This window comes from Schistocerca piceifrons, unplaced genomic scaffold (assembly GCF_021461385.2).
Source record: "Schistocerca piceifrons isolate TAMUIC-IGC-003096 unplaced genomic scaffold, iqSchPice1.1 HiC_scaffold_791, whole genome shotgun sequence".
NCBI classification, from domain to species: domain Eukaryota; kingdom Metazoa; phylum Arthropoda; class Insecta; order Orthoptera; family Acrididae; genus Schistocerca; species Schistocerca piceifrons.
Window position 1 is genome coordinate 4981 of NW_025729049.1, and position 72089 is coordinate 77069.

At 38.7% G+C, this 72089-nt stretch overlaps 1 protein-coding gene across 1 annotated transcript; it reads right to left on the minus strand.

The window, feature by feature from the left end:
• Window positions 1–3742: 3742 nt before the first annotated feature.
• Window positions 3743–45711, minus strand: LOC124770344 (sister chromatid cohesion protein PDS5 homolog B-B-like). The gene is made up of 10 exons (XM_047249190.1): window positions 45430–45711; window positions 43086–43197; window positions 35988–36188; window positions 33221–33405; window positions 32615–32822; window positions 28348–28607; window positions 19552–19798; window positions 15759–15910; window positions 8863–9009; window positions 3743–3974 (listed from the first exon to the last, which is right to left on the minus strand). Exons 2-10 carry the CDS (start codon window positions 43167–43169, stop codon window positions 3779–3781), a joined length of 1680 nt encoding a protein of 559 aa, XP_047105146.1. The 5' UTR covers window positions 43170–43197; window positions 45430–45711; the 3' UTR covers window positions 3743–3778.
• Window positions 45712–72089: the final 26378 nt, after the last annotated feature.

Here is a 72089-nt window from a genome sequence, read left to right on the forward strand (position 1 = left end):
CTGTACAACACCGGTGACGGCATGTGCGTCACATGACAGGAATATGTTGTCGACCCACCTAACTTGTACACTTGACGAATGGGTAAAAAGGATCTTCTACCTTGCCCGATTTAGATTTTCTTGTGGATGTGATAATCACTCCCAAAAAAGTGATGAAAACATAAGAGTTTGTCACATAAACTGCAACAAATGAACAGTCGCACAGTTTTCCCTGTGCTCTGTCAAAACATGTTTTTAACGTTTTCAAATTTTTCCTTGTGTAGACCGTCAAAACCTGCTCATGTCCAAGAAAATCTGAACATGTCCTGGAATTGTGGAGAGCGAAGTTGATTACATAAAAAATTAAACTTTTCACTCGAGGGAAGGCTTGAACCAAGGATCTCTCGTTCCGCAGCTGCTCACGCTAACCACGGGACCACGGCGCTCCTGACCTCAGATTATCTTTGATGTTACCTATCTTGCACATGGACTACTCAGTTTGTATATTTTGCTTATTTTTTTCATAGTTCCCCACAACTTCTTCCTGTTTTCTCGATTGATGTGTGTTCAGTTTTTCAAGGCCTATCCACTGTACCAACTTATAACTAAATCTGAGGGGGGTGCGATGGGGAGGTTGCCTTGTGAGTAGGCTTTTGTTATTGAAAATGTATAAAATGTAATTCATTGAGTGATCTGACATTTTTTGTAATGCCAAGTTTTTATTTATAGTGACAATTAATTAAATTTTTGTGTGTCAATATTCTCATTTAGTAATAAAATGTACAGCTTGTCAGTACACAATTATTTCGAAAGTTACTAGTTAATGTGTGTGGATGCAACTTCAAGATTTTAATACCAGCAAGGGATATTTTGTTATAACTGCACATTGCACAAATTGTGAAATTTGTAGTGCACTCACAAGTTTGAATATCAAGACTAACTCCGAATCCCAAGCTCAAGCACAGCTAGTGTAGTGGGCACACTGCAAGCATCCCATGTCCTCTCAAGGACAACCCTCACATGTTAAAAATCACTTTACTAATGCATGGAGCTGCAGTTTTTGTGGGTTTCTTACTATGCTAGCAAAACGTTGTCCAATAAATATGTCAAAGATTTTGGCCAATACTGAGATCAACAAGCTTTCCTATGAACCATTTGAAGACTCTGGTGCAGGAGGAGACTTTTTGAAAGCATATACAGTAATACTGCTTCTGAATCAGACTCAGGAATGAATACATTATTCCACTGTTCCATCATTCTACGCCATTTTGCTTGAGAAACCTGCTATGTGAATTAAACTTTCATAATGTTTTGAGGTGGGATTCCACCTCCAACAATGCTAACGTATTTCCTATTAATCAAGGTAGTGCTTCAAATGTAGTGCCATCTTTGGAGCCACCACATGAGAAAAGATGTATTAGTCTCAAAAAATCTGCTGATGCGTAATTAGGATGGAGCCCCATTAGACAAGTAACCATCATTTCCTGAATTTAAGGAAGGAAAAACGTGTGGAAGAAGTGGACGACAGCACCGGTCCTTTTAATATGTATTTGTATTTTTTCATTTTTTTCTGAATCAATGAAAGCACACCAAGGTAGAAACTAACAAGTAAAATCCATTGCAAATAAAATGAGAAGATCAAACAACATGAAACCTGCCAACATGTGAAGCATATGGATTGTGGTCATGTACGTGTTCTTTGCTGTTATACTGCATATATGTCTAGTAAAGAAAAATAGACTGTGAGATTAAAACAGTCTACAAACAGCTTTGTGTGTGCACCATTTCCAGGCTAGGACTCTTCACTATTCCTCTCATTTGAACACAAATGACAATGTCTTATCCATTCCAAGAAATGATGATGGTCATGATCCCGTGCATAATATCAGACCTTTCCTGAATCATTAGCTTTCACAGAATCATTTTCACAAGAGGAAAAACCCTACCACCATTGATGAAGGTGTGTGTGTGTGTGTGTGTGTGTGTGTGTGTGTGTGTGTGTGTGTGTGTGTGTGTGTGGAATCAGGGGAAGAGTTGTTTTCTGTGTCTATATAAAAAATAAACCTAACAAATATGGTATCGTACTGTTAACCTTGTGTGATTCAAAGTCAGGAATGCTTTGTGTGCTGAAGTTTATGCAGGAAAAAGGTGGGAAGACAATTCAGTCACTGCCCCTTTTTAGAGACTTCTTTCTGGATACCTAAATGAGGGATATTCCATTTACATGGACAGATATCACAGTTCACCAGCTGTTATTGACTTTCTATGGAAATGTGCATGCCTAATCATAAAGGACTTCCTAAACAAGATGTATTCAACAAAAAGCTAAAGAAAGGTGACTGTATATTTATAAGGAGGATACATCCATTGCGCCTGAAGTGGCCGGGGCAGGGGGGGGGGGGGGGGGGGGGGCACAAGAGAGATTCTGTGTGTGGTGTGTGTCAAGTCTTCGCAAGATGAAAAAACAGAAGCCGAGATTTGTATCAGCATAGTGATCACTAAGAACATAAAACCTCATGCCATTCTGGACTACAAACTCAACACTACTGGTGCAAACAGGAATGACCAACTCATACCTTACTACCCTTCAAAAGACTCCAAATGGAATGGTGTACTGAAAAACATGAAATAATCAGTACAAAGGCTGCCATTTGGCAAATCATTTTCTGCAATTAGATGAGGAATTTGCAAACAAAAGGGGTATATATCAACATACTGCTATTCCCCAAAATGTGTGTAGCAACATACTTCTAGGAATGCATTTTGCTGACAGAATTCCTTTCACAGAAAAGGAGATGCATACCACCATTGTGCAAAGTTTGCACAGAAAGAGCAAAACTGTCCAGTGTAATGTCTTCAAGAAAAAAACGGTATGGTGGTACCCTGTCTGTAAAGTTCTACTGTGCATGCCAGACTGTTTCAAATTGTACCACAAAAATACAAACTATTGTTAATTGTAGTAATATGAATCTACACAGATTATTTCACTAAATAGATATTGAACTTTAAATAAAATTCATGTGCTAAATTTGTAATAAATATGCTTTATTTTGTAATTAGATGAAATAAGAACCTTCCTAAATTAAAAAAAAAGTATCCATTTTTGTACATAAGTGTATAAGAATGAAATGGTGGGTGCTTAAGGAGATGCTAAATATGCCCCTGTGATAATATCAGGTGTTAAGTTCAATAACCTACTAGTTGAGACAATGTAATGTGTCCTTAATGCAGTGGCAACTGGATTATTATTGAAACATGCACACACTGCTGGATTATTATTCAAATGCCGTAATACAAAATTGGGGTGGGCACCTGAAACCAAATTGACACCTAACATGACCTGAATGACTAACATTGTTTTATTAATGAATTACAAGTTTAGCATTAGAAAATTTAGGGCTGGGTTACTGTAATTTACAACAGAATTTATACATATTCATCACCTCTAAAGTTTATTTCAGAACCAATGCCTTGTTTCTGATTGAATCAATCACACTATCACAGCATCTAGTGATTTACCAATTGGAGCAAAAGGTAGTATAGTGCACGTATGTACTGTAAAATTGTTGTCTCAAGCCAAGCCCATTTCAGTACACACACATTACCACTTAGAAGTGGTTGGAAGAAATTGCAAAATGATAGATATGCATAATCAGAATCAGAATCTTTATTTGCCTTTCAGTATTTTCATACAATTGTCTTCAAAGTTTACAGGGGAGTCAAGTTGTATACAAAAATCAATTATATGCATGGCCACATAAAATAACTATTTTACAAAGTAAAAGATATTCTTAATTACTTAGGAAAACCACGTATCATAATGATTACTTTCCAGAAATTCTTGAACTGAACAGAATTCATTGTACTTTGACAAAGTTTGTGTAATACGCTCATACACATTTAGTGGTCTGTAGGATGCGAGGATGATAACTTGTTCGAAATTCTGGACTACAGCCAAGTCTTTACGCAAATCCATCCACTGACTGTGTCTGGTTCTGTGTACACACATTATGACATCTCATTACAAATTTTCCCCGATTTTTCTCTAGCACGCATTAAAACAGTTATATATGTACAGGCTAGGCACTGTCACTATTATGCGACATTTAAAGAAATTTCTGCAGCATCTTTGAGAGGTAATTCTAACACATACCTGATTGCCTTCTTCTGAAAAGACATATAGCTCCTGTGGAATTACCCAAAGCAATATTCCATACTGCACATGGGAATGGAAGAAATCAAAGTATGAGTGGAGTGACACCTGTCTCCTGATACTGTTCTTCAATTTATACAATAAAATAGTATATGAGCTAGTTTAATGTGTAAACAATTTGTGTATCCTTCCCTAAAGTTTCCAGTCCATGATCAGTGTAAGAAATTACACTGTTTTGATTTTATTATATTGAGATTACAAATTATTTCTTCTGTTTTTGTCCCCTTAATGCCAGCTGCTAGTCTTCTTCGTCATTTCTCTGTTATCTAGTAAAACTTGTAAATTATCACCTGCAGTTATTATTGTCACATCATCAGCATATAGCACATTCTTTCACGGTATATAATTTGAAAAGTCAGTAATGTACACATGGAATCGGGAAGGGCATAAAGCCACCAACTACCACTGACACTGGCAAAACCCATACGACGACGACCACCCTGTAGAATAATGTGAAAAGACGAGGAGGAGGAGGAGGAGGAGTAAGAAGAACAACATTAATGTACAAAAAATAGGAAAGGTCCAAAAACCTTTGTTCTTCCTCCTTTTAATGGGAGTATTGCTGATATCTGCTTATACAAGCTGTAACCTATTGCCTAAATAATATTTGGATAAACAGAATGATTTTTCTGCAATGCTATAGTAGTCTAACTTTTTAAACACTATGTCACGAGGCACTGAGTCAAATGCTTTGGTTAAATCAATGTTTTCCATACACAGGCAGTCTTCTTTCATACCCTTCCTTACAAACATTATTCACCAAAACTTCAATTGTGTGTAGAGTTGACAGCTGCAACCAGAATGGGACAACTGCTCATCTGAAATTTTGTTGCTTTCGATACAGCTATACATCTGGTTAGGTGTCCAATTTTCTATTATCTTGGATATGATTGCTACCATTGAAATTGTTTGGAAGTTGCATTGCCAATGTTTCAAACAATTTGAGAAAGTTTCTTCATCTATTACTAAGACAGTGAGAGAAGTGTTATTTTGAGTTCTCTTGCTACACACTTTATAATGCATGACAGAGTCCAAAACAGTCTCCTATTTTGGAATTGGTTAGTTTGCTTATCAATTTATAAATATATTTAAAGTGATTAGAGTCCAAGTAAATTTCTCACTTCTTATCTGTTTTCCATGTGTGAATAAGTTTTTGCATGTGTGAGCAAGGCTTCCGCATCTAAGGCAGAACTGTAGGGCGTGGCTGGCACTATTTACAAAATATTTTTTAAAACCAAGAATTAATAGCACTTATGTTAAGTACTGATGACTGAAAGTTTCAGTAACTATGCAAGCTATTTACCACTTACGACACGCTTTATTAAAGAGAGAATTTGTAATAAGAGAATCTATGCTTAAATCTATGCTTAAGCTGGCAACAATAACCTGTAACCAACAAGACTGACGTTCAGCAACAGAAAAAGAATAAAGTTGTGTTAAGTGAAGCCAAGACCTATGTTTCATGTCCACTCTAACATAACTTCTTTTCTCATATTAAAGCACTCTGCAGTACATAATGGATTCTGCAACAATAACAACACTCCAGCTATGTGTAATAAGCAAACTAATAAGAAATTAATCAGAGAAGGAAAGTTGCTACTCACCATATAGCGGAGATGCCGAGTCACGATAGGCACAATAAAAAGATTAACACAATCATAGCTTTCGGCCATTAAGGCCTTTGACAGCGACACACACACACACACACACACACACACACACACACACACACACAACTTGCACACACAAATGCAACTTGCACACACACAAACGCAACTTGCACACACATCTGCAGTCTCCAGTTTCAGAGAGCTGAAACTACACTGCGAGCAGCAGCACCACCAGCACATGATGGGAGTGGCGACCGGGTGGGGGTGGCGACTGGGTGGGGGTAAAGAGGAGGCTGGGGCGGGAAGAGGGATGGATAGTATGGTGGGAATGGAAGACAGTGAATTGTTGCAGTTTAGACGGAGGGCAGGAGAGAAGGTGCGGACGGGGGAGGGGGGGGGGGGGGGGGCTAAGTAGCAGAAAGGACAGAAATAAAAATTAAAAGACTGGGTTTGCGGTGAAATTACAGCTGTGTAGTGCTGGAATGGGTACAGGGAGGGGGCTGGATGGGTGAGGACAGTGACTAACGAAGGTTGAGGCCAGGAGGGTTACAGGAACATAGGATGTATTGCAGGAAAATTTCCCACCAGTGCAATTCAGTAAAGCTGGTGTTGGTGGGAAGGATCCATATGGCACAGGCTGTGAAGCAGTCATTGAGATGAGGGGTATCATGTTTGGCAGTATGTTCAGCAACAGGGTGGTCCACTTGTTTTTTGGCCACAGTTTGTCGGTGGCCATTCATGCGGACAGACAGCTTGTTGGTTTTCATGCCTACATAGAATGCAGCACAGTGGTTGCAGCTTAGCTTGTAAATCACATGACTTAATACATTTACTGCAAAAGAATTATAGCACACATGTGCATGTACATCAAATATCTTGGAAATATAAGTAGGAAAAAGTGCTCACCCGCAAAAATCATCATCAAAGCTGAAGGATGAAATACCTGAAGCCACCATATAAGAATCTGAATCCTCATACAATAAGTTATCCTCTGTACCATCCAGTTCATTATTGATTTCACCCTTCTTAAATGATTTAATCACTGTTTCGATTTTTCTAGTATCCCATGAAGCTTTGAAACACTCACAAACTTGAGAAACGCATGGTCTCTTTCTCCTTCCTCACAGTGTAGTTTCAAAATCTGTAGACTGCGTCCATCTGTTCCACTCCTCCTCTGTAAGCCCTTTAAATGGTCTGTTGACACATACATCTAATGGTTGAAGTAAACTAGTTAGCCCTTCTGGAATTACAGCTAACAGAGTCTTCAATTCATTCAGCAAATTTTTAAAGTCTGTGACAAAGATGCCATACTATCGGGGCAGGCTTCTTCAGCAGGCCTCCAGGTCACCTACACCAAATTTTATCCATCTACAATCTCATTCCTCCTCCATCCATCTGGTCTTTATTATAATCGTGGACAAATTCTCCTTTCGGCAATTATTCCTTAGGAAGCAACTTTCTTTTAAAAATCAAAAGTGGCTGCAATTTTGCCCCATCAGCACAGTAGGATAAAACGACTGTGTAATGAGTCATTTTGTGCCCCAAAGTTTTAACAAACATGATTTCCCTTGCATTAATGATAAAGCAACGAAATTCAAAATTTGTTCTTTGTACTCAATTGGCGTCTTCTGTGATATTTTTGTATTGTTCTGCATATAAAACCGATACCTCTTCATTAATCTCATAAATATTTGATCATCATTATGTTGATCCAGTAAAGTCAGCAACCCCTTTGTTAGTGTATACTGCTTTCACTTGATGAATGATCACTTTTGTAGAAACTAAAATTCTGCCTTATCTGTTCTCCAAAATCCAAGTACCGAGTTCTGCTTCAAGTTTTGGCCATTTAACAGATTCATTTTGCAGATTATGTCAACTAAATGGTGCTTTAAAAAAAAAATCTTCCTGAGTCTGCCAAGGTATCTTTTTCAGTTGGTGGCAGCCCAAAATGCCTTTCTTTAGCCCTGTTTCCAAGCTCTGTAGCATATGTAATCACTTGTAAATAGTGTAGCAACATTGTTTTCCAGCCATAGTTTGCAAATAAAACCAATATACGTAAGTACAACTGAAGTAGATCTCCACACTAAACAATAACTGAAGTTTGAAAAAACAATATAAAAACCGTTAACGACAACACATGTGCATCCACTGATCTCTTCACAACTGAAATGCTCAAATTTCAAAAGGAAATTAACAACGAACTGTTGCAAGTCAATACATAGAAATTTTGAAGAAATGGACAAACCTTCACTTGCTACCTGTGGATGAATCCAGTTTTTTGGCCTATTTTCAAAGAGAAAAAAGTGCATTTTATACACTGACAAATGAGATAGATTTTCTGTAGTTCACGAAGACACTTAGTATTCAGTCACTTTGCTTACTTCAGGAATTAATAAATTTGATATTCTTATTTTTATTACTCTTTTTTGAGTGTTAATTGCAGAATTCCACAATGTATCAAAGGTGTACAAATGCCTCATTATCATGAATTTTATTCATTAATTAAGATGATGATATATTGTTTTGTGAGTCTTTGCTACTGTGAATTTTTCAAATTCTTATTCTTATTTTGCACTTGTTGATGCATTCTGGTAGCATTATTTACGTAAATTCTCATTTTATCTTATGTCAATGGAGAGTGTGTGTGTGTGGTTAAACAAATAAAAATGAACATTTGAACTGCTTTTCAAGTTTTACCAAATCGCTTCATTCATATTGAGAATATTAGCCTTTTCTTAAAATTTGTTTACCAAATACAGGTGCACATCATTCAAGCTCTCTCTTTTTCTATTGCTTTGCCAGATAACTACCATGCCAACCAGCCAACCACTACAAGTAATTTTCATGAATTAGACTAAAAATAAAGCAGTACACACTATGAAAACATGAATAGAAAAAATGAAAGAAAGCATGACTAATACATATAGCAAGTGTCTCTTCTGAAGTCTCGAAAAGAACAAAACACATTCTGAATTTGTGATGAAAATTTCCCATCAACATGGAGCAGTTGTATTTCAACTAGAAAGGCAGAACTAAATTTTGATAAAATAAATTACTCACGCCAGTTGATGTTTTTCCAGTTCAATAAATGCCTTTGTAGCATGATCGTCTACTGTTCCCAGAAGATGATAAAGTTTTTTCATCCTTTCTTCAGTAGGTAACTGAAATGGCACTAAACAAGTATTGAGCAATCTCTCCACAAGCAATCTGCAAATCCCAAAACACTTATAAGCAACAGGCTATGCCATACATCCAATAAACATAACTGTACAACTAACAAAGAGCACATTCCAAAATGTTGTACACAACTGCAGTTGTCAATCCCATCCCAAACACTACCATGCAGAAGAAGACAGTACAATAACAGTTAAGAACCACATCAGACATCAGTGACCGACACTGAACTTACCATTCAGGCCATGTCACTCATCAGTGACTGACTGTAAAATATAACATGAAACTTAAAAAATTACATTGTTTTAAGTAATTACTTAAAATTTATTTAACAATTCCTTAATTTTTATTTATTATAGGATCATATAATTAATGTACTTAAATATTTCTGGCCAAAAAAATTTAATGCATTTTACTGAAACACGGTAAACATAAAAACATTTGTCCTTCACAATATCACGACATGTGGAAACTTGCTTAGTAAATTTTCTGACCATTTCTTGAACAAATTGTGCCATATTTTCTTCGAAGCATAGGTTATAAAATCTTCACACTGTAGAGACTTTTCCAGGTTCTTCTTTTTGAGTTTGGGTCATATGTGCGATAGCGGCACACGGAATGTTTTTGCTCTGGCAATTCATGATGTGTACAGCTACTTTCTTCCAAAAGTCAGTTACAATGACAGTCTTCTTGGTGAAGTGTTTATATAAAATGGAAGCATTCACAAGTTGCAGTATTCAGTAAGATCTCAAATGCTAGTTTTATAAACCATTTCATAGATCTGCTTCGTAGATTACCGTAAGCTTCATTTGACCATATAGCAGAGATGCTGAGTCACAGATAGGCACAACAAAGAGTGTCAGAAAATGAGCTTTCGGCCAACAGGGCCTTCATCAGAGATAGAACATACCTACACATACTAACGCAAACGCAACTCACACACACGACCGCACTCTCTAGCTGCTGAGGCCACACATCAGCCTCAGCAGCCAGAGACTGCAGTCGTGTGCGCGCGCCTATCTGCGACTTGGCACCTCCGCTATCTGGTGAGTAGCAACTATCCTCATAATACTGTTACATGCTTCATTCGGTCAGGTAAGTTAAGAGCCACATTTCCTGTGTGACAGTTGACTACAATCAGTGATTTCACGTTGTTTTCTGATCAGCTTCAACATTCGCCATTTCCAATGAATGCTTATTTGACAGAAGCAGGATGTCCCACTTACTCTGTTATTTTAAAACAGTTATTCATTTTTCCTTCTTCTTTGTGATAATTTCTCCCCACTTTCAATTTTTTGATACTGCTTGTTGTAGGTTTTCTTGTCAGTCTGAACATAGTGGTCCCACTAAATGAATAAGTTGAGTGATTAACTTGTCTTCCAATTCTAAACTTTTATACCAGTTGTCAATGTATAGCATGTGCCTCTTATCTCTTTGTGGACACATTAAAATATTAGTGGGCATAGTTTTTCTTTTCCCATAGTTTTCCCTATATATACACAAAGTGCTTTTGCATAACCAGATCCCACAGTACCTCTTAAATATTTTAATTCCATATTTGTGGTGCTTTTCTTTTACATAGTGTCCAAATATAATGCAACCACAAAAGGAAATCAAAAATTCATCAATACATGTATCTTCTGTTTGACTGCAATATTTTTTAAAAATTTATTTCTGAAGTGTCTATATGCGGTGGTATTTTGGAGAGACGATTGGGACCATTACTCTCTGTATTATCTGCAAAACGTATCACTCTCAATAATACTTCAAATTGCTTCTGGACATGGTTTTTTGGAAATGTTTGAATATATGTAAGATCATAAGACCAATATAAATTAATGGGTGTAGTACCATCCACAGTATTAACTCAAAGAAATAATTGTCACTTTTCATTTGACCAAGTGCTGCAAATATCCATCTTCTATTTGATGTGATGCAAGTAAGTTTGTTTGTTCAGCAAATTCCTTGAAAAATTTATTTGGTGCAAATAGTTTATATCAGGTTTCTGTTGCTACATGTGACCTAATATTCAAATTTTCAATTCTAAATCCAGAATGATAGGTAAAAGGTATAAACTTCGGTTGATCACCTCTCCGATCAGGTCTTTCTTCAACTTTCTTCTCCTCTCCCTTCAATCACAAAACGATACCACTCTGCGCCATTTCCTTTTTAGCATAAACCCCTTCACTACTATCACTTTCATATTCTTCAACTGACATTTTCAGTTTCAAGGCTAAAGACACATGCTTATCGACAGATGTTTTGCACTGGACCAGGAACTACAGAGAACAGAACAAACATAAATGTCAGTCTACAATGTTTGTATTGCTTTGTCATAACCCAAACAGATCCCTGGTCATAAGCAGGTTTCGAAGAAATCTTACCTCACAGACCAAATGATAAGCAAGACAAAACAGACCTGGTGTGTAATGTTTTTAATTAAAGTCTACAAGCATTTCATTCTAAACATAATTATCTTCTACTACAATGAGAAACATTGGCCTAAATGTGTTTACAAACCTGCATCGAGTAAGTGTCAATCTTAGAAGTGCATTAGCCACTGCTATACCACAATACTAGTGCACTTTTAAGCAGCAACTTGGCCTGATGGAGATTTTCTTAAAACTTAGTGTGGCAGTCAATGTGTTTAAAAAAACTACACACACTCAACCTGAACACTAATTAATGCACAAATTAGAAAAAAAGGTGCCAGAGAGCAAAAACTTCGTTAGGACATATGCCCTATTCCAAATGATTTCCGAGACAGAATGTTATGCCGCTCGCCCAGAGCCTCTGCACATTCTCTAATGAAGCCAGCAATGACCATGATTTGACTAAGCAGTTCATCTTGTGTATTCACCTTTTGTTTGTACAACCCAATGTCATCCAATCTCATCAATAAAACTCTAATGGCATAAGATCTGGAGATCTTAGTGACCAGTTAATTGTACTAACATGACCAATCCAGCAATAAAAGTGTGATTGATATGTTCTCACAAATGTCCGGTAAAGTGTAGAGGGGCTCTGTCACGCTGGGAGTACATTGCAGTCCACATGGCCAAAGGAATGTCCTCAAGGTGTGCAACCAACAATTTTTCCGAAAGATGCAAGTTATATCCCACCATTCTCCCTGCTAAAATGACTGGAACAATCAATGTGTTACCAATCATGCCACACCTAACACTGATCAAAAAATGAACTTTGAAATTACGTAGTTTTCACTGCAGTGTGTATATTTTCCTGCAACCATCAATGATTATTGTGTGTGTTGGTGATTCAATTCTGTGTACACATGGCTTCATCAGTGATTAGTCTTACTGGAAGCAGATGACGTCTGTAATTTAACCACTGACAAAATTCAAGTCAGGTGTTGCTGTCACCAACGTGAATATTGCGGACACACCATATGTGAAATCGGTTGGAATAGGGAATATGTTCACATGAAGTTTTTTCCTTGAAATGAACATTCCTGTCATATCACTGAATACTTGCTATTCCTCCAGGGACACACTATATATTCTAGCATCTTGCAATCTCTGTTACATATTCAGTACCCAGGTAATTCAAAGCTGATAAGTATACATCTTTATATGGTTCAGAAAGTTCATGCAGTGCAAAGCAGTGCATGATACCGAAACAAAAGTTTGATATTTGTCTCCTTCATCCTCAGTACAGGACAGTCTCTCTTACAATGGAATCTGAGTGACCCAAACCTTTTTTTAACCCTCCCAACACATCCCTCTCCTCTCAGATGAATGAACTATTAGTTCCTAAAGCTAGGCAGTGAATCCTCTTACTTATATTGTGTATTGGCAGTACTACACAGTTTGCTTCCTGGAGAGCAATTCAGTCTCATAATTTATTAGCTTACTCAAAAAAGGTTTTTACTTTTATCACTGCAGAATTTTCCCCACAATATGTCTCAATTGCTGTACCTTTTTAGCACATCATGTTTATGACATAGTAGCAGCATTTTTTAATGTGTTAGCCATGCATAAAAACCAACACTTTAAAACTACAGCATATGATGGTAAGTGCACCCAAAAACAAAATCTACAGCAATTTTAATGAATACAAAACGGTAACATGTCACACACAGAGACAAAGAAAGATATAAAAGGGTTGGTTTGATAAGTCTGGTAAAAAAAAAAAGTTTGTTTTTTAAACAACTCACTTCTCAACAGTCTCCTTTGAAGGATAGACATTTGGTCCAGCAATCATGTAGCTTTTTCATCTCATCAGAAAAATAGGTTCTGTCAAACTCTGCAAAATACTCGTTGACTGCAACTACGAGGGCTATCCACAAAGTACATTACGTTTTGGAATTAAAAATAAATAAAGTATTGGATTTTTTTTTTATTATATACAGATGAAAGCCACACTTCAATACTATTTTTCTACATAGTTGCCATTTAAATTAAGGCACTTATCGTAGTGATGGACGAGCTTGGAAATTCCTTCGTCGTAAAATTCGGCCGCCTGCACCTTCAACCACATGGTTACCTCTTCTTGAAGCTGTGCGTCGTCATCAAAACGCTGCATAGCCAACCACTTCTTCATTGCTGGGAATAAGTGGAAGCCGCTCGGTGCCAGGTCGGGACTGTACAGCGGATGAGGAAACAACTCCCACTTAAAAGATTCGAGAACTTCACGAGTGGCATTTGCAGTGTGGGCCCGGGTGTTGTCGTGAATCAGCAAGATCTTTGAGCCCAACTTTCCCCTGTGCTTGTTTTGTATTGCTCTTCTGAGGTTGTGCAGAGTTTGGCAATACCTTTGAGAGTTGATTGTAGTGCCTCTTTCCAGGAAATCCACAAAAGTCGTATTTCTACCGGGTTACTTATTAACCACGTGGTTGAAGGCGCAGGCGGCCGAATTTTACGACAAAGGAATTTCCAAGCTCATCCATCGCTATGATAAGTGCCTTAATTTAAATGGCAACTATGTAGAAAAGTAGTATTTAAGTGTGGCTTTCATCTGTATATAATAAAAAAAATTTCCAATACTTTATTTATTTTTAATTCCAAAACGTAATGTACTTTGTGGATAGCCTTGGTACAACGTCCTAATCTGATGAAAATTTCTTCCCAGAAAACCAAAGTTTCAAGTTACGGAACAGGAAGAAGTCATCTGAGGCTAGGTCTGCTGAATGGGGTGGATGAGGAATCAATTCAAAGCCCAATTTATGCACTTCTGCCATTGTTATCACCGATGTGTGGGATGGTGCATTATCCTGGTGAAAGAGAATGTTTTTGCTTGCCAACCTGGGTCTTTTCTCAGCAAACGGAAGTATCAAACGATCCAATAATGAAACATCCAATTATGGTTCTGCCTTTTTCCAAGAAATCTACACGGATTATTCCTTGCTAAACCTAAAAAAACAGAGGCCATCACCTTACCGGCTGATAAAATGGTTTTTGCCTTCTTCAGTGCACTTTCACCAGCCTTGGTCCATTATTCTGACTGCCATTTTGACTCTGGTGTGTAATGATGGATCCAGGTTTCATCAACAGTCACAAATCAGCTCAAAATGTCTTGCAGGTTATGATTAAACAATGCTAGACATTGTGCCAAGATGCTGAGCCAGATGGGCTTTTAGTTAACTATGAGCAATTGCGGGACCCACCTTGCACACAGCTTCTTCATAGCAAATTCTCCATGCAGGATATTATGCACTCACTCAGTTAAGATACCTACAGCCTGAGCAATCTCACGATTTTTATCTGGCACTCTTGCATTAGCGTGTCACTTTGTCATTGGTTTTCCTTGTGCTGACCTCAACTAGATGGCCAATGTGTCTTCCATGCTTGTCCAACAACATTTAAATTAATCCAAAAATAAGTGGTCTCCAATGATGGTGCATGAACTTCATCCAATTCTGTTTTGATTTGTGCAGCAGTCCAACCGTTCAAATGAAAATGTTTAGTTACAGCCTAAATCTTGGTTTTCTCTATTTTCAAGCGCAGTTGGCACACTGATCAATTCAGGCGGCTGTCAACAGTGAACTGGAGACCATACATTGGTGAAATTCTTTATTCAATCCTCGGAATAAGAAAGCTTACCAACCATGGAAGTGCAACGAAAATGGTCCATTCTTTCATAGCAATTTACCAGACTTATCAAACCACTCTCGTATACTTTACGAATGAAGTCTGTCATGTATCAGTAAGTTTTGTTTTTATTTTCATATGTATTTCAGAGTGACAGCTCCAATATCAGTTTCATGTTTCAAATGACACCTTCTGCCATGACCTGAGGAAGCAGTTACAACTGTGTACTGCAAGAATTTGCTTCACTCTTAGACCCTGGTAAAATTCCTCTAAGTTGTTTGGTTTTCTTTATACATATATCTTCAAATGAACTGAAGATAGAAAATATTGGAAACAAACATTTTTACAGATATTTGTCTGAGTACACCTTTTTTTAAATATCTTTCACTATACCAAACACAGAAATTAAACATTTATTAATTGCAGTTCAAAACAATTTATTTTTTTCAGCTCAGTGAATAAACAAATAATATATGATAAATTACAAGACATGATTGCTGGTTAGTACTTAGCTTCAGGAAATGAAATGTGTAGCATTCCTACTCGGCACTTACAAAAGTGACATACCATCATAATCTTTGCAACTAAAAGTCTTTCCTTAGGGAAGAGAGATGAACAGGTTGGGAAAAGTTCAAAAGGAAGAGTCAATTGCTTGGTGCCCTGGATGAGCTGGACCCACCTGCACCTGCAGTAAGGACGAATGAATTTTCCTCTGACACCATTTAATTTACTCACCTATCTTCCATTCCACACATGTAATAACCATGAAGGATTTTATCTTTGATCCAAGTTACTGCCTTTTTAGTAGCTTGAGGAACATCAGCATCATTTAGGTGCTTTCTATAAATCAAGGCAAGACCCGACATTGCCTCCTTGCGAATTTTGAACTGGAAAGAAAAGTAACAATCTCTAAATTCAAGTCGTGCCACTACTTTCCGCTTCACCCCTTATGCCGAACTTTTAATTCACTCTTTCATCATGAAATACACACACACACACACACACACACACACACACACACACACACACAAGAAAGCATTATTAATGATCAATGCATGCACAAATTTACTGTGGAAAATATGCTCTCTCATCATAATTACGAGAAGAGTAAAGGTAATATAGGAATTATGATGCTAATTAATTATGTTGAGAAAATTGACAAAAAATGTCTTTCTCTGATTTTGTTTATTTCTATGTTTTTATTTAAAATCAAATAATGGAAAATCCAGTATGGAATAATGACAATATTATGAAAAGAAAAGACTGCTGCTCACCATATAGCAGAGAGGTGAGACACAGACAGGTACAACAGAAAGACTACTAAACACACAAGTTTTTGGTCAGGAGGCCTCCTTCTGAAATAAACACACACACACACACACACACACACACACACAGTTCACACAAATGACCTTTGTCTCTGGCTGCAAAGCCAGAATGTTAGCAACTGTGTTTGGTGGGAGTAGCAATCTGGTTGGTGGAAGCTGGGGCGAGGAGGGGGAGGGAGAACATGTTACAGGTGGGGGGGGGATGGGGAAGTGCTGTTTGTGGGAGCATAGAGGGACAAGGTGGAAAGAGGTTATGGCAGCTAGGTGCAGTCAGGAGGTTAGACGGAGGGCAAGAGGGGCAGACACTTGTGTCTCCGTCCTTTTTTCCCCCTAAGGTAAGTCTTTCCGCTCCCGGGATTGGAATGACTCCTTACCCTCTCCCTTAAAACCCACTTCCTTTCGTCTTTCCCTCTCCTTCCCTCTTTCCTGATGAGGCAACAGTTTGTTGCGAAAGCTTGAATTGTGTGTGTATGTTTGTGTTTGTTTGTGTGTCTGTCGACCTGCCAGCACTTTCATTTGGTAAGTCACATCATCTTTGTTTTTAGATATATTTTTCCTACGTGGAATGTTTCCCTCTATTATAATCAAATGTTATATACATATATAAAGTGAACAGAAGCAGCATGCAGCACACTACTCCGCACTGATGTGCAAGCTTTTGTTTGTTATGTCTACTAGCATTTGCAACAGATTATAATGGAGTCAGCACTGACAATTTGACTGGACACTCACATCACCCCAATTCAAATTAGCTCTCTGTAATCACCTCCTACCATTTCCATATAGAGGCTCTACTGTTAATCTGTTGTCATGACATATCATATCAATAAATACCACAAATAAATTATGAAATTCATTCTTAAACAGCTTTAATATATTTTGCTATCAAATTGTGAAGACCAACACATTCATTCCAATCAATTAGTGATGAATTATATCACATGTAATTTCAACCATTTGCAGAAGCAGCCTACCCACAGAACTTATTTAGTAAATGAGCATGATCAGTAAGTCACATTTCACCCATCAGATTTTCTATAGTGGTGTTACTGTATTTATGGGGCCGAATATTCACAATGAAGTTTGTGTGAATCAACAAGTAACAAAAACTTATACAATATTAAACATTAGCACAAAAGGAGAAGTGTATTCTGAAACTATGATATGGCATCTATCTACACACAGGTAGTTATTTATATCATGATCTGTAAATTCCACGAGGGAGGAGAGCCTTGATGGCTTGATGGATTTGCAAAAAGACAGCTTCTACAGTGAGGTGATTAAAGTCATGGGATAGCAATATGCACATATACATATAGTGGCAGTGTACCACATACACAAGGAATAAAAAATGTGCATAGGTGGAGCTATCATTTTTACTCGGGTGGCCCATATGAAAAGGTTTCCACCCTGGTTACGGCTGAACAATGGAGATTACATACTTTGAATTTGGAGCGGTAGTGTGAGGTAGATGCGTGGGGCATTCCATTTTGGAAATCATTAGGAAATTCTATAGTCTGTGTTCCAGTGTAAAGAGTGTGCTGAGAATAGCAAATTTTCAGGCATTACCTCTCACCAAAGACAATGCTGTGGCTGACAGACTTCTCTTAAAAATCGAAACTGGTGGAGTTTTTGTAGAGTGCTAACAACCAAGCAAAGCGGTGCAAAATAATCACAGAAATCAATGTCGTACTTATGACAAACGTATCACTTAGAACAGTGTGGTGAAACTTGGCATTAACGGGCTATGGCAACAGACAACCAACACTAGTGCCTTTGCTAACAGCATGACACCACCTGTGATGCCTATCCTGCACTCATTACCACATCAGTTGGACCCTAGATAACCGGAAAATTGTGGCCTGGTCAGATGAGTCCGGATTTCAGCTGGTAAAAGCTGATGGAAGGGTTCGAGTGTGCTGGAGACCCCCATGAAACCCAGTTGTCAACAAGGCACTGTGCAAGCTAGTTGTGGCGCCATAATGGTGTGTGCTTTGTTTATGTGGAATAGACTGAGTCCTCTGGTCCAAGTAAACCAAGCACTGTCACTAATTGGTTATGTTCAGCTACTTGGAGACCATTTGTAGCCATTCATGGACTTTTTAATGTTCCCAAATGACAATGGCATTTTAAGTGATCTGGCCACCCAGATTACCCAACATGAATCCCATCAAACATTTATGGGCCTTAATATTGGGTTCAGTTCGTGCACAAAATCATGCACCAGCAACACTTTCACAATTATGGACAGCTACAGAGGCAGCATGGCTCAGTATATCTGCAGGGGGCTTCCACGGACTTGCTGAGTCCATGCCACATCGAGTTGCTGCATTGCGTCAGGCAAAGGGAGGTCCGACTCAATATTAAGAGATATCTACAATTTTTGTCACCTCAGTGTACTTTAGCAAGCAGAAACAGTCACTGTAGGCTACTTATGTAAAGTATACCAATCAGCTATGATTCGTATTTATCTATTCCAAATGGTACTGTGGGATTTTACTTGTTTCACAGAATACTATCACCTGCCTACATACTGGAAAATATTTTAAATAGGTTTAAGAGGAACATTATGTATTAATTGGTATTTAATATCCCAGAGCCCAAATATTCTGATAAATTACACAAGGAGTGGCTAATACAGCATTCTTTACTTTGTTTTGGAATATCTGGGGATTTCAAATTTTCTCCCGATATCTACTGGCAACCAGTTAAAGAATTTGACACCAGAATGTAAAACACCATTCTAAACCCTACACTGATGCTTGTATCTAGAAATAAATTTTACTTCTAATGTTGTGGTTGTGTATTTTACAGTTCACCCTAAATTTACTTTTATTATTAACCAAGAACACCATTCGGTGTGTACAAATCCCCAGACCACTGACGGGGCTTCTGCAATATTACTACCAATCTCCGTAGCAATTCCCCCCCACCCCCCCTCTCCTCAGCTGCATTGCACCAGTACAGCACTGGGTGAAAGTATGCTAGCAATCCCACCTGCAAGTCAACACACTGATAAATATTTTTAAATGCAAAGCAGACAGCACTGAGCTTTGTGGTTGACACACTGGTACCAGGTTATCATCAATCCAGATGCCTAAAAATTTTACATTTTCATTCTGTGGTTTTACTACATTGATATATATATAAAGTATGTTACCAAGTACGTAACTTACGCTTAGAACAATAGAAAACAATACCTTTTTGTCTAATGTTCTTTCCTTTACAAACTCAAGAAGATCTTCACTATCAGACACAACCTCAAAATCCCTTTTGGCTGTTTGAACAATGGCCATCACAACTTCATATCTCACATTTTCTTCTGAATCATGCTGTCTCAACTTCAGTGTCTCTGTTATGTCCTTCCTCAGCTCAGGATGATTTAGGAGGAAATGCATGGAATGCTGCACACATTTAATGCGTATTGCCACACTAATGTCATTAAACCTGTTAATTGAAACACAGCATTAATAATACAAAAGAAACTAGAGAATTAAATTACACATACAGTAAAGCAGTCTCATTATCTGACCCATAACATAATCATGTTTCAGGCAACTGATACAGATGAAAATAAAGTTGGCACCTGCCTCCAGAAGTCAGAGATTACTTCCAATGGTAAAAAGTGCACACACAGCTGGAGGAAACAATATTACTCAGGCTGCATCCTGCATAAGCGACAGAAGCGACCCACTGCGCACCACGTCTTCAGACGACAAAAAACCACCACAGGTATAGTTACAGAACTGTCCTTGGTGAGCAACGCCCACGGCACTGCCTGTTCTCTGCTACAACTTGTGACATATGAATTCAAATGTGTTTTAATCTTGTTGCTGGAGCACACAACAGTGAGAGCAACAGCTACGAATCCTCTCTTTGAAGCACTGGATGGGACGCACCAGCTGCTATGAAATACTTATCATCCGATTTTATGAGAAACATCTGATGAAAAAATTTGATTCTTCTGTATCTTGCAGCTTGATGAAAGACCAAATTTATTTCATTGTTCGTCATAGTTACTGAGCAGCACGAAATTAAGTAAATGACTGTACAAAATTTTTAAGAATTTGCAGAGGTAAAATAACAGTGCAAAGACTTTGTGTGCAGCACATATTAGGCCATACATTATTGGATACGAAATGTGGCCAATATATCAAAACTATATTTAAAGTTGAGAGCCAAATGATATCTATTTTCATTCTCAAGATATTGGCTACTAAATCCACAGACAGGTTGCTCGCGGCGTGTCTCAATCCTTTCCTATGCATCGGGAATCAAGTGGTCATAAAAATCTTCTTCTTTTCATAAACAGTTAAAGATATCAAAATGAGGTTTTTTGGATACAACGGCACACAAAAAGGACACATTTTGTCAATGAATAACAATCAATATGTTTTTGTCAAATGTTTCTGCGGAGCAAAACCAGACTCCCTGTAAATTACACAATGAGTTTTTGTCCAAATTTTCATAGCAAAATTAAGTGTGAATAATGGGCAAATAGGGAATCACAGTGACCAATGTGAAGTCTACTTTTACAGGAAAATATTTAACTGCTTGAAAGTAATCAGCATAATTAAGAAAAACCTAATTACTGATCTGAGGAAAAATTAAAATATTTCATGAATAACTGCTGCTATCTATGTGAATGAAATGTCAAAAAGTTCATCTGGTTTCTAAATTAAACTCAAAAATCAAAAAATATATTTTAAAAAATCAGTCCAATATCTTGTGCAATGATTTGTCTAAAAGAAATAAAATTGATCACAGAAACATTTCACAAGCCTCTGAAAGAGGCTTGAATTCATATACAGAAAATGAGGTGTATCATGTGTTTCTCGAACATATTTCACTCATTACTTTTAGGCAAATCAGTGCATTAAACTTTTGACTTGCTTTTCACAAACTTTGAATGCTTTACTTATGCACACTGTTTTGATTAACAGAAACATTTGGCCTTAACATTGATTTCTGATGAATTATGTTCCCAACAACTAAATATCAGTAAAATTTCATAGTTGTTCATTGTGTTTCATTAGGAATTTAATATATGTGATATACTGGGATAGGTATATATACGTTTAAGGATCAAGTACTTTGGCAAAATCTTAAAAATGTACTTCGAGATGCACTGTAAACAGTACAGATAAAACTAACTACACAAAATTGGAGACAGGATTGTAACCACATCAGTTAAAACATAAGAAGTAGCCAGGACCGAACCCAGTACCAAAAATGATTCTGATTATTAGCCTATGATTCTACCATCACACCAAGGACACCTCCTCTGGAATATCACTCGTTCCTCCATTTTTACTGCAGTCAGTCATTCTTCCGTACCTATCAGCTGCTAAGTTCGTCATCATGTTGGTAACATCCACTCTTTAATTTACTGATGAGATAATTGAATGTCTGTCTGCTCATTCACGTATGTTTGAAGAATGTGTCTAAACCAAACAACGGAAAGTCCTGGAAGGCATGTAACAGTATCATGAAAAGGATAGTGGCTACTCACCATATAATGAAGTTGGGTCGCAGACAGGCAGACAAAAAGACTATCAAAATGTGAACTTTTCGGCCAACAAGCCATTTTTCGAAAATGCACGCGCATGCGCACCTGCACCCACACACCCACGCGAGCGTGCGCTCGCACGCAAGCAGTCACTGGCTGCTGAGGCCAGATTGTTAGCAGCAGTGCATGATGGGAGAGGCAACTGGGTGGTAGGGGTAATGTGGTGGCTGGGGGAGGGAGGGGGAAGGATAGCAGGTAGGGGTGGGGGACAGTACTCTGCTGCTTGTGGGAGCACAGAGGGATGAGTTGGAGAGTCGGTAGGGTAGCTAGCTGCAGTCAGAAAGTTACACGGAGGGCGGAGGGAGCAGGGAGGAAGTAGGGTGGTAGCGAAAATGGAGAGACATAAAAAGACTAGCAGTGCATTGGTGCCACAAAAGGCTGTGTAGTGCTGGCATCGGAACAGGTAGAGGCTAGAATGGTAAGGACAATGATTAACAAAACTAGGGGCCAGGAGCATTACAGGAATGTAGGATATGTTGCAGGGAGAGTTCCCACCTGCGCAATCCAGAAAAGCTGATGATGGTGGGAAGGATTCAAATAGCACAGGTTGTGAAGCAGACACTGAAATGAAGAATGTTGGGTTGGGTGGTGTGCTGAGCAACAGGTGGTCCAGTTGTTTCTTGGCCACAGTTTGTCAGCGGCCATTCATGCAAACAGGCAGCTTGTTGGTTGCCATACCCAAGTAGAATGCAGAACGGTGGTTACAGCTTAGGTTGTAGATCACATGACTGGTTTAATAGATAGCCCCGCCTTTGATAGGATATGTGATGTTTGTGACCAGACTGGAGTAGGTGGTGGTGGGAGGATGTATGGGACAGGTCTTGCATCTAGGTCTATTACAGAGATCTGAGCGATGAGTCAAAGGGTTGGGAGCAGGGATTGTGCGATAGGCTATAATATCTCTGTCATAATAAGATTCCAATCCTTCAAGTGCTTTATCACTACCACGCACTAAGGCAACTGTTAACCATGAATTACCAGGAACAAGTTCAGTAGTCGTACATGAAAAATTAATTTTGCATCCAACAAATGTGATGGGACCAGTCAGTAGTTCCTCTTGAGCAACAACATTAGGAACAAAACTAAAAGTGTGACTTAGCATAATGCTGCTCTGTAAGTCACGTGACTGCCAGGCGCGTGACCTTGAGTGTGCGAGTGAGAGCGCTGTGGAGTGTGTGTGAGAGAGCGCAACACGGGCCCTAGTATTACTAGGCCCGTGTTGCTTGAAAATCAAACTTATCAGCGGAAGTGACGTCGCGATAAGGCGCGCTGGCGCTGTCTTACTGGCGCAGCAGCATGCTCAGTCGACTCGAGGCAGCCGCACGGAACACACAGCCATGCCGTACCGTAGAAGAGGATATAGAAGAAGGAGCAGACTTCCAGTGTACAAGACAGTGGACACTTTTAGTTTTGTTCCTAATGTTGTTGCTCAAGAGGAACTACTGACTGGTCCCATCACATTTGTTGGATGCAAAATTAATTTTTCATGTACGACTACTGAACTTGTTCCTGGTAATTCATGGTTAACAGTGGAATACCACTGTGGGAAGGGTATTGGGTAGGACATTCCTCATTTCAGGGCATGACGAGAGGTAGTTGAAACCAGGGAGGAGAATGTGATTTAGTTGCTCCAGTCCTGAGTGGTACTGAGGTGTGAAGGAAATGCTCCTCTGTGGATGACCGGTGGAACATGGGAGGTGGTGTGTGACTGGAGAGATAAGGCATGGTCTGACACCCTCAGTATATTTCGACAGAGACCACCCTACAGATGTGACTGGCACGGGGGGGCTAGGCTGTATCGAAGGGCCTTCTTGGTATGGAGTGGGTGGCAGCTGTCAAAGTGGAGGTATTGCTGGTGGCTGGTAGATTTGATTTGGATGGAGGTATTGATGTAGCCATCTTTGAGGTGGAAGCCATCATCAACGAAGGAGGCTTGTTGGGTTGAGCGGGAGGAGGTGAAGTGAATGGGGAAGAAGGTGTTGAGGTTCTAGAGGAATGTGGATAGGGTGTCCTCACCCTCGATCCAGATCAAAAAAATGTCATCAATGAATTTGAATGAGGTGACGGGTTTGGGATTCTGGGCGTTTAGGAAGGATTCCTCTCGATGGCCCATGAATAGGTTGGCACAGGATGGTGCCCTGTGGGTGCCCATGGCCGTACTCCGTATTTGCCTTCAAAGTAAAAGTAATTGTAGGTGAGAATATAATTGGTCATAGCAACTAGGAAGGAGGTTGTTGGTTTGGAATATGTGGAGTATTGAGAAAGGTAGTGTGCAAAAGTGATAAGGCCATTGGCATTAGGGATGTTAGTATAAAGGGAGGTGGCATCAATAGTGATGAGCATGGCAACATGTTGTAAAGGAACAGGAACTGTGGAGAGTTGGAGGAAATGGTTGATATCTTTTGTATAGGAAGGTTGGCTGCGGGTAATAGGCTGAAGGTGGTGTTCTATGAGAGCACAGATTCTCTCAGTGGCAGCACGTAACCGGCCACAATGGGGCATCCCGAATGGTTGCAAGTTTGTGGACTTTAGGAAACATGTAGAAGGTAGGAGTGCAGCGAGAGGTTGGGGTGAGGAGAGAGATTGACTCTGGCAAGAGGTTCTGAAATGGGCATACGGATTTGAGGGGAGACTGGAGATCCTGATTGATTTCTCGAATGGGGCCACTATATGGCAGGGTTTGTTGGTGGATGAATCTGACAGCTTGCGGAGTTCTTCTGTCCAGTAAACTTTGTGGTTTCAAAGCCTTTGTCAACAGGTAGGATTATAAGATTGAGATCAGTTTTTAGGTGGTGAATTGCAGTTCTTTCTGCGGATGTAAGGTTAGTTTGCACATTGAGAAATGATGGTGAGGCACGCTTCCATGTTCAGAAATTCTGGAAAGTTAACAGGGGGTGATTTGGGAGCAGTGGAGGTGGCTCATAGTTGGATGGAGGAGTGAACTGAGTTAGGCAGTGTTCAACAATGGTCTTGGTTGAGTCCAATTGTTAGGGTTGGTGGTGAAAAGGTGTTTCCACTCTAGGGACTGGGAAGAACATGTTTGGTGATCTTCACATCTGATGATGCAAATTGTGAACTTCTCCATGAATATTCTTCCCTTTGTGAATTTACCGTATTTACTCGAATCTAAGCCGCACTTTTTTCCAGTTTTTGTAATCCAAAAAACCGCCTGCGGCTTAGAATCAAGTGCAAAGCAAGCGGAAGTTCTGAAAAATGTTGGTGTGTGCCGCCACAACTAACTTCTACCGTCGAATATATGTAGTGCTACACAGGCATGTTTTGTAGGCACAAAGATAAATACTGGCACCAAATCCTCTGCATCAGTAAATAAATTAAAGAAAAAAAAGGTGGGAGACGAGTTTTTTCTCCACCCCGAGTTTCAACCACTGCATTTTCATACATTATCCAACGAAGTAAATACAAATTCTGTATTGTTCATCTTTGAATGTAGCAGCATTTCAATGTACTACAAAAAATCCAACTGGCAAGACTGTTTGGGATGTTTGTCAATATGGCCAACTCTACGTTCTGAATTTTTTCCTACCTGTGAGAAGAGATGGTTGCTAATAGGAACTTTTATGAATTGTGAATCACATGCAGTATTCTCTTCACCATAAGAATAATAAGAATATAAACATTTTGCCTTGTATTGTTTCGTGTTTGCTGCTATCTCATTTAAATCCTGTCTGCCTAATAAACAACGAAACTAGAGTGAGACAAACAGCAAACGTGGAAGAACATACATATCGTGTCATGTTTATATTCGTATTATTCTTATGCCTAATAGTGATACAGTCAGAAATTAAGCACAGCAATTGACTAGATTTTTAAATCTAAGATGACTCTAATTTCTGTGCAGAATGTAATGTACTAAAGAGGTGCCTGCAAAGATACTCAAACGGAGAAAAATTTTCGCTGAACTCTCGTTCAGAACATCTTCTATCATACGCAGTCTATTATTTGGTTCTTGTTGATCATTATCAAAGAAAGCAGCAGTGTACGTAACAACAAATAGCAGTCTCTCGCCATTGTTTCGCTAACGAGACGTCTTTTTTTTAAAAAAAAAAAGAAAAAAAAAAACAAAAAAAAACGGCGGTAGCGCGCACAAAAGCAATACATGCCGCGAGCGGCGACAGGCCGTAAACACGCACCATCAGAATGCGACAAACAATGCATGTCACAGTACAGTAATGAATTTTCAGCTTAGAGTGACGTAAACACCTATAACAAAGAAAACGGCGCGTATCAGTTCAAAGAAAAATAAACAATCAATACAAACCAGACAAAGCACGAGAAAAAGGAAGGGTACCCGTATAAATACGGACGGAACGCCTGATGCATAGCAATGGCTACCTGGTAAAGCTTAACTGCTAAGCTTACAACTCGAAACAAACTACTGTAGCTGTATTGTCATTCATTCGACCTAAATTGTCTCTCATATTACAATGGACCAACTTTGTTTCGATTTGGAGATGCGGCCTAAAACTTTTCTCTCACCTTGAATTTCGAGTCTCAAATTTCAGGTGCGGCTTAGATTCGGGATTTTTTTTTTTTTTTTCCCTTGATTTCGAGTCTCATTTTTCAGGTGCGGCTTAGATTCGAGTAAATACGGTAAAGTACATCACTCTTTTATCACCTCATTTTCCTAAGTAAAGCTAATTTTGTTGCCTTACTCTCAAGCTCCAGCATTCTCTAGTTTACGGGCACCATTTTATAGAAACGGCTGGTCAGCTCTAGAGCCACCTTGTAGCAGGAGATCGTTGCTTGCACACAAGACACCTGACCGTACTGCACAATGCTGCTGCTTGTTCTGGAGTGTAACATATTCGGGTCTCGATTGCTGTTGGTCACTTCTGATGCTTGCATAGGATGTGGCCTTAGGAATTAAGCAGAAGAGTATACTTTACCTTAGGGCAAAGAAGAGCCAACCACACAGGAAGAGAATAAAATCAGCATTAGCATGTGGGATTTCAAAAACTCAAAGGAAAATCGTACGCAAAAAATTATACAGAAATTATCAACAACAGAGAAAACGTAAGCTAGTGGTGATGAAGCATACACCGTAGAGGAGAGGTGGGGTGGAAGAGGGTGGGAAAGAGAGAGGGAGAGGGGGGGAGGGAGGAGGGAGGGGGGGGGGGGAGAGAGAGAGAGAGAGAGAGAGTGAGTGAGTGAGTGTGTGTGTGTGTGTGTGTGTGTGTGTGTGTGTGAGAGAGAGAGAGAGAGAGAGAGAGAGAGAGAGAGAGAGAGAGAGTGTGTCGAGTCAGAAAATAAGATGGGCTAAAAGGGAAAATAGTAAGTAAATAAATTTTAATCGTGAGACTGTAACAGAAACAAGCTAGGACAGAGGGGCAGGAAGGGTGCAGAGAATATCAACAATAGACATCATTAGCCAAAGCAGAGATACAGTTCAGTTGTCTTGCCAATACACAAAACATCTCCTGTAGTTTATGGCAAATGACATTTCAAATGTACAATAATTCCTATAAGCAATATGGCTGCAGTAGGTAGCACTAAACAAGTTGTGTGTCAGAGAGAGTCGCCATATTGCAAGGAAATTACTTCACACAGCAAATCAGAACGTTGATCCTAAATGCCAAAACTCATTTTCTACAAAAATAATCAGTTTTTGAAAATACAATTGGATAGATAAAAAATCTACTCACCAAATTGCGGCAGGAGAAACACATGTAAAAGTTAAGAAACTGTGCAAGTTTTCGGAGGCAGTGGCTCTGTTTTCTGGCATAAGGGCTGAAGGCTGAGGAAGAGGGATGAAAGAAAAGAACTGGCGAGATGTAGCGAACATATACAGTTCTGGAAAATTGCCCAGCTCCAGGTCAGGGGTAACTTAACAAATGGGATGAGAAGGAAAGACTGATTGTTGAGTCCCCAACAATCAATCTTTCCCACTCATCCCATCCAGTAAGTCTCCCCTGACCTGGGGTTCTGGTCAACTTTTGCGTAACTTTACTTGTTCCCAAAGTCTCACCACTCCTTTTCTTTCATCTCTCTTCCTTGCACTTCAACCCTTATGCCAGAAGGAGGAGCCTACAACTCTGAAAGCTTGCACATTTTCTTAACTTTTTACGTGTTCTCTCCTGCCGCCACTTGGTGGGTAGGTTTTTCTATCTATCCAATTGTATTACAAAAGTAATTTTCTGCCTTTCATTAATGAACCCACTACTTGGGGAAAAAAGGGAGTAGGATCTCATCTGGAGTAATGTACTTTCCTTATAATTTATGACATTATTTGTCTGGAAATTGTTTCATTACCACTAACTAGCGCTTAGTGTTCATAAAAACGAAAAAGTACATACTCTTTCTAAATATAAGGTTAACTACAAGAGACAAAAGGCAACTCCATGTAACTGAAGTTTAGTAAATATGCACTTAAAATTAATTTGGATGAGACAAGAAGTAGAGAGTATACCTCCCAAGGAATGCCCTCCAGAGTTGAGTATGGTGACGTGCAAGATTTGAGTCACGCTCGCTGAACATCCGTGCTAACAGAGAAACAGCACCTAACCGTTCAGACTCCTGACTGCTTTTCAGCTTGCACTCCAACTGTGGGAGTACTGCAAGTAACACACTCGGGCATATATGGTTCAGTTCATATATGAGATCATAAACTTTTCCACAAATCTCCAACTGCTTTTCTTCTTTCCCCAGAATGAGCACATGGTTGAAAAACTGCAATTAAGAGAAATACAATACATACAAGTTATTTACATCAAAATGACTACATCTGCAATGACCTATCAGTATGATACAAAATCAGTGATGCCTAAAAGAAAGGAAATAAGATTTACAGCTTAACATTTTGCTGATGGAATGGTCATCATGGATAGTGCACAAATTTTAGAAAAGGAAATAACCCCAAAAGAAGCATCTTCACTTTTGCTGGAACCTTAAGAACAAAGCAATATCAACAATGTTGAGAAACAAAATATTTTATGCAAGAGTAATCCATCGTAAGTTCTCTCTTACCAGAAAGATTGTGTGATACATGGGACAATAAGGAGTGTGAATTTAATCGCTTAATATATTATAGCATTTATTGCAAGTGTATTAATATATTATAGCATTTATTGCAAATGTAAGGGCCATTCCGTGTCAAATTGCCTAATTTGGGAACATTTTCCTGCTCGACCATTACCGATTTCAGTGAAATTTTATGTGAACATTCGCAAATGTCTTCAATGAACACTGAGACAGTTTAACATTTATTGAAGCAATACTGGCCAAGATATAGTCACTTGTTTGACTTCATACGCAACTTTGCACAGAGTGAGCATGAATTTCTGGCAACTTTCAGCTGTTATATCGCAGGCAATATTTCGTTGAAAGAAATTTGTGTGTTCTCTTAAGAATAAAAATAAAAATAATTTTATGAGCTATATTCAGCCAGAAAATTTTAGGCAAAATAACCTAAAAAATCAGAAGCCGATAAAAGTTCAAAGTCTGGCCTCTTACGTCTCAGGTACTAACGGTATGACGAATGCGACACTTGGCATGCAGCAAGCTAACCACACAAGATCCTCAAATATAAAATGTAATTTACATACCACTTTCCAATGCTAAATAAATTAAGTGCAGAAGTTGAAGATTTTGTAAAAAGGTAAAAAATGCGATGTTTTCACCTGATTTTGCAAAAAATTATGTTCTACAAAACTTTCCAAAGTGGCCTCATTAGAAGTATCATGGTTTTAACCGCAAAGAAAAAAATGCATTTGATTATCCAGTGCAGTCAAAGTTGGGAGCAGAAATCATGGCAAGGAAAAAATGCAATAGAGCTCACAGAGAAAACAAATGCTGAGTGTGAAACTTATATGCAACAGCTCAGTAGCACAAGGATGTGGAATACAAAATTTCATTCACCTACTATTTTCAATAGTTTAATAGTTTACAAATTTGACAACACATTTTTCCAAAGGAGACTGGTTTTGAAATGTTGACAGAAGACAGTATTTACAAAAGTTTCCAATACATCGTATTTTCAAAAAAAAAAAATTCGTCTTGCCACCAAATCTGTAGACTACTGGATAATAGTAGGTGAATGAAATTTTGTGTTCCACATCCCTATGCTACCAAGCTACTGTGTATGAATTTTGTGTTCAGCATTTGTTTACTCTATGATATATAGCTGTAGACTACTGGATAATAGTAGGTGAATGAAATTTTGTGTTCCACATCCCTATGCTACCAAGCTACTGTGTATGAATTTTATGTTCAGCATTTGTTTACTCTATGATATATAGGGATCCGAAGTCTACATTTTTTTCCATGACATGATTTCCGTGCCAGCTCCGATTCAAATTATCTAGCATTGTCAGCCCACGATGGATACTCAAGCATTTTTTTGTCTTTGCAGTTAAAACCATGGCCTTTCTAATAGGCTCAGTTTGGAAAGTTTTGTAGAACATATTTTGTTGCAAAATCAGGTCGAACATACCGCATTTTTGACCTTTTTACGAATTTTTCAATTAATTTGTTCAGTGCTCTAAAGGGGTACATAATAAACAAAATTTTATATTTACGACCCTTGTGTTGTTAGATTACTACATGCCAAGTTTCACATTCATCATGCCTTAGCCAAATTTGAAGTTTTTTGGACACTAATTTTTTCGGGAAATTCTGCCAAAAATTTTCCAGCTGAATGTGGCTCTTAAGATTCGTTTCATTATTATTCTTAAGACAACAAAAGTTGTACAAGATAGCCATATTTCATTCTTTACAACAAATTATTGCCCAAGATAACAGTTTGAAGTCACCAGAAATACATGCTCGCTCTGCACAGCCGCGCATGGAATCAAAGGAGTATATCCTGGCCTGTGTTGCTTTGGCAGTCGTTAAACTTTACCAATGTTCATTGGAGACATGTGCGAATGTTCACATAAAATTTCAGCTAAACCCTTCATGGTCTTGCAGAGAGGCCTCGGTGGGTTGATATGGAATGACCTGAAACATAATTACCCAGATCCATTTGAGAGTGGTAGCACACATACTGTGACAATATATATACATTAAAAAATTAGTTAATTCAGACATATCACAAAGTCTGCCTAACATATATCCAAACACAACATGTCAAATGAAAGAGTCATAACATGCAACTATTCCACTTATAGTCAGTTTACTTCACTGGCAGATCTCATCATTAGCAGATACATAAAGTCTCTGATAGTTGCAGGACTCAGCTGTTCTATACTGCATGTCAAATTAAACACCTTTCAGTCATCTAGTTTCCAAACTTATTTTATTTGGCTACCAGTTTCAGCGTTTTACCATGCCATCTTCAGACCCCTGAATGACGAGCAGGAAGATTCTAACTCGGTTCTGATCAAAACAGGGGCCAACAATACTGATATTTGTAGATTTTTGCTATAGTGATCACTTCAACCAACATCTGCCGACTCAGACTCAGAGCTGGTAGATGATGGTTGAAGTGATCACTATAGCAAAAATCTACTAATACGAGTAATGCTGCCAGCTGTTTTGATCAGAACTGACAATGAATTTCCCTACACATCGGTCAGAGGCCTGAAGAGGATGATGTAAAATGCTAAAACTGGTAGCTAAATAAAATAAGTTTGGAAACTAGATGGCTGAAAGGTGTTTAATTTGACATCCCTTAGCAGATACAGCTTAATAGAATGAAATGGAAGTTTATTTCACAGTGTGGGGCTCAATCCAGAATACTATTGAATATTTGACAAATCTTGTGTCCCCGAGTCTAATTTTTTTCTCTCCTCTATTAACTGAAGCTGCCCATGTTCAAATAACCATTAAAAGTAGGATGCCTTTGAAAATACTTATTGCCCTGAGGTTACAGGATATTTTAGACAGTTATTTTTGGGCATCCATAATCTTAATACTTCATGTTTTGTGTGGTAAGTTTGTAGAAGCAAAGTGCACAAAATAAATATCCTATTTGTGATACGGAAAATATGTTATTAGGCCAATATATCCCAAATAGAATAACCAATTTGTTTATAGGAGTTGGTTTTAAAAAGATGCTGGAAGAAACATGTCGCCCACCATGTGTGCAAACAAGAAGACATTTGCAAAAAAGGCATACTGTACTAAATTTTTATATAAAAATGACATTTCAGAATTAAAATTAATGTGTTCTATTCAAATTAAACATGCATTCATACGTATTACACTGTGAACAAATGTTTTGAAGTTTGTGAGTAGTAGAGTCAAAGAAATGCCAGTCAGTGTTTGCAAAGCATAACGCAGAGCACTGACTTACAGACATGCAGCATGTTAGGGCTCTTCCTGTTTCTCGGGCATAAACACAATGACGGCACCACCCTGTCTTGGTCTTCACGTTCCCAGGAAATACTCAATTTGGGGGTTTGGGGGGGGGGGGGGGGCTGTTTGAAGGTTTTATTACTTCATCACTAGTGGACAGAAAACTATTTTTCTGAAGTTCACGATTTACTGTTTCAGATTAAAAAGTCTAGACAGCAACGAGTCAGAAGTTCGGGGATATCAAGCAACAGGTAATCTAACTTCACTGAAATATCATTCACAATACATCAGTCAGTCTCCTAACAAAAAAACTGAAGGTAGAATGTTACATCAAACCTTAGTCACAGACGGTACATTATTTATTTTTACTTAAAAATATGTATCAACACTTACAAATATAACTATCAAGTAGTAACAAACAATGCGGCCTTTAAACTTACAGTCTGAATGTATGGTTCCAGTGTATCACTACATTTAATTACCAACTCCTTAGCCAAAAGGTATGCGTTCTTTCGTTGAGTCTTATTTGGTTCCACAATGTTCATAAGTATAATATTCAGGAGCTCATTAGAGACCAAATCTGACTCAGTAATAAGTGGACATAGTACATCCAGCATAAAGCTCTTCACTTTACCAGAGTGTTCATCACTACAAGAGAAAATCATCCTGATATAATACAAGCATTTTTGAACTATATAAGTTTCAAAATAAAAAAATATTGATAAAATTTAATACTTTAGTTGTTCTTAATATTCGTAAGAAAAGTTTATATTTAATTTCAGTTATATTAATGTGAAATTTATGTTGCAAGCTGAATAATTCTGTTTATATGTAAAGATGTGACTAATTATTGTATATTTCGCAACAGAAAATACACGAAGTTATGCTAATATACATAAAATACTACTTACTAATTCAAAACATAGTATTCTGCTGTTTCTTAAAATGTATGGAACTCAACAATACAGCCAAATAGGCCTAAACACTACAAAGAGATATAACAAAATTTATTTTGATCCTTACATTCTAAATGACTTGGTACTTACTTGACAATTCTGAACATAAGTGAGAAAAGTTTACAAAATATTTCTTGGCAGTCATCCAACTCAAAACACATGTTAAATGACTTGACGTATGCCAAATTCTCCAAAAGATAAAAATAGCGCTTGAAAGCAGGATCTTTTGGATCTTTCAATCCTGACAACTGCTTTATAAGGAATAAGAAGATTGTCTGAAAATAACAGAAGACAACATGTTATGGCCTTCAGTGTGTATATTCATTTCCTACTCTTCCTAAAAGTACTCTTAAAATTGTATTACACAGCAACGCTTTGGTTGTGTACAAAAAATGATACGAAAATTAAATGCAGTTCACACATAAACAAGACAAAAACACAAAGGTATGACATATTTGAAACCATAATATCACAACAGAACTCTGTACAATAGTTTCACAATGAAGAAATTTAAAATAAATGTTCAACGGTAAGTGAGTTGATGACAAACTCAAGAGCAGACAGAAAGTTCATACACAATTACCAGAATAAAATATCTGAAATAAAAAATGGTGAAACTGTATAAACAGGCTAAACTTAACCCAGCAGCACAAATAACACATTCAGCACAAAATAGACATAAATACAACTCAAAACTACGAGGGCTGAATGAAAAGTAATGCCTCCACCTTCATTAATTGGGTTTGGATGGGAATATTTTAATAAACGAAATGCAGTAATAATCCTTAGAATGTGGTCTGTAATTACCAATATTCACTTTTCCACATAGTCACCAGCCAATTGGATAAATTTCTGCCAACGATGAACAAGTTTACTGAAGCCATCACGGAAGAAGTTGACACTGTTTCCGCAACCACAGTCACAGTTCTCTCAATGTCTTCATCAGAAGGGTATGATGTCCCCGCAGATCATATTTCATTATCGGGAACAGATGGAAGTCAGACGGTGCTAAATCTGGACTGTATGGAGGATGCCGTACGGTGGTGAGATTCAGCCCCTTCCCTTTCCCTTTCAGACGCTTGTTAGCCGTTGTTTCAGAGTTCGCAGCGTTGTGATGTAACGATCTGAATTTATTGTTGTTCCACAATCAAGGAAATCAACATGGATAACACCACCTGCATTCCAGAACACTGTAGCCATGATTTTTCCAGCTGAGGGCTGCGTCTTGAATGTCTTTTTCTGGGGCGAGTCTTTGTGTCGATATTCCATATACTAACGTTTCATCTCCGGGTCTTAATGGTGTACCCACATTTCGTCTCCTGTCACAACTGGATGGAGAAAGGCACCACTTTCATTCTCGTGATGCGAGAGGAGTTCCTGGCAAATTTCAAGTCTGTGTGCTTTCATTTCAGGAGTCAGCACCCAGTGAACCCATCGTGCACATACCTTCCGATAGCCAAGCAAAGCAGTAATGTGACCCACATGTTCCTGTGAAATGCTGATTGTGCTTGCAATTTTTCTCCGAGTGATATGACGATTGTCCTGAATCAATCTGTCAATATTTTGCTTCAGAAACTCACTGGCTGCTGTCACAGGATGCCCAACTCTTTGTGTGTCATGCAGGTCAGATGTTTCCGCCTCAACATCTTTAAACTTACTCACCCAATGACGCACAGTATTCACATCAACACAATCACCATAAACCACTTTCATTTTCTGATGAACCTCCTTTGGGGTGACACCTTCTGCTGTCAAGAATTTAATGACTGCACGTTGCTTAAATCGCATTGACCAACCATCAGCGCAGGGTTCCATACTTTACACTGTAACCACACAACCATTCACTGCTAAGACTTCCTCTTCCTGCCGACTGGAGCTGTAGAGAAGAAGCTACGGAACAAGTCAGTACCTGACAAATACCAATGCTGCCAACTGTTGAAGAGTTACGAAGGTGGAGGCATAACTTTTCAGTCAATCCTCATAATATTAACATCAATAACCAAGTTTTAGTTATATTGTAACAGACAATGTGGTAATCATGAAGTGAACATTGTATTTACTAACAATAAGAGCATGCAGCAATTGTATTTTTGTATTCTTTTATATTCATTGTAAATGAAGTTGAGAACTCAAATGTCAATCTGCCTATGCAGTTTGAAGCAACTCTCAAAAATCCATGAGAAAATTGAATCATAGTGAAATCTGTGGGACTGAAATCCAAGCCATATGCCACAGAATCTCAATTACTCTCTAGACCCCGTTAGTCACTGATGCAGTACAGCTCCAAAAGCTTATCTGAATGTGCCATAACATGTTCCTAAGTTTCATCAGAAATACAAAGCATGAAAAAGTAAGAAATCAAAATAATTTCAGATGCCAAGAACAAAGCAAAGTCTCATATCTTCACTGGTCATAAAACTAGAAGATAATAACTCTAGAGTCATCACTGTATGATTATGTCAGAGATGGTGTGGTGTTCTGACCACTGTCAGTAATGAAAAATTGTATTAGGCATACTTTGTATAACAGATTTACTTTTAAAATTTCACACAAGAAATTCATATTGTGACTGTTATCAACAATTTTTGCAGTCACTTGGATACATTTTTTTCTTGTATGTTCTTGAGTCTGATAAATTTTTATTTTTCTGAATAAAAACTGTAGTGAAACATTGGTGACATGTATGCCGACTAACAAACAATGAGCAGTGAATGAGAAAATTAGCAAATAATAGATAAAAGGTACCCAAAAAAAGAATATCAATGGCAGCACTACGAAAGAAGAGTAAAATAGAACTGGTTTCAAGAGCATATCTACAGGATAGAAAGTGAGAATTTACCAAAAAAAGAATACACACCTTAACCTGCTCTGGATCCTTGTATGGAGCCTCTGGTGCATATACCCTGAGGACATCTGCAATACAGCAAGCAATGAGTAACTGGACATCTCGGCTTGGGTGATGCAAAAAGTAGTCATCAGCCAGATGTAATGCCAATGGAATGTACTGTTGATACATGCCCTCATCTTGGTCCATTGCTTGCAATGTATGCGCCAATGTCTGCAAAATAATAATTATGAAATAAACCTGTGTCACAAAATTTCTGAACTAAGAAACACAGGCCCCTATCACACTGAATTTCAAGAGAAGACAACAGTTCAAGTGATTGCTGGTAAGTAAAGCAGTTATCAATATGTAGACTTTTTTTTTATTTTTTATTTATTTTTTGAGCACTACTGTGGTTTACAAGACACTGTCCAATTGGAGGTGGTAAGCTATTCCCTTCCTCCAACCTTCGAACTCGCACAGCCAATTATAGGGGAACCTACAATATAATGCGGATTATGAAGCACTGTGCAATTCACCATTTTACACATCAACAAACACTGCTGGAGGTAAAAGAAGTGGTAAGTGACACATAAAAATCATAGGTCTGTCTGGCAATCAAACACGAGACCTTTGGATTAGTGATCAGTTTGTTCGTAAAGCATCTGAACCGTGACAGGTAAAAAGATCATTCTTTCACACTAGCTCACAGCACTACTGAACATGAGTATACATAATACCCACAAGTAAAATTTCTTGAAGCATTAATTTTTTTTTTTTTGCATACCACCATTATTTTTCAAACCATTTCAAGCAGTGGCCATCTGAAATTTCTCTCCAGAAAATTTCCGCTAACATGCTGATATGTTGCAATGATTATTACACTAATAAATAATAGTACTAAAATCAAATATAACACTAAGGTTATTTCTTGGGATATGTAACACACTGCATCCTGAGTAGTACCATTTCCATGTCAGTGCCTCATATAGCTTTCTTTTAAGTGGCTCTAAATTCATCTGTATTAAATTGTTCCCTTTTAATTTATCACTAATTTTCATTCCCATGCACTGAGGTCCCTGGGCACACAGTTGGACGCAGTAGGTGGGGAGCATGAAATTTTCTTCGTTTCTAGTACCATGTGAATGGACAAAATGGTTTCCCTCATATAATTCATGTATGATGTACAAAAATATAATAATCTCATATGTATAGGGATGGCAGAGTTAATATTTTAAGTTTTCTAAACAAGGGACGACGTGATTTTTTATGATTTGCGGTGCAAATATTTCGAGTGATTTTTTTTCTGCATTTTTAGCATCCGCACTATGTTTGTCGAGTTGCCTCCAAAAACTATACTGTACCTGAATGAGATTTTCACTCTGCAGCGGAGTGTGCACTGATATGAAACTTCCTGGCAGGTTAAAACTGTGTGCCGGACCGAGACTCGAACTAGGGACCTTTGCCTTTCGCGGGCAAGTGCTCTACCAACTGAGCTACCCAAGTACGACTCACGCCCCGTCCTCACAGCTTTACTTCTGCCAGTACCTCGCCTCCTACCTCCTAGAGCACACGCCCGTGAAAGGCAAAGGTCCCGAGTTCGAGTCTCGGTCCAGCACACAGTTTTAACCTGCCAGGAAGTTTCAATACCGTACCTAATAATGGATTCAATGTAGCTTGTATATGCTACTTTCTATGTGTCAGTGTCAGCCGCAGTTGATAAAATTTGCATTGCAAATGCAAAGCTGCTCAGTTTGTTTGCTAGGTATTCAATGTGTGCCTGCCAGCTTAAACTTTTATTTATATTAAAACCTAAGAATTTGCTCCTTCTATATCTTGGTTGTTGAGAACAATCTTAACCTGCTCACATTTTGACTGTTTGGTTTTGAATTGCATCATGTGGGTTTAGATATGTTTAGATTCAACCCATTTAGCTGAAGCCAAGATTCTAAGGTACTGATCACAGATTTGGGAATTTTTCCCGAATCCTGATTTTCATCTAAGACACAAGTATCATCTGCAAACAGAACTGATGGGTAGCTGATATTTGATGGTAAGTCATTAACATAGAAGAGAAATAGGACTGGGTCTAATATGGAGCCTAGGCAATGAATCTCATTTGTGTCATGGGTGGGTGATGAATTTAGACTGGCACTGCTGTATGTAATACCTGAAATAAACCATTAGCAATTATGCACCACTGTGGCCTACACTTGGTATACAAATTTATAAACATGTAACAAGCAAAATATGACTACCAAATGGCCCAGAAGGAGCGAAGTGTGACAGCAGTCACAGAACTGACTCATTCATTAGGTGCATATGACACCAACATTGTACAAAGAACAAACAATGTACATGGTTCCGAAACTTCCTGGAAGATTAAAACTGAGTGCCAGAGCAGCATTCTAACTGCACTTTCCATGGGCAACACACTTACCAGCAGGGCACTCAGAAAAGCTTGAGAGAAGTTTGGCAAGATGGTGAGAGGTTATTATTCTATTACCTGTTGGCTTTGACCCAGGATGCTCTGTCGCCTTTCGTTTAACAATTTTTCTGATGTTTCACCAGCACAAATGACTGGCATTGTCAAAGATTCAATCTCTATTGCTGTATCTGTCACCAGGAATGGAGGCTGAATCTCTGACAATGGCAGCCATTCATGCAGCGAAAACATCTAAAATATCAAACAAACAAACTTCAGCCAAGGATCCCAAAACAAATGCGAATAGGCAACACATTATCAATATTATATCTTCTAATGAAATTTTTAAAGTTAATTTGCAAAATGTCACAACTATAACAATGGACTACTAAATAGGGTAGAAATTACGTAGTGGACCCTTCTCATATTTTTCATTGTTTATGTTCGATATATGGGCGCAATATGCACCAAAACACTCATAATCTCATCTGCAAGGCTACTGTAAAGGATTGATTAATTTTCAATGTTCTATATTTTTCAAAGTATTAAATGTACAAATATTACTGGTGCATACGCAGAACCGTAAACTCACCGAGTATGCTGGCATTACGAGTGTAGTACCTTGAGAAAATGGTGACAAAACAAGGGGATTAATATATCACCTCCACACTGATATTCAGCAACAAAGCAACCTTCCATTTATGTGGAAAGGTTGTTCACCACACTGTAGAGTGTGGGACACTGAAAATTCTCATGAAACAGTGGAACATCAAGAAGAGTTACTAAAGGTTAATGTTCTCCGTGCAATGTCACTGACGAAGCTGTAAGGGCCATTCCTCATCTGTGAGAAGACTGTGATAGCTACTTCTTACCTTGATATGTTGGAGTAGTAGCTGTTTCCACACCTGACTGCTGATTCCAAGAATTTCATCCTCCAACAACATGGGGCACCCACTCATTAGAGCGACAACGTTCATCGCTACTAAGTGACTAACTTCTGCTTCGATGGACTGAGCAGACCATGTTCATGTAATCCCAATGCCAAGAACACTGGAACAGCTCTTAGAATACATCAATGCTGCTTTGATGACCACTGATAGTATGTTCCATGTAAAAAATGGAATAAACTGACTACTGCTTGGAGGAGTGTCATGCAAGCAGAGGTTTAAACTCCAGGTTGTAAACATAATACCTTGAAAATAATAGAAGTTATCAACTTCCAACATGACCTAGACCTTGGGCTACAATATAGATCATCACAATCGAGATCTCTTGCCCTGTGGGTTGGCGGGGAGAGGGGGGGGAGGGGGAGGAGGAGGACGGTATTGCACCAACACACTACGGACCCAAAACTGATTTGAAAAGAGAGAAAACCCTCTTTGTCTTATTTCCACATTTGGTACTCAATATACTATTTCCTTGTTTTTACGCCCCTTGGTTCTTCTAATATGATGTTGTGGTGTTCAGTCCGAAGACTGGTATGATGCAGCTCTCCATGCTACTCTACCCTGTGCAAGCCTTGTCATCTCTAAATAACTACTGCAACCGAAATCCTTCTGAATCTGCTTACTCTACAAGTTTTAACCCCCCCCCCCTCCAATACTAAAGTGGTGATCCCTTGACGTCTTAGAATGTGTCCAATTAACCAACATCTTCTTTTAGTCTAGTTGTGCGAGAAATGTCTTGTCTCCCCTGTTCTGTTCAGTATCCCTTCATTACACTATCAACCCATCCGATCTCTTGTGTTCTTCTGTCTCACCAAACTTCAAAAGCTTCTCTTCTTGTCTAAACTGTTTATCGTCCATGTTTCACTTTAATATACAGTTACACTCCAGCAAATACCATCAGAAAAGTATTCCAAACACTTAAATCTGTGTTTATTGTTAACAAATTCCTCTTCTTCAGAAAAACTTTTCTTGGCATTGCCAGTCTACATTTTATTTCCTCTTTGCTTCGGTCATCATCACTTACTTTGCTGCCTAAATAGAAAAACTTGTCTACTACTTTTAGTGTCTAGTTTCCTAATCTAATTTTCTCAGCATCACTTGATTTAATTTGGCTACATTCCATTACCTTTGTTTTGCTTGTGTTGATGTTCATCTTATAGCTTCCTTTCAAGATGACATCCATTCCATTCAACTGCTCTTGCAAGTCCTTTGCTGCCTCTGACAGAATTACAATGTCATTGACAGACCTCAAACGTTTTATTTCTTCTTGCTGAACTTTCAATTCCCACTCCAAATTTTTCTTTGGTTTCCTTTATTGTTTGCTCAACGTACAGATTGAATAACAATCCTGTCTCACTGCCTCCTCAACCACTGCTTCCCTTCCATGGCCCCTGACTCTTGTAACTGCCATCTGGTTTCTGTACAACTGGAAAACAGCCTTTTGCTCCCGGTATTTTACCCATGATACCTTCAGAATTTCAAAGAGAGTACTCTAATATAACTCTCTATAATTTTAACAGGTACAATGAGAGTAAATATCAAATTGAATAAGGTGGCTATTAAAAAGGCAGTGAGAATTTCAAGCAAATACAATGTGATCTTCACATTTGCTGAATGAAACAAAACTATTGAAATATGCATTGATGAGGATATCAAAAGATGAAAAGAAAATTCACTATGTGAGACAAACAACTGAAATCAATAAAAGTATGGAGAAAAGAAAACAACCTTGTGTTGGGTAGACATCACATTTCCATCAAGTTACGGCGGTAACAAACAGAGAAATTGTACTGAGTTTCCAGATCTCCTTAAATACTAGAACAGTTCAAGAGATGCATTGGAAGCACAGACAGTTCATAATGATAACAATAAAATTCTGGAAGTAAAGCTAGTTGAAGTATAGGAAGCCATTTGAGATATGAAGAAAGAGTAAGGGCCTGGAAGTGAAAATGTTTCAATAGAAATGGTGGAAACCGGATGAAATTACACAAAAGGAATTTATTCACAGAATGTCTGAGAAAGAAAATATTTTCTCAAAATTTAGACATTGCAGCAATCATTCTATTTCACAAGAATAGAGTGAGAAAAGACAAAATTCCACTGCTCCATGAATCTCCTATCCATAGTAATGGAATGGAAATGAAGTCCCATGTTTCTTGACAAAGCATAGGGGAACGATGCAGGAGACCCGCACTGCCATACTAGGCAAGGTCCTAATAAAGGTGGTTTATTCACTAAAACTATATGCATCTTTGAAATTGCCTCCATCAGGTATCATCGGAGTACTGAAAATGTTAGAACTGAAAAAAGTTGGTCAAAGCAATCTATTCACTGCTGCCCCAAAGGAAATTTTCACTTCATTCCCTGGGGATGCACAGGACAGTATAAATTTATTTGTGTAATAGTAATGATGTTTTTTTAGAATAATACATGATTTATCACCTTTTTTTTAAAAAAAAAAAAAAAAAAAAAAGTATACCAATCTATATTAATCACCCAAGCATTTGCTGGATGTGATTTAGGAAAACCACAGATACCTAAACAAGGATAGTCAGAGTATGAGCCTACATTTTCCTGAATCTGAGGCCAGTGTCCTACAAATGAATTACGTCACTTGGCTTATATATAATGTACGATCTTCTTAAGGCCATTCATACTTGGAATATTTCAGTTTGATAAACTGGGAAATAGTTAATCATTGTAAACTGGATCTTTCAAAATGTATCATTCAATGCAAAACACACACACACACACACACACACACACACACACACACACATTTGCAGATTATTCCATGACCACAACTATGTTGCTATGCCTCTATTACAAATTCACATCTTCCTCTGTGCCTTTAGTGCAATTATATCTCGACACTGAACTGAAGAACCTAATATACCTAATTTGAAAGTAGGCCTGGAAATCAATTACAATGCCACAGTTATTTTAATTCGAAAGTTGGGAGAAGGCAAGGGCATAACACTTCAAATGTGAACATTCAATGAAGGCATGCAATGTTGAAACCAACATTACAGTTAAAGGCAATTTTTTAAGTACATAACAGATGCTTATATTTAAAGGAGTACAAGTTAATAATGTAGTCACTGAACCGCCTTAAAAGTTTTTGTATTTAGGGTAGCTGCTGTAAACACAATTTTCAAACTAAGCTTCCATTGCAGTGAGAAGAAAGCTTATAACCAATGATCTATTATTACTTTTTATTTGTGACAGTGAGGCTTGGGACTTTTCATGCAAAAACATCACAAGAGAGGGCTGCTTAGTGAACAATGAATAAATGCATAAAGGAAATTACTAGGAAAGCAGGCAAACAAATGGATACAGGAAAAAAAAAATTTGGTTTTGCTGTCCACTATTTTATTTCTGAACACCAGCATTAGCTAATACTACTTTTTGTACTCCTGCAACTCTCCTTACAGGCCTACACAAAGTGAGGTAACACAGTGATTAAAGGCCTGAACTCTCACTGGGCTGAAGTGTGTTCATTGCTCCACACCATCATTCAGACTTAGATTAAAATGAATGTTGAAATGATCCCTTTGGAACAGACGTAACTTATTTCCTTCCCAATCCTTTTCCAGTCCCAAGCTTCTGACCTATCTTTAATAAACTTTATGTTGATTGGAAATTAAACCATAATCTTAATCCTCCTCCAGTATCCATTTCCAAGGAAAGATATGTCACACTAAATTAAATAAACTTACCCATACAATCAAATGTACTGATATACTCATTAAAACTTACTTTGAGCCTTCTAATAAGTTCATCCGGACCAAGGTCATCAGTGACTGGCCGGCAGCCCTGAGGGTACACTATATCATGTGGCATCCTTTTTCCTTAGAACACCATCCACAACCTATAAAAACAACAACACAGAAAACTTAAGTGGCAAACAACAAAGTCCACCAACAAACATTAAAATTTAGTCTTTCTTTCTACACTCTCATGTATGAAATTACATAACAGAACATAAAAACATAAAAATCAGACAACTAGGGGGAAAGAACATAACAGTATGGCAACAGAGAACACTTGGTAGCTACATTATACCAGTATCCACCAAAATCAGACAATCCTAGCTCTCAATCATTCACCTACAGAATGAGGAAAAAAATAATTTCCCCTGCACATAACTCACTAATCTCGTTTGCAAGGTTTCTTTGATAGGTTCTGCGTCTGCTTGGAAAGAAACATACAACACAGCAATGGTGTAGAATAGGTAGCACTAGTCTCTCATATGCTGTTTCTTGAAAATATGTCTTTCATATTGCTTCCCCAGATGATGATGAGAAGATTTCACAAGATCTAAACAATTTATAGGATTGTAGCCAGGTGACATCTTTTACAACTGGCAAAGATGCCATGCAGTTGCATTCCCATAAGTTGTATGATTATTTTATTCACCAGGAGGGACTCCAGTTTCACAGAATGTAAAAGTTCGTGAATAAATCATAATCTGACGTCCCTCATTAATGATATACTCTGATACTAACTACTATACAGAACAGCACAACTAGTGATGAATCAGAATAATGATGAGCCTATTTAACATGAAATATTATGGTTAGAAAAAAGTGACAACTGTACAATAGTGTAGCTTATATCAAGTTTGTATACTCAAAGCTGAAAATGTTAAGAATACAAGAGAAACAAAAAGTTATAAAACAGGATGTGATAACAGTGCAAGCATTGCAGTTAACTGTATGGAACTACTTCCAAACAGACTGAACAAAACCACGCAGCTACTACACATACAACAGAAAATTCCAGAATGGAATTGTGTATAAGACGGTAGACTGCTATCCACCAAGTACTAGCATTGGGAGGCAACAGTGGCAGAGTATTTTGTTAGATCTCACTCCACCAGGCAGCAGTAACAGCTGTGTATGATGTAACTAACATTGACAAAGGACTTTACTGATTGGCCCTACATACTATGATCTTCCGCCTAGTTATGTGCCTGACCACCAGTTGGTGTGTACTGTATTTAGTGGATAGTTAACTATTTTTGTATACCTATTATGTTTCTATGTATGGTAGTTTAAACTAAACTTGCTTCCTCAAAGAAGTATTTGGACAGAAATTGTGCAATAATATGAGCATGTAACTGGCATTCTTTAAACTCAAATTTGCCATAGATTGTTAAGTACATCAGAAACACGAAACCCACTCTCATCCTCCTCCACACCCAGTCACTACCTCAACTCAAGGTTGTATACTTCCTAGTTAGATCTGTCACATTTATGGGTGAAGGGTACCAAGGGTGTTGCACAAATATCTAACTAGGGCCTATGTCCTCATGGTTTTAGGGCTATTATGCGACATCCATTTAACTATTAAATTGTCATCTTTGTGTATGCTGTTTTCTTAAAAAATCATTTTACGTTTATGTCAATATCATAAGATACATAATTAACCTAGCTTTTTCTACAATCCAGCAAACTCCAACATAAGAGAAATGTGATGTAAATAACAAACGCAAAGAACGACTGACCAAATAAATGGCTATGCGGAACAGGAAAAACAATGAAATTTGTTGTCATAAAACACAACACTAAACACTATATGCGTGGGCGCTGTAGCAGCAGCTCTGTACGAGCTGAATACACGATAAAAGATCGTGATGCGTCGAATGTTAAATTTATAAATTCGGGTTCAGAAACGGAGTACTGTTTTCCATAGCTTTTTGGAGTACACCAAAGTCTGGATTACTATGCACGTGTAATAAACACTAACAAAACATCACTAACAAATGGTACCTTTAATAATTTTACATTAATTAATAGGTATGTTGTTGACAACCAAGACTGATTCACAATACAGACGAAAGTTAAGAGTTTTCTAGCGTCATTTGTTTTTACATTTACTGACGTAAAACACTTGAAGTCTGACACCAATGAAATTAACACCCATTTGCTGCGAGATCAGTTTTATCCCAATTTCAAGTTTGTTTATACCTCGTGTTTGCCGAACATCAATATATATGGGTCATAAACGATTGCTAATGAACGATCATCTGCAAAACACGCAACTAACGCAAAATGTTAAGCTTCAAATGAATCTAATGTCACCTCAAATATGGCATTACCTCAAATACAACATGCAGTCTTATCTTTCCTTCAACTGTATACTAATAGATGTCAGAGAACTGTTATTTAATCATAAACACCAATTTCACTCGGTATCATCTTCACTTCCACACTGTGTTTTGTCAACATCTAGCTAAAGGGAACAATATGCGATACGTATATTGTTTTTACACAATCACACGATCAAACGTACGAATGAAAACAACACACATTACACCTAACATTAAAACTGCGGGAAAAATACACCCCTTCTGTAGCCACGGAACGCGAAAAACAGGGGCGCCAACACATTACCCAAAACCTGACGATCAATGTTATCTATGACATTGGGTATACAGACCCACTGTTTAATGTTTACTTGAGCGTAATTACGAAGGCGGAAAATCCCCTTAATTATGGATATATTTTAATTTATCAAAATTATAGTCGCCTGATATATTATGATTTATCCCTTAAATACTACTACACGATGCGCTTACCATACTGATAAAAAAAATATGTATAGAATAAAGCTTGAAATTAATAAACTATAAACACAAGGGAAAGTTCTACGATGTCATCCACGCATGTAGCCGAGTGAACCATCGTTACCACTGTAATGCTATTGACTAGTTAAGAACAAAGCTAAGCAAGGTCATTGACACCAAATTATACACCATTCTAATCAAGACATACGAAAATTATAGAATAACTGACGCAGCACTACTATAACCGAAATTCTATTTGACTAACAGAAAACAAATGGTAGTTGATTAGTCAAATAAAAATTCTGGTCTCTATAAAGTAAAATATGGGAGCCTACAAGGATTTGACCTGTTCCTTTTCTTGTTTATAGTCTACATGAATTCTTTAATAAATTTCTTGCTGTATTTAAGAGCTGCGTATGTTAGTGGCACAATATTCCTCATATCACATTAGTGTGCGAATGTTGTGGATAAATGAACGAATTCATGGTTGCAAAAGACAGCTCAATAATTACAGGAAAATAAATTGATACTAGGCGATTTATCAGATAGGGTAAGTATCACTATTAGATACTACCCAGTAACAACAGGGCGAATAACGCTGCAAAAAAATAACTTCCCCAGGTATATAAAATGTCTGACAAATACGAAAGTAAAAATTAAAAATAAACTAAAAAAGTTTCTCCTTATAACATCTGTTCTGTAGAAGAATTTCTATTACTGTAATGTGTGAAAGGTGGTGGGTAGGACTAACTAACATCTATAGATATTAAAAATAAATAAATAAATACATGTTCAGCATATAGCAACATTTAAAAATTAAGTTGCGATCTGTAAGTAAAATGATTTGTTCCACATCATAACGAATTATCATGCAAATGATCCATGAAACATTAAACTAACTAACATTAAAGGAAAAATACTGTAGTAAAATCGCATAAAATATACACTGATTAGCCAAAACCTTATGACCACCTTCCTAATGGCCAATCCACCTTTGACACAGATAACAGCGGCAACACACCGTAGCATCAAAACAATGAGACCTTGGTAGGTCGCTGGAGGGAGCTGGTGTTACAAGTCACCTAATTGCCATAAATTGCGGGTAGGAGGGGGGGGTGAGCTCTGACCCCACATTCAATCACATCCCAGGTGTCTGATCTGGATCGGACCTGGTGAGTTGGAGGGCCAGCACAGCAACTGGAACTAGCCACTGTGTTCCTTCAACCATTCCATCACACCCCTAAGCTTGTGACATGGTGCATTATTTTACTGAAAAATGCCACTGCCGTCAGGAAACAAGATCGTCATGAAGGGATGTACGTGGTCTGCCCAAGTGATTGTTCCCCAGGGCATAACGGAGTCGCCACCAGCTTGTCTCCCTCTTGCTATACAGGTGCCAAGGAGCTGTGCCCCTGGAAGACGACGGATTCATGCCCTCCTATCGGCATGGTGAAAGAGGTATCGGGATTACTCAGACTGTACAATGATCTGCCATTGCACTAAAATCCAAACCGAGGGTCATGCGGTCATTTCGGTTAAAACTGTCAATGGTTAACACAAGGCACAAGCAGGGGCTACCAGATGCGGAGGCCCATCATAAGGAATGTTCAGTGCACTGTGTGTTCAGACACACTTCTACTCTGCCCAGCATTAAAGTCTTATGTTAGTTCCACCACAGTTGGCCGCCCCTCCTCTTTTACCAGTCTGCCCAGCCTACGACATCCAACACCTGTAATGAGGGGTGGCCGGGCAGCCTCATGACATCTGGACATGGTTTCACCTTGGTTTTGCCATGGTGAAGACACTCGCTCCAGCACTACTCGAACACCTGATAAGTCGTACAGTTTCCGAAATACTCATGCCAGGAATCCGGGCATCACAATCTGCCCTTAGTCCAAATCAGATAGATCACATGCCTTCCTCATTCTACACACGGGCAGCTCGCTCACTGAGACTACATGCACCATGTGTGTGTCTGGCTAGCAGGCAATCCTCGCCAGGTAACCATGCTATCGTCTGACGAATAGAGTGTTGGAAGGGTTCTGGGAAAACACGCTACACCTATATAAGAAAGTACATCCAAGACGCTAGTGCAATAAATTCTAGGCATGACAGAAGGCACTGACATCAAAATCTATTACTATGTATAACGCTCTGCACATCACTGTACAGTACATGACAAAGGATAAATTTTAGTCATATTATGAGTTTTCTTCTCAAAATGGTTCAAATGGCTCTGAGCACTATGGGACTTAACTTCTGAGGTCATCAGTCCCCTAGAACTTAGAACTACTTAAACCTAACTAACCTAAGGACATCACACACATCCATGCCCGAGGCAGGATTCGAACCTGCGACCGTAGCGGTCGCACGGTTCCAGACTGTAGCGCCTAGAACCTCTCGGCCACTCCAGCCGGCGGTTTTCTTCTCTTCCATTCGAATGCTGAGTAAGAGAAGAATGTATTTATGTCTATGTACGCATAAAACACCTCTGATCTGTTTTTGTGAGCCCTACATGAGATATATGATGGTGACAGCATAGTGGTCACATAGTCTTCATCTATGCAGTTTCTCTAAATTTACCCAAGAGAGTTTTCGATAACTACTGTTTCTACCTTCTAAGAACTCCCGTTTAAATTCCCCAGGCATTTCTGTAAAACTTTTTATGACCCTAGCAGCACATCTCTAAATTCGTTTGATATCGGTTATCGTGGCTCCAAATATTGGAACAAGACCCTAGAATTGATTTCACTACATCTTAAATGGAATTTCCTTTAGAGAAGCACTAAATTTTACAAGAATCTTTCCAACATATCTAAGTTTTCTTTTCGCCTTAGTTCTCATTTAAAGAAAAATTATATTCATTATACCAGTTGCAAATGTTGTCCAAATCCTTTACATCACAGCATAGCCACCAAATATTCTTACTGCTCGTTCACATGCAACGAGCTGCCTGCAAAGGTATCTGTACAATAGTCTTTGCGTACAACAGATCGCTGCAAATGTGGTATATTCAACAAGTGCCAGTTTACTGAACGCCCGCCATCTCTCGCGGTAGAAAAGCAGTTTCAGAGGCAGGTGACTATCTCCTCATAACCTAAAAGTTCATTTAATTTGCCCAGAAATGAGGAAATTTCGTAATGGTCGTGTTTGCAGCTTATGTTGCAAAACAAAGGCAAACGAAATGTGACAAGCAGAAAGACCAATGCAAATGGTCTGGAGTGTAGCTGCTTCAGCGAAGACAGTTTTTACACATAAATTTACTTTCCGAGTTGTAGGGCGAACCCAGCGACTGGCGTAATTATTTGAAGATGGCTTCAAAACGTATAATTGTCTTTCGACGCTCATACACCTTGTGCAATACAAGAAAATACTTGTATGAGGAGAGCAATTTCTCTACGTGAGCGACTGACAGTGACGTTAACATTCCTGGCAACAGGAGTTATGAGGATCTAGAATTAGCTACTGCAGTTCATGTTGAGTGTAATCATACCCAATACCTCCGAAACTATTGTACTGAAGGACGATTTCACGAAGACCAGTAAAGTACTGTAGGCTGTCTCAATTCTAACAAGTTACAGATAATATTTTTAGAGTTTTATAGTTGTTTGAAACACAGTAACCTATATTCTTAGAAATTATATACATGGCCAATGAGCTATAGTAAATTTTGCATCTGAATCAAAATTTTCATTTCCCCACCAGAATGCATCAGAAAGTAAAACTCTGTTCTGAACTCTAGAGAGGGATTCATGGCATAGTCTACAAGTATCTGGAAAGCTTTACTTCTACTATTGTAGTAGTGAATTCGACGTTTCACCTTCTTAGCGATTTTTTTTAAATTAGGTACCATTTCTCTGTTTGCCGTATGGTCCACTGCCATAAATTTCTCTATTAAAATATTATATGCAGCTTCCTTCTTATCCTCATCGTTGTATTCCCTGCTTTTAATTTTCCACAAACATATCTGACTCCTACACATTTCGATAAATCCGCAGATGAACTTTCTAGAACACTGACATGTGTTTGCCATTTTAAAATTCGCTACGCACACACAGACGAGAAACGCCTAACTGACTCAAATACGTTTAAGTGTGCCAGATATGTGTCGATTTCTAAAACAATACGTTCCGTCGTGTATGTGCAGATGTGATTTGAACCCACAGATTTGAGCGACTTCACTCGAACCTCCACCTCCAACTTCCATGTTTGCGCACATCTCATATCTGCACAAATCTCCTGTTCACATCCAGCACTTTGACGACACAGATGCGAAACGCGCAGACATTTGCGCAGAAACATCGCTGCGTTTGGAAGAGCATGTAGCATGCTGCTGACCATGTCGTTAATTTATATGGAAAACATTACATTGCCTTAAGTCTACATCTACATCTACATCTATACTCCGCGAGCCACCTTACGGTGTGTGGCGGAGGGTACTTATTGAACCACTATCTGATCCCCCCTTCCCTGTTCCATTCACGAATTGTGCGTGGGAAGAACGACTGCTTGTAAGTCTCCGTATTTGCTCTAATTTCTCGGATCTTTTCGTTGTGATCATTACGCGAGATATATGTGGGCGGTAGTAATATGTTGCCCATCTCTTCCCGGAATGTGCTCTCTCGTAATTTCGATAATAAACCTCTCCGTATTGCTTAACGCCTTTCTTGAAGTGTCCGCCACTGGAGCTTGTTCAGCATCTCCGTAACGCTCTCACGCTGACTAAATGTCCCCATGACGAATCGTGCTGCTTTTCGCTGGATCATGTCTATCTCTTCTATTAATCCAACCTGGTAAGGGTCCCATACTGATGAGCAATACTCAAGAATCGGACGAACAAGCGTTTTGTAAGCTACTTCTTTCGTCGATGAGTCACATTTTCTTAGAATTCTTCCTATGAATCTCAACCTGGCGCCTGCTTTTCCCACTATTTGTTTTATGTGATCATTCCACTTCAGATCGCTCCGGATAGTAACTCCTAAGTATTTTACGGTCGTTACCGCTTCCAATGATTTACCACCTATGGCATAATCGTACTGGAATGGATTTCTGCCCCTATGTATGCGCATTATATTACATTTATCTACGTTTAGGGAAAGCTGCCAGCTGTCGCACCATGCATTAATCCTCTGCAGGTCCTCCTGGAGTACGTACGAGTCTTCTGATGTTGCTACTTTCTTGTAGACAACCGTGTCATCTGCAAATAGCCTCACGGAGCTACCGATGATGTCAACTAAGTCATTTATGTATATTGTAAACAATAAAGGTCCTATCACGCTTCCTTGCGGTACTCCCGAAATTACCTCTACATCTGCAGATTTTGAACCGTTAAGAATGACATGTTGTGTTCTTTCTTCTAGGAAATCCTGAATCCAATCACAAACCTGGTCCGATATTCCGTAAGCTCGTATTTTTTTCACTAAACGTAAGTGCGGAACCGTATCAAATGCCTTCCTGAAGTCCAGGAATACGGCATCAATCTGCTCGCCAGTGTCTACGGCACTGTGAATTTCTTGGGCAAATAGGGCGAGCTGAGTTTCACATGATCTCTGTTTGCGGAATCCATGTTGGTTATGATGAAGGAGATTTGTATTATCTAAGAACGTCATAATACGAGAACACAAAACGTGTTCCATTATTCTACAACAGATTGACGTAAGCGAAATAGGCCTATAATTATTCGCATCTGATTTATGACCCTTCTTGAAAATGGGAACGACCTGCGCTTTCTTCCAGTCGCTAGGTACTTTACGTTCTTCCAGCGATCTACGATAAATTGCTGATAGAAAGGGGTCAAGTTCTTTAGCATAATCACTGTAGAATCTTAAGGGTATCTCGTCTGGTCCGGATGCTTTTCCGCTACTAAGTGATAGCAGTTGTTTTTCAATTCCGATATCGTTTATTTCAATATTTTCCATTTTGGCGTCCGTGCGACGGCTGAAGTCAGGGACCGTGTTACGATTTTTCGCAGTGAAACAGTTTCGGAACACTGAATTTAGTATTTCTGCCTTTCTTCGGTCGTCCTCTGTTTCGGTGCCATCGTGGTCAACGAGTGACTGAATAGGGGATTTAGATCCGCTTACCGATTTTACATATGACCAAAACTTTTTAGGGTTCTTGTTTAGATTGTTTGCCAATGTTTTATGTTCGAATTCGTTGAATGCTTCTCTCATTGCTCTCTTTACGCTCTTTTTCGCTTCGTTCAGCTTTTCCTTATCAGCTATGATTCGACTACTCTTAAACCTATGATGAAGCTTTCTTTGTTTCCGTAGTACCTTTCGTACATGATTGTTATACCACGGTGGATCTTTCCCCTCGCTTTGGACCTTAGTCGGTACGAACTTATCTAAGGCGTACTGGACGATGTTTCTGAATTTTTTCCATTTTTGTTCCACATCCTCTTCCTCAGAAATGAACGTTTGATGGTGGTCACTCAGATATTCTGCGATTTGTGCCCTATCACTCTTGTTAAGCAAATATATTTTCATTCCTTTCTTGGCATTTCTTATTACACTTGTAGTCATTGATGCAACCACTGACTTATGATCACTGATACCCTCTTCTACATTCACGGAGTCGAAAAGTTCCGGTCTATTTGTTGCTATGAGGTCTAAAACGTTAGCTTCACGAGTTGGTTCTCTAACTATCTGCTCGAAGTAATTCTCGGACAAGGCAGTCAGGATAATGTCACAAGAGTCTCTGTCCCTGGCTCCAGTTCTGATTGTGTGACTATCCCATTCTATACCAGGTAGATTGAAGTCTCCCCCTATTACAATAGTATGATCACGAAACTTCTTCACGACGTTCTGCAGGTTCTCTCTGAGGCGCTCAACTACTACGGTTGCTGATGCAGGTGGTCTATAGAAGCATCCGACTATCATATCTGACCCACCTTTGATACTTAACTTAACCCAGATTATTTCACATTCGCATTCGCTAATAACTTCACTGGATATTATTGAATTCTTTACTGCTATAAATACTCCTCCACCATTGGCGTTTATCCTATCCTTGCGGTATATATTCCATTCTGTGTCTAGGATTTCGTTACTGTTCACTTCCGGTTTTAACCAACTTTCCGTTCCTAATACTATATGCGCACTATTTCCTTCAATAAGAGATACTAATTCAGGAACCTTGCCCTGGATACTCCTGCAGTTTACCAATATTACGTTAACTTTTCCTGTTTTTGGTCTCTGAGGACGGACGTTCTTTATCAACGATGATAATGTCCTCTCTGGTAAGCCGTCAGGTATTTTATCGTTTCGCCCAAGGGGGGGTCCCTCTAACCTAAAAAACCCCCGTGTGCACGCCACACGTACTCTGCTACCCTAGTAGCTGCTTCCGGTGTGTAGTGCACGCCTGACCTGTCTAGGGGGGCCCTACAGTTCTCCACCCAATAACGGAGATCGATGAATTTGCAACCATTATAGTCGCAGAGTCGTCTGAGCCTCTGGTTTAGACCCTCCACACGGCTCCAAACCAGAGGACCGCGATCGACTCTGGGCACTATGCTGCAGATATTAAGCTCAGCTTGCACTCCGCGTGCGATGCTGGTTGTCTTCACCAAATCAGCCAGCCGCCGGAAGGAACCAAGGATGGCCTCAGAACCCAAGCGGCAGGCGTCATTCGTTCCGACATGTGCTACTATCTGCAGCCGGTCACACCCAGTGCGTTCAATAGCTGCCGGAAGGGCCTCCTCCACATTACGGACGAGACCCCCCGGCAAGCACACCGAGTGCACACTGGCATTCTTCCCCGACCTACCCGCTATTTTCCTGAGGGGCTCCATAACCCGCCTAACGTTGGAGCTCCCTATAACTAATAGGCCCGCCCTCTGTGACTGTCGGGACCTTGCCGGAGAATCGGCCACTGGCCCAACAGGCGAGGCATCCTGTGGTGGCTCGGAAACGATGTCATCACCACTAGGAAGCACCCCGTACCTGTTGGAAAGGGGTAAGGCAGCTGCCACGCGGCCAGATCCCACCTTCGCCTTTCGGCTAGGCACGCGCGAGCCCACCACTGTCCGCCATTCACCCTGGAGTGATGGCTGACCGGTAAGATGCTCACTGCCGGAAGACGCAGCGACATCAGGGGTTCCATGTGATTCCAAGGCCACCGAAGTAGGCATAGGTCTCACCACAGTTGCCCCAACGCCACTACGAGCCGACGCCTCGAGCTCGATGAGCCTAACAGACAAAGCCTCCACCTGCCCCCGAAGAGTGGCCAATTCTCCTTGCGTCCGCTCACAACAACCACAGTCCCCACACATGACTATGTTTACCCTACTCTATACGGTGACAAATTCCCAAGATAATCTTCTGATGAGCTACTCTGATAATCAAGAAACACTCACTGAAATACGAGACGCGAAAACTACGCTAGGTTTTCCCAGAAAAACTATTTAAAAGCTAAGCGCAGCAAATAAGTACAAAAACGCTTTATACAAACAGTACTCGCTGCTGCTGGTGCTCTCGCTCTGGCTGTCACAAGACAACTGCTGATTCAAGTGACTAGTGGCTAACGGCCGCGAAACAAACAAAAGACGGTTTTAGGGCGCTTTCTGTTCTAAACGATTAAGAAAACACTAAGAAATCTAACACGAAAACTACGTAAAGTTTTATCAAGAACTGTTAGTTACTATGCAGAGCAGATAAACACAAATAGAATCCCTTCCTTAGTGGATGGTCGTAAACAAAATGCAAAATAAACGCTTTATACAAACAGTACTCGCTGCTGCTGGTGCTCTCGCTCTGGCTGTCACAAGACAACTGCTGATTCAAGTGACTAGTGGCTAACGGCCGCGAAACAAACAAAAGACGGTTTTAGGGCGCTTTCTGTTCTAAACGATCAAGAAAACACTAAGAAATCTAACACGAAAACTACGTAAAGTTTTATCAAGAACTGTTAGTTACTATGCAGAGCAGATAAACACAAATAGAATCCCTTCCTTAGTGGAAGGTCGTAAACAAAATGCAAAATAAACGCTTTATACAAACAGTACTCGCTGCTGCTGGTGATCTCGCTCTGGCTGTCACACCATTATGGCTTATGGTGTTTTGAATTTTCTATTGGCCACAAAAGAACATTATTTATGTTAACCTGATCTGTTTATTCACCAAGAGACGAAATGAAATGAAATGAAATGACTGTATGACATTATTTTCTGGGAGCCCCATCTGTGATTGGAGAGCTACCTGTTGCGTTTGACACCACTTTGGCAACTTGGACGTAAGTGACGATGTTACAAAACGATGACAACACAAACACACTGTCTCCGAGTGAAAATTTTCGACCCGCCCAGGAATTGAACGTGGAATCCCATGGTCAGGAGCAGTATTTTTGAACCTGTGGGTCGCAACCTAGAGGGAGGTGCGGAGGAGGTCTCAAGGCCTTGTCAGGTGATCGCGATCGCAGGAGAAAGAAGTTGCAGCATGGCTGGTAACATATGTTGCATGACGATCATCTGCCATGGTATAAATGTCACATGGAAGTGACCAGGTTTTGTGAAAGCACCTTGCAAATTCGCTCTCGTTCACCTGTTGAAGAGTTCAAATACGCAAACACTTGCAGCAGTGAGAAGCAACACGATGTCTATCGATCTCTTCCCACTTCTGCGGAATTAATCTAGGGCGGCGACAGTCATTTAACTCTGAGAGGTTTACAGGGAGAGGCAAAAGACCACATCAACTTCCGGGCTGGAACGGCGGTGCAGTGACAGCTTCTTATGTATTACTGACAACCTAGTTTACGTGCCAATCATCTGATGTGACAAAAATATTACACAGAACGAGAGCAACTTATGTAAGCGCATTTAAAAGACGCTCACGTTCAAATGTGATACAAAAAGGCTGCAACAATAGGCGCACAGCTCACGTGCAGGATTTGGCACCGCATTTACTAGAATGCATTTTGGTAACAAGCTTCAAACCAAACAATGGATCGCTACGATTGGCAGCAGTAACACAAGGCACGAAGTACAGCAATTACTATCGAGCAGATCTAGGATGTCTGAACTCAACCCAGACTTTAATTCACACAGGATGTTGACGTTGTTTCTATTTTCCTAGTTCTGTGGCTTCATCAGGATTCCCACAAAATCGTCGTTGCTGGTCACCTGGTTAATTTCTCATTACTTTCGTGTACTTAATTGTGGTGATTGTCGTGAAGTGAATCATTGTTTCTTTGATAGTACTTTATAAAAGAGTTGAAAAATATCTTACAAAAAGCTAGTACCATCATTTGTAAAAATATATACTACATATTCTCCCAATTAATTACAGAGAAATGCTGTCTTCTTTTGGAACTGGTTGAAAGTAAATGAAATAACCATTTTGCTACATGTCTCAAAACTAGGGATTCTGTAATACAAAAACATAGGCCTATGGAATATGGTATTTATTTTATATTAAAATTTCGGATTCCTCATGTAACATTAATTCTGAATTGAGCATAATGGACATCGTTTTATAATAAATACACCGTTTTAATGATAAATAAACACAAAGCAGGAAAACTGTTTTCAGGAACCAATTGATAACTAAATGAAGAGGATTCAATATGTAACTGTGAGAAATTCGAAAAAAAACCTTCTTGTTTAGAAATTGACTATAGCGTGACCTCATTTAACGAGGATAATTCAGTTCTGAGTCTTATCTGCATTACGAAACACTCGTTATGCGAAACATATTTTTCTGTTGGAAATCATGAAAAAAAGGATAATGCATTCCATCCCGAAAAAATACTAAAACAGTTTATAAAATGTACATCCTTTTTTATATGAAGTCACTTAAAGGCATTTGTTTTTACCTTCTCTTCAAAATGAGTCATAAACACAGAAGACGGCTAGCTGAATGGAACATCTGACTACGTATTGGTTAATGTGCAGTTTTATTAAATTCGTGTTGGTTAACGACGACATAGCTAATATGGATCGTATTTCAAGGCCATGAAGTAACAGTTTTGCTTGCAACACATTCACGGAGGATTTTGCAACATCGCCGAGGAGACCCGAGCGGAGGTGTCATCTATAATAATTGACGCGAGGAATATCCCTTTTTTTTCTTTTTTATAATACTGAATACTGTATTGTCGGCGGCGTTGTCTTTGTCGGAGCGTCTAATGTACTTTGTTCGTCGTAATAAAAATAATAACAACAACACTGATGTAAAAAATTTCGTTCTTTTTTCCTCCTCGTTTTCTGTTATTTCATTGTCATTTCTTTTGCGCGGTGCAGAAGCCATACTGTCAAATGTAGTCAATAACATAATAGTACGATCCAGCGATTATACGCAAATGCACAGCGCTTTATCGGCACAACTGCAATTTGATGCCTGATGACTAATGTCTCTCATTTGTATTAGTAGAAAGCATACTTGGCTCTTACTAAGATTTTATTGTTCTGAACAGTTTTTATTCATAGAGCCACACCAGTGATATCTGCCACAGGTGACACTTAGCCAGGTGACAGTAAGCAAGGGTTATAGCACAGTCTAATATAACAGTCGCGACACTCACTGCTGTAAAGGTTGTTGCCATTTGACAGATGGAGCGACACTAGCGCTCCAAGCGGTAGGTAAGGTGAACGTCAGACGCGTCGTAAGCATAATGTTTGTTTACATCCATTTCCTACGTAATTTCCGCATTATTTGAGTTATTTTCTTGCCTCCAAGGGTTTGTGTGGTATCAGAAGGCATATATGTTTCTAAAAATGATTCTAAAATAAGCGCCAGCACGGACAAAAATCATGAATAGAGTGGCAAGCTACAACACATTCGTGAAGAAACACTTGTGACATTGGACAGAATTGCAGCTTACCACGTTCATATCAAAAGAATATAAACACACAGATTCACATGTCAGAAGCACAGACATGTACCTCTACTTGCAAAAACGATCGACAGCTCGTTTATCGTTCTGTAGGCCTACTGCGTTTGTTTGTCATTTTCGCCTGTTGCCACAAGTACGACCTTCATCTTTTTATTATTCTAAGTGGGACAAGCAACTGCCAAATAGTGGGAAGAATATGCTGAAAACACTATAATGAGCTGATTACACTACATTTCACGAAAAACCAAATATTTGTATAATTTTCAAACAATCTGTCAGTGAAGAAGGTGCTGACAAAATAATGTCATCACACGAAAGAAGCAAGGGAAATTAAGTGACTAACAACAGAAGTGAACGAAATACATACCAAAGAAATCAGCAGCCCAAATGAGCCAACTTCTTCAGTTTCTTATTTGCTTTCTTGTTGTTAGAAACTACGTCTTGATTCCAATATTTCAGCCTGTAAACGAGTCTCACTTTAACAAATAACTTGATTAACAGCAGCTTAGTTTCTTCACAACATCCAGGAGGAAAACTTGGGACAGCCATCAACAAGTTCACATATAATTCACCACAGTTTTTCTTGTGAGAATGTTCATCAAAAACTGAAGCCATCTGATTTTCACAATCCCTAAAAAATAAACAAATATTTTCACTGCAAATAACCAAGCTTCCAAAATTGTCTTCGTAACTTTTGAAATGGCAATAAAATTTGTCATTTGCATCTAAGTCCTGGCTGTTGTCTACAAGTAGATTCCTGCACTTGACACAATTATGTAAAGAAAAAACCAAACACATATCTCATACTGTTTTGTTCTCCAAGGTCTGCTGGAACTTCCACATTTGGTAGCTTTGTTGCAGAACTTGTATCACTACTGCATAACAACTGTGAGACCTTTAATGTTTGAGCAGATTTCATGTCCAGTATTGCCTGACCCCAGTCAATTCCTTCACAATTACTGCTTGCCACATTAGAAGAATTTATCAGTTTGCTTAGTGTACAGTTGTTAAATGCAGCACAAAACTGCCTTGGAGATGGGTTGCTGCAAAAACCACCTCTCTGCCTTATAGTTGAAAAAAAGTTTTCCAATGTGTCTTGGTTAATTTTACGTGAGAATAAGTACAATTTTGTTCCAGTCAGCACCTCGGCAGCAAGCATTTCCAAAGCACATATATTGCTTAGAAGCCCCTTTACACATTTTATCCTCAGGGAGTAATCTTTTCCATCAGAGCCTACAAATTTCCAAGAGTGAATCCATGGCTTCATCACATGTAGAACATCCAGATGCTCTGAATCACTCCTAATACAGTTCCTTAGATGCACAGGCCCTTTCACACTGTATGTATTAAAGATATCAAAAATGTCATTAACTTTCTGACAAAAGTCTGAAGTGCCAGTTGCAGATAATGGCATACTACCACAAAACACAAGTGTGTCAATACCAGCTGCCACTGTATGGCTTAACACACGAACTGCAGTACCCACTTTCATTTTTGAAAAAGCTGGCAGTTCGACAGCTTTTTTAGTCAGCTTGGGAGCTAACTTGTATTTCCTGTGCAAGTCATTTGAATAGAGCTGAGAAATGTCCTTCCAAGAAGCAGTACCAACCAAACCATCATTTGATGTATGAATTATGTCATACCTAAATAGGTTGTTTCTGATGCTCTTAAACAAATGTGGGGTGTCATAGAAGAAATAGATCTTCTGCTCCTCATATACCAAACTTGGATTGTCTTGTGTAATTCCCAGTCTCTTTCTCCAGTCCACAAAATTTGAACCCTGATCAGTCACACAGGTCTTCACAACCAAGCCAATTTCCTTAAGTCTTTTGACTACTTCATAAAATATAGCAGTCAAATGAATAGCTCCCACTGTTCCTTTACAAAAACAGTAAAGCAATGGTTGTTTGAAACATGAAAAAATGCCATTAATCATTATCACCAACACACTGTTGGCAATTTTAGCTGTGCGTGTAAACCCCAAGTCCTCAAAACCAATAACAGTGTCAGAAGTGCTGTCATATGTCAAATTTGCCATTAGCGACATTTCATCCAATGACATATTCACAAGTTTATCATTATCAGAAAAATGTTGCACCTTTTGCTTTAAAAGATGGAATATATTGTCACTTATCCCACATTTTATTTGTATGCCTTCCACATACCTTTGTAGTGTACGCACTGATGGAAGCATAAAACATTCTGATAAAAACCTGTATGCCTGAGTGCTGTAATATAGTAAATTTAGAGCAAACAGCTTATTTTCGTCTTTCCATCTTGCAGCACGTTTCTCTTTCAATGGCATGCTAATCTGGCTTAACAACAAGTCAAGGGCATCTTTTTTTAAATATCGGGATCCTATAGTCTTTAACATTCGTTTGTCCTTGTTCACTTGCTCCTTCTGATACAATTTCTGTCGCTGTCTGTAGGCGCTTTCCTTGTCCCGTAATAGTTTCGCTCGAAGTCTAGCGATTTGCACATTCTGACACTTAACACGCTTTTGCAAGACACGAACAGCTGCACTTAATCTAACCACTTCATCGTCAAAGCAGGTCTGTGTTGACGATTCACACGAATCTGGCACTGATACATGGTGAGCTGAACCAGCTGCTTCTGTGTCATAGGACTGTTTTACTGCTTTAGATTGACTGTCGAATCTTTGTGGCAGTTTCCTCTTCATCGTCAGCTGAGGTGGCTTATTTGGAATGTCAAACAGGGTGGGTACTGCATTCCACACGAGTTTGTTGTTGTCTGCGTTCATGAACTGGTTTTGTTCGAAATGTAGCGAACAAAACCTAATATTACTATACACGTACACTGGGTCTTTCTTCATGAGGTCTTCTCGCCTGCTATTAACAAGCCATTTTCTGCTCCTAAAACGAAACATTCATCATTTATACATATATAGTTTGCAAGTGAATCCTGACGATACAGTTTAGTAACATGATGGTTATACCTCTCAGGATCCTTAGGAAACCTAAAAAAAGACAGCTTTGGTGTCTTCTTTCTGTTGTTGGTGCAATTTATTGCGCTACAAACGCTCCCGCCAGTAAAAGCCATTGTAAAAATCAAAATAAACAACCACTATTCTCCTTCACGATCGCGCCGAACTCACAGTGTAACCTACCAGCCGCTTGGGGCGCTGCTGGCGCTGTAGGCAACAAAATCGAGGCGAAGTGTCGCGACTGTTATATTAGACTGTGGTTATAGATCCTTGACTACAAGGAAAATACAACAGTTTCAATGAGAAGGCTGTGCCTATTTATTTATTAATATTTTGTCAAATCGTGGTTCTATTTTTGAGACACAAATCACCAACTCATTTTCTAGTTAAAGTCTCTTTCTCTTCTTAGTTTTTATGTTCACCACTGAAAATAACACTAATTCACAAAGGGGGGAAGTGGCGATGGCACTTATAATTTCAGAGCTTCCTTTGCCGGCTGTGGATCCTCTTCTTTTCTCTTCATCCAGAAGACGTCAATCTTTTGCTAATTGAATTCCATTTTAAGTTCCCGTCAGCTGCTAAATCCATGTGTTGCTTTCGTCATCATGCTCAGATCAGCCAGTTGTACTGAAATCTCTAAAAAAGCATTTAGGATCCATCTATGATCGTTGTCAGCGACAGAATTCAGCTCTGGAAAGTGACTTAACAGTTTCTCTTCCAAATTATGCAAGCTCTGTATCATTCAATTTCTTCGACAATTGTCTGAATACAAGGGAAAGATTCAAACACTTTTTTTTTTTTTTTTTTGTAAAAACGTTGAGCACAAACCAAACCAAGTTTTGCGAGGAATCCTTTGATTTTATCCTTAGCTGTTATAATTTTTTCTTCTTTCCCTTAGAGGCTCTTGTTTAAAATATTTAGGTGGTTAAAATGGTCTGTGAGAAATGATAATTTTAATAGCCAAACAGGGTCACAAAAGTAATTCGCATATCCAGATTTAGAATCTTGTAAGAACATTAACAGTTAATCTTTTAGTCCCAGAGCTTGTAACCTTTCCTTTGGAAAGCCACCTAACCTCTGTGTTATAAAAGAGATTTTGATGGAGCAAGCCCATGTCTTCACAAATGATCGTAAACAGTCGAGTTTGGAACGCTTTACTTTTGATAGAGTTTAGAACTCTGATCACCTCTTTGAGCACATCATTTAAATCAGAAGTTAAAATCGTACCTGCCAGAGCTTGTCGATAAAGAAAGCAGTGTGTCCACGAAAAATTTGGCATTATTGATTGTAATTTCACGACGAGCCCACTTTTACTGCCAGTCTCACTTTAGCACCATCACTAGAAATGGCGATACATTTTGTTCACTCAATCTCGTAGTTGCGAGTGCTTTCCAAAAACATGTCATACAAACACTGGCGAGTAGTGTTCACAGGGAGAGCTTAGCAAAATAAAATGTCTTCCATGATAGTCTCATCTGCTTCAAAGTGCACAAATGATATAAATTGAGCACACTCTGAAACGTCAGTAGATTCATCAAACTGCAAAGCGAAATGTGGGCTCTTCTTCAAATTTTCGGCCAACTGTTCTCGAATATCACCAGTCATATCGTTTATTCTGCGTTCAATGTTATTATCAGAAAGTGATATGCTCTTTAGCTTGTTTGCCTCTTGCTTATCTAACATAATTTCAACCATATCCAGGGCTGCTGGCAAAATAAGATTTTCTGCATCTGTCTGCGGCTTCCCTGCTTTAGCGACTCGGAATGTGACTCTGTAGCTAGCTAGTAACGCTTTCTCGTCGACACTGGATATCTACAATAAAAAAAATTTCAATCAGAAAAACAAATAAAAAATCAGAAACATTAATACTATTTTAAATCAACAAATAACATTTCTATTTTATTACCTAAATCTTAGTAGTTTGTTGCTGGTTAAGTGTTTTCAGTTCCCTTTCGAAGAAATCCGACGGTCTATCAGCTTCTTTGGAATGTATAGTTGAGTGGTGATGCAGAAGTTTTGATGGTTTCATACTCTCACGTGACAATACATCGTCGCAAATTACACATTGAGGTTTATTTTTCATGACTGTAAAACCAGACTTCAGATAACTGTCGTTGCAAAGTCTATTTTTTTTTTCGATTTTGATTAGCTTCCGCCACTGCCACTTGTACCAGACGTGGAGGGCTGCACAGATCTTTTAAGAAACTTGTACATTTTATGCTCACTCAGAGCGAAGACAGTAATCACGTCCCTACTTGCAGGCGTACTCGGACAACTGAGTGTAGTGACAGAAAACGCGCGACTATGCCCCTGCTAACCCATTCTCACCGCCGCGCCAGTACCGCGGCAAAGTTATAATTATATCTCTGTTCGCAAAGCACTACGACCTCTTCATATTGAACTTGATTTCTCGGTCAGTATAGTATCAATAGAAACAAAATTAAATGTGTTGCCTTTGAATCGCTGACATATTTTTATTATGGTTCTGGTGGTCGCCAGAATATTTTTACTTGGAAAGGGGTCGCGCATTGAGAAAGGTTTAAAAACACTGGTCTAGAGGCAGTGTGTTAACCACTACATCACGAGTTGCGGACATCGTGAGACAATATATGTTGTATGCATATTTTCAAAAAACACATAGCAAGAATACAAGGGTGTACAGTATCCTGCACAGCACTGGTTTCAGAATTACATTACAGCAGTGATTAATTACGGAAACGTATGAAAAAGGATTTTTGTGTGGAATATGTAGTTGACATTTACGTGCAAATAAAATCTAACAGTTTTGTTCAAAATATTCATTCACATTACAACAACCACTTAATTAAAAGTGCTATTGACATATAGTAAATGGGTATAGTTATTTGCTACAAGTTCATTGCAGGTACTCATTTACATTATAATAGCAGTTGATCGCAAACATTTTGAGTATCGTTTTCTTAAATGAAGAACATTTACTATTTCTTTTATTTGCATCTGAAGTTTGATGTACAATCTGGTACCCAGAATGAGTGTGTTCTCACGCCAAAACCTTGTTCACCTTTTCTTATGACATTAAGAATGAAGATCTCAGGTTTTGAAATAGTCAATGTACGTTTTTATATTAATTACACTTTTTTCTATTTAGAAATGGTTGAATATTTAGCTACTGAAATAATGGTTTAGATGGCGTTAGCATTGAACTGTTGATAATTATTATAACCTCTCACTTTTGTTTAATGAAGATGGTTTTCTGGTTTATGTTGTTATGATCCCAGAAAATGAGGCCATATAGAGTTGCAGAGTTGGTGTAAATATAGCAGAGCTTAGCTTGTTAATGAGGTAGAGGATGGGGCTTTCCAGTGTAAATTTTCATCAATTTGCACACCCAAAAATTGGCGACACCCAGTCTCCCAGTTTGTTTATTTTTAATTCTGGGAGCCAAGTCATGATCTGTTTTCCAGAAATAAATATAGTTAGTTTTTGAAAGATTTAGTGTTAACTTGATCATTTCAAACCAGTTTTGTATATATCCTAAAATTCTAATCACAGATGTTGACAGTAGCTGGTTTACAACAATTATATGAAAATTTGTATCATCATCAAACATAGCTACATGGGTACCATTAATTGGAATCTTGACGTCATTTACATCAATAAATAAGAGAGGTTACAGCACACTGCCCTGTGGTACCCCTGCTGCTACACTATGAATGAATATCAGTTCTGTAGACAGTACTTCAATTCTCATATTTGTTGAAGCAATTTCAACTATTCTTGAGATGCTACTAATCATTTCTTGATTCCTATGGTATATCAATAACTTCTAACTTATGTAGCAATATATTATGTTGGACTGTACTGCATGCCTCCAATAAATCTAAGTTCATTCCTGTTCTGTTGTTGTTGGTCTAGTCCTATTAGAATAATTTCAGTGAATTGAGTAATAACTGATTTTGTACTCAGGCTTTTGCAAACCCTGCGTTGATTTATAAACAAGAAATTGAACATATAGTTTGTTACTATATGTTTTATGATTATCTATTCTTGAAACTACAGATACTGAAGCTATTAAGCTATAGTTTTCTACTTCATACAAATTATAATTTTAATACAGTGGTTTTAATTTGGAAATTTTTAATCTTTGTAGAAACACTCCTTTTGATAAGATGCGTTTATGGTATGCGAGAGTTGTTCTGATAGGTACTGGAACATTTAACATGTCAACTGGCAGATTTTTAGTGGGGGGTGTTTCACTGTCAGGCCAGTGAGTGCATACTCAGGCATGAGTGAGGCTCTGCTGTGGCTGGCATTGGCCACGTGGTGTCAAGTGTTAATTATGACCACCACATCCTCGTTGATTCCTGAAGATATTTTATTCTCCATTGAAATGAAATGATCGTATGGCATTTATTGACCAGGGTATCCCCCACTCCATGATCATCTTTTAACAAATGTCATATTGATTTTTAACACATTTGTATAGTTCTTTTTTACTATATCCTGTATTGCTTTTGGTTTGTTTGCTCTTCATATAACCCCTTTGTCATTGTCCACTGTCTCAGCTGTTTAAATCACTTTCCTATAAATGTTCTTTTATGTTTTAACACATTCTGTGAAGTTTGACTAGATATTCTGATAGCAGGTGATAAATACTGGCTGCTGTTACTGCCACAACATTGATTTTTGTGTTTTTAGAAAACTCATCTCAAATAGGATCATAAAAAACTGTAAAATGGACTGAATTATTTAATGGTTGTAGGTTTTTAAAATATATTATTTCAGATTTCTTCTGCTAATAGTTAAATAAAGATATTCACCTTTTCTGGGTAGGTGTGCCTTTTATATACCTGGCCTCTTACTTTCTAATACCTTGTGTGTAGAAGACTTTATACACATTACTAGTGTGTCTTGATCTGAAATGCCCATATTTACATTTAGAGCCTCTGTGACACCATTTTCGGTATTTGTGAAGACATTATCTAATAGGGTAGATGACAACTATGTTACTCTATTGGATTCCAAAAATTGTGATTTCATGTGAAAAATGCTTAGAATACTCATACGCCGTTTTTTCTTCACTTTTAATTAACAGCTTAATATTAAAGTCTCCACATAAAAATTCCACTTCATTATTTTAAAAAAAAATGTTTAACACTGTCTATTTTTTATGTTATCATTCAGTGATGATTTATATACTGATATAGCAATTAGTCTTTTGCTCTTTTCCTCAGTTTTAAATCTGATACACAGATTTTTCATGTTTAGGTGGTTCATTTGTGCTTTCCTTTGTAATTCTAGTCTTGAGTAAATGTATACTCTACCATTTTGAAACATTTCAGCAGAAATGAGATGCCAATTCAAAATAGCTTATATTTATATGTCTCAATTAACCAACCTTGCACCCGTGATCAGATAAACAAACCAAGAGATGTGACGAAAATTATTTAAAGGAATTTCTAAATTTTTATGGATGCACCGAATATTGTGACACATTGTTCTGAACATTTTGCAAGTATTTTTACTTTTGTCATAAACTGGTATTGTGCTGCTGTTCTGCTTTCATCCCAGTTGGTGTCACATATCCGAATGCTAGTAGGCTTACTTGTCACAATCATTCTTCTTTCCTTCATTTGAAGCCATAAAGATCCTCATTATGTGAAGCAGATATATTTGGCCCTTAGTTCCTCCATAAGCAGTGTTGTGCTGCTGCTCCTTGGTGCTGACATGTTTCTTCGTATGGTAACTTCTTCACTTCTTTCATTGGAACTATTGTCATTGGTGCTGCTGTCGATGTCGGAGTTTCTTCTTCTGTTGCTGCTGCTTATTCATTCTATCTATCTATCTATCTAGCTTTCTATCATGGATCATTTGCATGATAAATCATAACGATATTGAAAGAGTCGTTTTATATTCACATCACAAAATTTTTGTAAATATGCCTACATTCTGATCATTTATAAGTGTTCATTTTCTTTAAAAATAAAATGAAGGGCACACAGAATTGTATTAGGAATTCCCTCCCACCACTTTGAAAAATTACAGCAACAGAAATTCTTCCTGATTGAGTTGATAAGGGCCTTTTTTTCTGCTGCCTGTCAGACATTTTTTTTACCCTGCCTGGGTAAAATTTTTAGGTTCAGCACTTTGTACCTCTTTTTGTGCTATAGACAACTTTTAATTTGAGAGTGAACATGCTTGATTATCACTTGAGAGGGACGTGGAGGCTTGACAGAAATCGTGGGTTTCACAGCTCTTACCTCATAAGCATGGGAGGCTATTCTGCGTCGATGACTATCAACTAGGGCGAAAAGATTCCCCAAGCGACCGTGAGTTTTTGCTGCAAAATGTGGCATATGTTGATGCCTTTTGTGAGTATTCATAGGAGCACCATTTCAGCCCGCTCTCCCTACTTTTTGCACACGCTATTGCCTGAGGAAGTTTTACATCGGAGGCAGAGCCACTGGAGAAAGCACTCGTCATATACCAACTCTGCTACAATCGCTGCTAGCTTTCTATGTTGATATAAAAACCAATCAGGTATTCAGTAGACTGATGGCCACTGCCAAACAATGGCCAAGAAAAAAGTTGACCACCCAGTGGCACAATATGCAGCTGAATATAAAATGCTTGTGTTCAATGGCTGGTTCACAGTTTGTGCCATCTGGGTCCTACCCTCAAGCACCAGATTTTCAAAGATGGGAGTTATCCTTGTAACACATCCTTTGCTCCTGTAATCCTCCTGGTCTCAATCTCTGCTAACCCGCTGTCCCCACACCCTCTACACAACTGTTTCCCTTTCCTCTGTCCTGTCAGTCCCTCCCAATCCACACCATGTCACCTCCATTATGGCCCACACATCACTGACTCCAGTACCTGTGTATCACATGCCTAACTCGAGCACCAGCTAACCTTCTCTCCTGCATTCGTAGTCAGCAAACCTGCTACCTCCCTTCAAGCTGCTAGCAAAGAAAAAAGATGAGGAAAAAATAAAAGGGAAAAAAACTGAGGTTGTCCCTCAAACTGTTATGAATATTCCCAAACATTTTCAAATATCCTTGTATGTTCTAGAACATCAGATGGAAACAGCATATTCACAGTGATTAGCATACTGGCAGTTTTGTCTTATCCCATGAGCTAGTCAAGTCAGATTAATAATGCATCGGAAAAGTGTATCCAATTAAAAGATAGAAACTGCATTAAGAACGGTTGTGTAAGTGAATAATTTTAGGAACAAAACAGACTTAGTTCAACAAACAAATAAATGAATACTAAACATGATACTTCTGGAAGAAGAGATATTTCAGCGCATTAATACAATTATAAAGTAAGACAAAAGATTATATTTATGAACAGAATTCCCAAAGTCAATCAACTTTCCTAGTACGTCTTCGCAAAAAAGCCTCTAAATAACAATATCAAAGTGGAAATATTAATCAGAGAACAAAAACGTAATTCACACCATGAATTGTACCCATTTCACCTAACATTCAACTTTTAAACGGCTCCAATTTCTGGTACGATTAGTATGCAGTGCAACAATCAATAAATCAAAGGGCAAACTTTCCTTTGCTGCAGAGTGCAGTTAGAAGAAACTTATTCTTTGCACAGACAACTGTATGGAACATTTTTGTTTTTTGGAAAACCACAGAACTACTCCGCCTTTGCAACCAAAAGCAAACAGCAAATGTAGTTTATAAAATATATTAGGAATATGTTTCATGCTACTCAGTTATATTCAGAATCAAATACATTTTATTAATACTCATTGAACAGAGTTGAATTTGCTCTTCTTTTTGATCAGATTATGATTTTTTTCTAAACTTTGTATTAAAAAACACACACATCAAAAAGAGTTTTGCATCAGGCCGGTTCTCAAAACTCCTGAAGACAGACGTTGACTGTGGATATTGTATCACAGACACAGTCCCTTTGACTGTTCAGAGATGTCACTAAACCCACCAAAAGATGTAAACAACCATGCGCGAGCAGCACCTATTAGGTGGAGGGGGTCTGACAGCCAATAAGTTCCAGTCGTTCCACCCGAAAGGAGGTACACGGCTCATGTTGTTTGTAGTTCAACCATTCCTATATGGTCGATACTACAGTTTGATTGTGCCCGCATTGTTACTTGATGCCAGGAAGGCCTCTCAATGAGGGAAGTGTTCAGGCATCTTGGATTGAACCAAAGCGATGTTGTTCGGATATGGAGGAGATACAGAGAGACAGGAACTGTCGATGACATGCCTCGCTCAGGCCGCCCAAGGGCTACTACTGCAGTGTATGACTGCTACCTACGGATAATGGCTTGGAGGGACCTTGACAGCAACGCCACCATGTTGAATAATATTTTTCATGCAGCCACAGGACGTCGTGTTACGACTCAAACTGTACGCAATAGGCTGCATGATGTGCAACTTCACTCCCGACGTCCATGACATGGTCCACCTTTGCAACCATGACACCATGCAGCGTGGTACAGATGGGCCCAACAACATGCCGAATGGACCCCTCCAGATTGCCATCATGTTCTCTTCACCAATGAGTGTCGCATATGCCTTCAACCAGACAATCGTTGGAGACTTGTTTGGAGGCAACCCGGTCACGCTGAATGCCTTACACACACTGTCCAGCGAGTGCAGCTAGGTGGAAGTTCCCTGCTGTTGTGGGGTGACATTATGTGAGGGCGACATACGCCGCTGGTGGTAATGGAAGGCACCGTATGATAAGTGAACGCCATCCTCTGACCGATAGCACAACCTTATCGGCAGCATATTGGCGTGGCATTCGTCTTCATGGTTGACAAGTCATGCCCCCATCATGTACATCTTGTGAATGCCTTCCTTCAGGATAACGACATCGCTTAACTAGTAACCAGCATGTTCTCAAGACAGGAACCATATTGAACATGCCTGGGATAGGTTGAAAAGGGCTGCTTATGGATGTCGTGACCCACCAACTACTCTGAGGGATCCACGCCGAATTGCCATTGAGAAGTGGGACAATGTGGAGCATGATTAACTTTTGGATAGTATCCCATGACAAATAGAGGCATGCATCAATGCACAAGGATGTGCTACTGGGTATTAGGGTTACCGGTGTGTACAGCAGTCTGGACCACCACCTCTGAAGGTCTCGCTGTATGATAGTACAACATGAAATGTGTGGTTTTCATGAGCAATAAAAAGGGCAGGAATGATGTTTATTGATCTCTATTCCAATTTTCTGTACAGGTTCCGGAACTCTCCAAACTGAGGTGATGCAAAGCTATTTTTGATATGTGAAATAATAATAAAAAAAAATAAAATAAAAAAAAAACAATAGAAAAGTTTTTGTTTTGCGGTTAGTGAGAAATAATATAAGAACAAATTTTATTCAGTTCTTAATGAACACAGTATAATTTTTTTGTGACTCGTTAAAGGTAGGTCTCTTTCCCCCTGCGATCCGAATGACCTACCCTCCCTTTTAGCCTTCAACTAATCCATCTCTAATCCCAGGTAGGAAGTATTAATGCTGAAAACTTGCAAGTATTATTACTTACTTTTATATGTATCCGCTGTTTCACCTCCTGACAGTGAGTACTGTCCATAAATTTTGGTTCATAATTTGTGTTTTCATGTTTTGCAAAATGTGAATGGGTTTTTGTGTTTTATATCTGGGTACACTGTAGAACCGTAGCAATGAAAAAAGATTATTAATGAGAAGGATGTTTGTTTAATTACAGAGAGGGAAAAAACAGTTTAACAAATGGAAGAAGACAATGGTATAAACAACAAGTACTACCGATTGTATTTTAGTGATTCTGTTAATCAGCAGAAGAGCAGGAAAGGCTGGAGGAAACTACACCGTTGAATAACTGTGATAGCTTTTTTGGTTTAGCTATAAAGTATATGTCATTTAATAAGTATCAGAACACTGTGCGGGGCAAAAATGCGATATAAACATGCCCACACCAAAAAGAGACCTTGTGTCTATGGGCAGCAAATCTTGGTGACATTCGTGTGAGCTGATAGGCTGCACTTGGCTGGCCAACGGTCTGCAGGTCATAGCGCTTACTGGAGGCAGACAGCGAAAGCTTACATTTGTCTGTAGCACAAGGAACCGTTTGATTCATTCCAAGTGAAATTCAAAATTGTTGATTACAGAAGTTTTTAATCTTGTGTAAGTCGTCATCAATGTGTTCAAGTGCCTAAGCTACTTACGCACTTTTTGGGACCCATAGTTTTGTTTACACAAAAGCCCTCCAAAATGTACCCCATAAACTGCACGTAATTTTTCCATGAGAAAAGTATTCCAGTTCTTATTATCTTAAATGAGTAATTCTATACATTTCTGAGTGCAGAGGACTGCACAGATAGATTGGTCTGTGCCTGTATTTATCGCTGATGTTCACACAAACCTCATGGCCACTTGTTTCCTTCCTTAAGTTGGAACTGAATTATATCTTTAAGTAGCAGAGCTTTATGTACTTCTCTAGAAATTTATATCCAACTACAGCAGTTTATGAGTAGCTATATATTTTTATGTAACAGCCCTTTCAGCAGATTGAATCTGTCAATAGCACGAAGACTGTTGTACTTATATTTCATAATCCTGGAGATGGAGAAGTATCTATTAATGTACTGGATTCAAATGGAGAATCAGTAACAGCTGTCAGGTTTTGTGATATAAGCTAGTTAGCTTAATGAGTCTATTGTTAGAACAAAACTTACACAACTGTGTTTATGTATTTCTTACAAGTGTTTGAAATATTCTGAAAATTGGACGAACTGTTTCTATAGTCCATAGTGTCAGTAGTAATAAGGTAGAAAACTTTCTTGTTAAAGATGTTTCACATGATGGAGTAGCCTGTAAGGTACATTGTGTTTCCGGTATTCACAATTATTAATATTAAAACTTCTTCAGTTCAGATGCACGAGTTTAGAATAAAAACCACCTGTGCTGTCTGATGGCCATTAGTGTTTTGCTGATAAATAAAAAGAAAATGAAAAGTCACTGCTAATGACAGTGAATGAAAATTTTTTTGTGGTGAGAAATACGATAAAATAGGTGACTGTATGTTTATTTGACACCATTTATAAACTTATAAAATGTCTCAGAAAAGAGTTACTTAAATTGTACGTATGGCAAATGAAACATTCTATACCGGATTATTCAAACAAATATTTTCTTTATTTTATCAGTTTTCATTAGGTGAAATCTTGTATAAATTAGCCTGATATTTGGTCTGTGACAAAAAGAACATTGTGGCAACATAATACTTTCCATTATTTTCTGGGATAGCACAGTTTGAGACTTTCAAGGTTACAAGTCAGTGAAAGTGATACTGAAATGTAATCTGTAGTCAGGCCAAGCAGGTAAATGAGAAACCCGTGTTTTACAGCTTCCGAAATGATTTTCACTCTCCTACAATCACGAGGACAGTTTGGAAGTATTGTTA

Coding starts and splice junctions, on each gene's coding strand:
- LOC124770344 (XM_047249190.1), bottom strand. CDS start 43,169: ATGCCACATGATATAGTGTACCCTCAGGGCTGCCGGCCAGTCACTGAT. Junction 32,823..33,220: donor CTTATGTTCAGAATTGTCAA/GTAAGTACCAAG, acceptor TTTCTCTTGTAG/TGATGAACACTCTGGTAAAG. Junction 9,010..15,758: donor ATGTGTGGAATGGAAGATAG/GTGAGTAAATTA, acceptor TGGGATTTGCAG/ATTGCTTGTGGAGAGATTGC.